This window comes from Triticum aestivum, chromosome 2A (genome assembly GCF_018294505.1).
Source record: "Triticum aestivum cultivar Chinese Spring chromosome 2A, IWGSC CS RefSeq v2.1, whole genome shotgun sequence".
Classification (NCBI taxonomy): Eukaryota; Viridiplantae; Streptophyta; class Magnoliopsida; order Poales; family Poaceae; genus Triticum; species Triticum aestivum.
In genome coordinates, this window is record NC_057797.1 from 449,343,221 (window position 1) to 449,415,309 (window position 72,089).

At 44.9% G+C, this 72,089-nt stretch overlaps 2 protein-coding genes across 5 annotated transcripts in view; one reads left to right on the forward strand and one right to left on the reverse strand.

Moving 5' to 3' along the window:
- LOC123188946 (aminoacyl tRNA synthase complex-interacting multifunctional protein 1) overlaps nt 1-4,555 on the forward strand; it is a 4,825-nt gene extending 270 nt beyond the window's left edge. The window contains exons 1-3 of the mRNA XM_044601235.1: nt 1-316; nt 863-1,069; nt 4,261-4,555. The exon at nt 1-316 is cut by the window's left edge and continues 270 nt beyond it. Of these exons, the coding sequence (XP_044457170.1) occupies nt 1-316; nt 863-1,069; nt 4,261-4,404 (667 nt within the window). The 3' untranslated portion in view covers nt 4,405-4,555. The remainder of the gene's footprint in view (nt 317-862; nt 1,070-4,260) is intronic.
- Nucleotides 4,556-30,997: 26,442 nt separating this feature from the next.
- LOC123188947 (oligoribonuclease) lies at nt 30,998-49,783 on the reverse strand. 4 transcript variants are annotated; one of them, XM_044601236.1, is made up of 10 exons: nt 49,586-49,783; nt 49,248-49,415; nt 48,370-48,480; nt 44,667-44,743; nt 41,262-41,339; nt 39,278-39,359; nt 39,116-39,171; nt 34,655-34,741; nt 34,256-34,346; nt 30,998-31,352 (listed from the first exon to the last, which is right to left on the reverse strand). In XM_044601236.1, exons 2-10 carry the CDS (start codon nt 49,369-49,371, stop codon nt 31,231-31,233), a joined length of 828 nt encoding a protein of 275 aa, XP_044457171.1. In that variant the 5' UTR covers nt 49,372-49,415; nt 49,586-49,783; the 3' UTR covers nt 30,998-31,230. The 4 variants fall into 4 exon arrangements, with proteins under 4 accessions (XP_044457171.1, XP_044457174.1, XP_044457172.1 ...); XM_044601237.1 differs by lacking the exon at nt 30,998-31,352 and adding an exon at nt 33,244-33,532 and having other exon boundaries at nt 49,248-49,714; XM_044601238.1 differs by lacking the exon at nt 30,998-31,352 and adding an exon at nt 33,244-33,627 and having other exon boundaries at nt 49,248-49,713.
- Between the last annotated feature and the right edge of the window lie 22,306 nt (nt 49,784-72,089).

A 72,089-nucleotide genomic window follows, 5' to 3' on the forward strand; every position in this document is an offset into this window, starting at 1 on the left:
GCTATCGGCTGCGAGATCCGCCGCCCTCTTCTGCTCTTGCTCCTCGCCTTCCTCCGACGCCGTCGTCGCACCGGCCCCTACGCAGGCGGCCGTAGAGGAGAAGAAGCCGGCGCCCGCGGCTGGGGAGGAGGAGAAAGGCGAGGTTCCGGTGGGCGAGCTCGCTGGCCTCCTGGACATCCGGGTGGGGCGGGTCGTGAAGGCGTGGCTGCACCCGGAGGCGGATACTCTGTACGTGGAGGAGGTCGACGTCGGCGAGGAGCAGCCGCGCACCATCTGCAGCGGCCTCGTCAAGTACTTACCCCTCGACCAACTCCAGGTAATGAATGATGCATGAGAACTCGTCCATCCAAGATTTTTCAGTTATTCAGCAATGATGTACTCCCTCCGTTCCAAAATAGATGACTCAACTTTGTACTATCTTTAGTATAAAGTTGGGTCATCTATTTTGGAACGGAGGGAGTACTTGTCTAGTATGCTCAAGTTTTTGTATAGATCACATAATTTGCGCATTTTGATGGATAAGTGACTACTCCTTAGTACTGGTATCTATGTGGACAAACTGGAATTTTTGGTATCTATTAAAAGGAACGTCGCTATTAGGTGAAGTGTACAACTTGCTTAATGATTGTGCTAGAAATAAAGATTCACTTGGTAAGATAATACCAGGTGCCAACCTTCCTGAATTTACCAGGATTGGGCTAGCTTGAGCCAAGATCCTGATGCTTCACTCTACGGTTGCATTCTATTATGTTTATTGGCATTTTGGGGAATATAATAGATGGTCTGCAATGAAGTGCAAGTTATTTTTTCTTCTATTTTACTGAATACTGATGACATCAGCTATGGCATGCGATCTATGCAGGACAGCAATGTCATTGTTCTTGCTAACCTGAAACCAAGAAACATGCGCGGCATCAAGTCTAATGGCATGCTTATGTGTGCCTCTGATGCTTCTCACGAGAATGTTGAGTTGCTCGCCCCTCCAGAAGGTTCTGTTCCCGGTGAAAGGGTATGGTTTGGATCTGAAGATGAAAAGAGTATTCAATCAGAACCTGCAACAGGAAACCAGGTATCACTTACAATTTAGACATTTGTCTTTGCATTGTCTCTTGACGATCCTAGTTATGCTGCAGATTACTACAGTTAATTTTCTGTGTGTGTAGTCCGTTCAACTGTGAAATGATTTTCCTTAATGTTCTACATGTTGCCATGAACAATATTAATTTTGATTAGATGTTGCTCACGATGGCTCCAATGAATGAGTCAGGCACATGGAAGGGATTACAGTTTTAGTTGCGGCTAGAAACCATGGGTAGTACATTATGCATTCACATATGAACCAGTACAGAGCCACTGAAGATTTGTTCCGTGAATTTCGAAGCAAGGAACATGATATATGTGGTATAAACCATCTACATAGTTACAACCCATGTCCCACTTGATATATTGGTCACAAAACTAATATTTGAAATTATCTGGATTTTTCTGCAACTTCTTTTCAAAATATATGATGCTTATGTAAACCTAGTGAGCAAAAGTAATGTATTGAAAACAGATTTCTTGCCAAATTTAACACAATTCATTCTACGCCGAGTAATTTGCAGAAACCGCTTTCACGGCTAACTGCCGCATTGTTGTCTTTCTTTGTGATGTAGTACTCATTCTTAGAGCATCTCTAGCAGACCCCACAAAACGCGTTTGCAGTTCGCGGAAAAACGGCTTTGCGGGCCGGCGCGGACGGTCGCAGAGGCAGACCCCCCAAACAGACCCGTATAAAAGGATATTCGCAGAATATACTTTTTTACGGGTCAGCTTTGCGGGGTCTGCTCTTGCGCTGCTGCATCCCGCATCCCGCCGGTCCGCAAATATCAATACCGCACCACAAAAATAAAACAAACATCCACACTACAAAATAATTATTCAAATCACGGAAGCAAACTAAATAATTATTCAATACCAACACAATACAACAATCATCCACATCACAAATTATTATTCAAATCATCGAAGCGAACTAAATAATGCAATACAAAACTTGTCCCGAATACAAATTCAAATGAATAGAAAAATGAGTTTGTTACTGTCCAGCCCTTTGCCAATGGTGCTCAGTGAGATCCTCCTGAAGTTGAAAGTGGGTGTTTGCATTTTCAATCTCTTTGTAGGTCTGAAGAAAAGCTCTAATGCGGTTAGGGTCTCTAGCTGGTTTGACACGGCTACCCACATTGTCGTAGAAGCCAAGTTCATTCCTCTCTCATCTTCGAGGATCATATTGTGAAGGATAACACAGCATGTCATGATATTTTTCAAGGTCCTCTTGTCCCAAAAACGAGCAGGACCACGAACAATGGCAAACCTAGATTGCAAAACCCCGAATGCTCTTTCAATGTCTTTTCGGGCTGTCTCTTGCACCCTTGCGAATTCACAATGTTTTCTAGTTTTGGGATCTTTGATGCTCTTGACAAAGGTGCACCAAGGAGGGTATATACCATCTGCAAGATAGTACCCTTTTGTGTATTCATGCCCATTGATAGTGTAGTTGTAAGCAGGAGCATCACCACTAGCAAGCCTAGCAAACAAATGAGACCGTTGCACCACATTGATATCATTGAGAGTGCCCGGCATACCAAAGAAGCAATGCCAAATCCATAAATCCTTGGATGCTACGGCCTCTAGCACAACTGTTGCATCACGAGACTTGCCACAATACATTCCTTGCCATGCCTTCGGGCAATTTTTCCAAGTCCAATGCATACAATCAATGCTACCTAGCATGCCAGGCCAACCTCTCCTCTCATTAGATGCCATCAATTTCTTTGTGTCATCCTCGTTGGGTGCCCGAAGATATTCAGGACCAAAGACACGGATGATCACTTTGGCAAATCTACGCACTGACTCAATTGTGGTATCTTCACCAATGCGAAGGTACTCATCGGCATAGTCAGCCGGAACGCCATATGCAATCACCTGCATAGCTGCGGAGATTTTTTGATATGCACTAAATCCCTTTAAGCCTGCAACATTTCTTCTTTGAGTAAAATACCGACAATTTGCCTCGCAAGCTTGAACAATTTTCACAAAGAGGGATCGGCGAATTCGGTACCTTCTCCGGAAGAGGTGCGGTGGATATGTTGGATTCTCCGCGAAGTAGTCTTGCATCAACATCTCGTTCCCGAGATGGCGATTCCGAGGAATGCAAAGACGCCCGACGGTCAATCCTCGCCGCCTCTTTCGGTTCTCGTCTTTGTGCTCCTTCACGGCAAGTGTCATCACTAATGTTTGCTGCCGAAAGGTCGCAAGCATCGTCTCAACATCCGAGTCATCCGAATCGGAGAGCAAGAACTTCTCGCACGGGCTCAATTCCATCTACATGGACAAGAATCGCACGCCGCGTCAATCAACTAGGCATAACACTCAGCACAAAGCACAAAACAAACACTGACCGGCGGCTCGTGTGGCGGGTGATCCCGGGCGGCAACGAGGGGCGGGCTCGAGGTCGGTCGATCCCCGGCGGCGACAGCGACGAGGGGCGGCTCTTCTCGCCGGATCCAGGGGGGCGGTGCAGCGAATTGGTGCTGGAGGATGGGGGACGCCCCCGCGGCGCGATTCCGCCCGCAGATTTGGCCGGAATCGCTGGCGGCGGACGGGCGGAACCAAGGGCGGGCGGTGGCGAAGGAGATGGGGAAAGGGCGCGGGCTGAAATGTCCCTCCCGCCAACCGCTTCAATGCGATACGGGGCACCGTAGGGGCGAGGGGGAAACCCGCGTATTCGCGGGTTGGGGCCGAGATTTTGCCGCGCCCCTCAAAAAATTTTGCGGGCCGGCCGCGTTTGCGGGGTCTGTTCGGGCGGGATTTTCCGCGCCGACCCGCATTTTGGCGGTTATTTTGCGGGTCAGGGCTTTTTGCGGGGTCTGCTAGAGTTGCTCTTAGGTCTGCATCTTATGCAGGCTAAATTTGGTGAGAAAACCTGCAGTGAAAACTGATATCTCGCTGATATTTTCTGGTAACTGCTGTGGATTCTTGAGAGGCAGTCCATGGTTGTTAGGTCATGAAACGCTTAGTAAAACATAAGTGCTAAAATACTATGACTTGTTATTTATGTGGAAATAATATAATATTCAAAATCTTGATAGGCCTAGAGCCATGTTGCATTTTGTCCACTTCCATGAATCCAGCCTATGTAAGAAATTATTTTGCAGAAATGGGTTACCATGGAAGTTATTTTGCAGCAACACATCTCATGGATTGCTGTATTTTTGCCAGGTTCAAAAGAAAAAGATTTGGGAATCTGTTCAGCCTCACCTTAAGACAACGGATAACTGCGTAGCAGTTCTTGGTGAGCAACCAATGCGCACCTCAGCAGGCATGGTTTTCTGCAAATCATTGCAGGGTGCAAGCGTGTCATAATACTGATTGAAGAGATTATTTCTTCTTCCTTTTTGGCTGTATCCATATAATGTATTTCCCTGAAATTAATTATAGTAGGAGTGAAATCTTTAATGAAAAGATTGCTTCTGAGGATATTTTATTGATAGTAACCACATTTTATAGTTTCTCAGTGGTCAAAGCTCAAAAGTGAGTCCATGGATGGAATTTATCTTCTCTTTCACTTCAATCCAAGATTAACAATTGAATTTTGCATAACTGTTGATTAGCTAACCTGTTTTGGTCCTTAGACTTTTAAATGATGATTTTCAACATCTGTGGCTGGAAATAAGTTATGACTTGGTTGTTGGATCACGAAGGGTGTAGCTGGAGCAACCAGATGGTCCTCCAGTTAGAGTTGTATACATCTCTGATGCATCGTGATCTCATTTATTTTGTAGTTCTGTTTTCTTGTGATTTTTGCCTTACTGGTTGCACGTATTGACTAATTCACAAAGAAATAGTCTGCATCTGTACTAAAGTATAATAAAGACCTCATCCAAATCTCAACCATATACTATAATTATAATAATCATATAAGAGGTACAGATTTTGGAAAAAAGCAAAGAAAAACTGGCCTTCAATGGATGATTGACAACCATTCTCTCTTCAAGAGGTCTCCATCGCGCAGCTGCGCTGGATCGCTGTCTCGAGCGCACGCGAGAGAGCCGTCGATTGTTGCGATGGATCGAAGCGCCAGGAAGACATCCGACAGCGGTTTTGGTGGGGCCTGTGAACAGTAATTCCAGGGGAAAATCACCCCGCACCACCGCTCCCCTTCCTCCTCCCTATTCTGTTTGCAGGCGACGGGAGAGGCGGGGCAATTTCTGCGCCGATTCACCGTCACGGGAAGGCCAACCATGGGCGCATCTCGCCGGCGACCACGGAGGTAACCACCGCACCGCAGGCTACCTTTTTCGCATTCGATTTCGACTGTATTTCGCGGCTCGGAGCGGGGCAATAGGGACCTTCGTTTTCGACATGGAGGGTTCCGGACTTCCGGTGTTGTCGCCAGTGATGCACACGGGCATGGGAGGTGGCAGGTTGACCCACGCGGCATCCACGCTAGACGAGTGGCCCGTGTGTAAGATGTGTGCCGAAATTGGGGGCGTGGGTGGTCGTGAAGAGGCCATGGGTCCATGGTGGTATTGTTGGAGCTGGGCTCCTTCACGACGAGCGTAGTGGCCAGAAGGAGCTTCCTCGCTGCTATTCCTCAGCCAGCAACGGAGAGAATTGTTCCAAACGATAATAGGCTAGCTACTTGTTTCCATACCTTTATCTTCCAACTGGGATTAGCGGAACAACAGTCTCTGTCATCAGTCTATCACTCTGTTCTACAATTGTGACAAATCATTTTAATGTTCTGACCGTGTTGTGTAGTTCCAAACAATAATGTCTGAAATCCACTTGTTTCCTGAAACCAAGAGTGATAAAAATTCATCAGAAATAGGCAGGCTTAGAAGTTCAGAACAGTTCATTTGCTGCAGCTGCAGGTTATTGGTAGAAACTAGATCTCAAATTTAAAATTGTGCAAGCGTAATACGGCACAAAAGCTATTAACTAGCAAGTGGATAAATTAAGGACGCGGCTAGCCAGCGCCGCTGCGCTCGATCGTTTTTCCGAGCGCACCCTCCACGTACGGGCTGAATAGAATAGCTAGATCACTTCTCCGCGCGCGATGCATGCGTAGCTAGCAATCACTAGCAATCACATCCAGCGTCCTCACCCATCACACATCCATCCATCAGCAGCAGCTAAGCCAACACATACGCGTGGATTGCAAAGTTGCTCATGTCTAGCACTTAGCATGTGCTAGTTTGCTGTTTTCTACTTTGCTTCTTGAACGTGTGAGACTGCTCATGATGCCTATCTCGCTGTCCGCCCGTCGTCAAATACCTTGTCGACCGATCCGATCCGTCCGCATGCCGTGCCGAGCCCTATCTCCCCGGCCGATTTGTCCGCGTACAGTGCCGAGCGCTACCTCGCCATCCGTCCGCGAGTACAGTGCCGAGCGTTACCTCGTCGTCCGATCCGTCCGCGTACAATGCCGAGTGCTATCTCGCCGTCCGATCCGTCCGCGTACCTGAGCGTTACCTCACCGCCCGATCCGTCCACATACAGTGCCGAGCGCTACCTCGTCATCAGATCCGTCTACACACGGTTCACTGGCACCGTTGTCTGGAACCGGGGCGACCGATCTAACGGCGCCGAGACGGACTACGTCCCCCGGGTTCGTTTTGTTGGGTGTGTGTACGGAATCATGTCCCTCGCGACCACCTCTACAATGAACACTACTGCAAGCGACATGTGGCTCTTGCGACGACCACCACTACTACCTCAAAATGAAACGGGGCCACATCCCTAGAACCAAGGCATCACCTTATTGTGTATCGTTGTGTGACCCTCATATATATCAAGCAAGTTCGTTAGAATGGAATGCCTCCTCCATCGTCCGGTCCGCGTTGATGACCTACGACAAGCTTGCCGACAAGTCAGCCTCAGTCTTTCACGCACATCGGTCTCAAAGTTAACTCCTTGGCCTCGGAAACAAAGGTCTGCACATCCCACTATGAGGTTGCCTATCCCGGATCAAACTTTGTCCACACAAACTTAGAAACTATTTTGGTTGTAAAACCAAAAAAAGAAAAAAAATAAAGAAATTGTTTATGTCCTATTGTTTAAAAAGGAGCAAGTTCCTCCCAGTTTTGTTGGTGCATGTGATCTTGATGATGTCTAGCGAGCAACTATGTGGAGTTTTCTGAACAACTTTATTGTTTTCCTTGAGCAACTAGGTAGTAGTATAGTAGAAAAACACACACGGTAAAGGCGACCCAACGCAGCCCCCCTCCCCTCCCCAGTTTTGTGGGTGCCTGTGATTCTAATGAGATGTGATTAACGGGCAACTCTGTGCAGTTTTCTGAACAACTTCATTGTTTTCCTTGGGCAACTAGGTAGTAGCAGAGGAGAAAATACACACACACAGTCATGTGTCTCATATCTCCAGCTAGGAAACCTGACCAGTTTCACCCCCTCCACTCTATGGCCGCACCAATGGATCCCACCTAAAATCTTGACTCCACCTCTTTGACACAAACTTTATTGCAGGTATCTAAAACCTTTAGATATTTACCAAATAATGGTCTTGGTAATGTTTCTATTCATGAGGATTGGGTAACTGGATACATTGTTTTAGGCAAACTGTATGGTTGATTGTGAGCAACTGAATACATGGTTTTAGACAATTGTATGATTGATTGTAGGCAACTATGACACCTGAAAAAGGGATAAAGAACATACACATGTTCATTTTTGGAGGGTTCACATATAAATTTAATCCCCTAAAAACACTTCATGGTTTTAGTTATGTCCCCATGACCAACTCCACCCTGCTCCCCCTTTATGATCTTTAGCCAAGTATTTACGATCATACCAAGGGATCCCATCCTAAGGAGATAAACTCTTGACGCATCTCTATGACACAAACTTGAAAGGTAACTAAAACCGTTGCATATTATCGAAATTATGGTCTTGGTAATGTTTCTGTTCGTTAGGATTGGGCAACTGGATACATGATTTTAGACAACTGGATGATTGATTGTGGGCAACTGGATACATGGTTTTAAACAACTATATGATTGATTGTGAGCAAATGGATATCTGGTTTTGGGCAATAGTATGGTTGATTGTAGGCAACATAAGAAAAACATTACACAACTTGGTAGTCATATTAGCGAACTTACAAAGATCATTAGTCGAACTGGCGTCATGGAAGGGTAACATAGCTGGGAGTTGCTTCTCGTAGCACGAAAGTTGCTCCACATAGCACAAAAGTTGCTCCTGGTGGCATGGGCACTTCTTTTTAAAAAAAGTTCATTGAAATATATCGTATGTAATATGGCAAAAAAATCATTGAAATATGAATTTTGCTAACATTATCCTAACTTGCCTATCATGGATTATTGTTGATGTTCGGTTTCCTACAATTGATGCTCAGTTGCCTACAAATACGATGAAATTGCCTACCATTGATGCCCAGTTGCCTGCTATTGGTAATTAGTCGCCTGCAATTGCTGCTTAGTTGCCTAACTTTTGAAATTAGTTCCCTACAATATTATGAAGTTGCTGATCATTGTTTTTTTAGTTGCGTACAAACACTATGAAGTTGCCTACCGATGATTCTTAGTTGCCTGCCATTACAATTTCAGTTGCCTACAATACATGAAAGTATTGTAGCAACTTAGGATGATATTAGGCTACTCACTGGTCAGCCATGCAACTTAGGATAATGTTAGGCTATCTCAGAAACTAAGTTACCTACGGTACTATCAACTTGGAGGTGAAACTAGTTATGATAGCAAACTCAGTGGTGAATTTAGTTAACTTGGTAATCATGGTAGCCAACTTCGAAGGGATTTTCGATGATAGGGAGGTTTACGATGCAAACTAACCAGAAGTTGCTTTACTATAGCAGCAAAGTTTCTCCATAGCACCAAACGTTGTTCGTGGCACAAAGTTAGTCGAAACATCACAACTCCAGTGCACTCATCAGGCAACTCATGTGTACTCTCAACCTAACTTATATCTAGACAAAGAAACCACATATGGAAAATACTAAGTTCACATTGATGGGGCTATTGGAGGCAAAACAAAGACAAGAAACTTTGGGTCATTATGCAATCAAGTAGCACACAAAAAAGGTCAGCAACTTTTGGGGTGTTTTTATGCAACTCTAGTGCATTCATCAGGCAACTCTTGTGTGCTCTCCATCATTATATCTGAAGATTTCAATCATTTTTGCGGTCAATTCGTGCAAAATAATGAACAACTTACGTACATTTTGGTGCAACCGTTTGATCTCCCCCCTATGAAACTTCTCATCGCCTACTCTGCAACTTCTCATCTGCCCCCTAGCGACTCATCCTCACATTGTGAGCAACTCCTGCTCGTCATGTGAGCAAATCCTACTCATCCTATTAGCAAATCCTACATTTTTCAACCTCACGCTACCTCTCCTCTTCAACCCCGCTCATCACATGCGCGATAGTTGATTTTTTTTCTTTAAAAAGAAGTGAAAGAACTCTAGCATTACTACTTTACGCGGAAAAGTGATGAAACATCGTATCACCCAAAGAGTAAAAAATGGATCACAAAAAATGTTGGAAATATGCCCTAGAGTCAATAATAAAAGGATTATTATTATATTTCCTTGTTCATGGTAATTGTCTTTTATTCATGCTATAATTGTGTTATCCGGAAATTGTAATACATGTGTGAATACATAGACACCAACATGTCCCTAGTAAGCCTCTAGTTGACTAGCTCGTTGATCAACAGATAATCATGGTTTCCTGACTATGGACATTGGATGTCATTGATAACGAGATCACATCATTAGAAGAATGATGTGATGGACAAGACCCAATCCTAAACATAGCACAAGATCGTATAGTTCGTTTGCTAGAGTTTTTCCAATGTCAAGTATCTTTTTCTTAGACCATGAGATCGTGTAACTCCCGGATACCGTAGGAGTGCTTTAGGTGTACCAAACGTCACAACGTAACTGGGTGACTATAAAGGTATACTACGGGTATCTCCGAAAGTGTCTATTGGGTTGACACGGATCAAGACTGGGATTTGTCACTCCGTATGACGGAGAGGTATCTCTGGGCCCACTCGGTAATGCATCATCATAATGAGCTCAAAGTGACCAAGTGTCTGGTCACGGGATCATGCATTACGGTACGAGTAAAGTGACTTGCCGGTAACGAGATTGAACGAGGTATTGGGATACCGACGATCGAGTCTCAGGCAAGTAACATACCGATTGACAAAGGGAATTGTATACGGGGTTGCTTGAATCCTCGACATCGTGGTTCATCCGATGAGATCATCGAGGAGCATGTGGGAGCCAACATGGGTATCCAGATCCCGCTGTTGGTTATTGACCGGAGAGCCGTCTCGGTCATGTCTACATGTCTCCCGAACCCGTAGGGTCTACACACTTAAGGTTCGGTGATGCTAGGGTTGTATGGATATGAGTATGCAGTAATCCGAAAGTTGTTCGGAGTCCTGGATGAGATCACGGACATCACGAAGAGTTCTGAAATGGTCCGGGGGTGAAGAATTATATATAGGAAGTGCAGTTTCGGCCATCGGGAGAGTTTTGGGGTCAACGGTATTGTACCGGGACCACCGGAAGGGTCCAGGGGGTCCACCGGGTGGGGCCACCCATCCTGGAGGGCCCCATGGGCTGAAGTGGGGAGGGAACCAGCCCATAGTGGGCTGGTGCGCTCCCCCCTTGGCCCCCCCCCCATGCGCCTAGGGTTGGGAACCCTAGGGGAGGGGGCGCCTCCACTTGCCTTGGGGGGCACTCCTCCCCCTTGGCCGCCGCCCCCCTAGGAGATCCCATCTCCTAGGGCCGGCGCACCCCCCTAGGGGGCCTATATAAAAAGGGGGGAGGGAGGGCAGCGACACCCAGAAGTCTTGGCGCCTCCCTCTCCCCTGCTACACCTCTCCCTCTTGCAGTAGAACGGCGAAGCCCTGCTGTGGTGACTGCTGCATCCATCACCACGCCGTCGTGCTGCTGGATCTTCATCAACCTCTCCTTCCCCTTGCTGGATCAAGAAGGAGGAGACGTCACGCTGACCGTACGTGTGTTGAACACGAAGGTGCCGTCCGTTTGGCGCTAGGATCTCCGGTGATTTGGATCACGTCGAGTACGACTCCCTCATCCCCGTTCTCTTGAACGCTTCCGCTCGTGATCTACAAAGGTATGTAGATGCATCCGATCACTCGTTGCTAGATGAACACATAGATGGATCTTGGTGAAAACGTAGGAAATTTTTTGTTTTCTGCAACGTTCCCCAACAGTGGCATCATGAGCTAGGTCTATGCGTAGTTCTTTTTGCACGAGTAGAACACAATTTGTTGTGGGCGTAGATGTTGTCAACTTTCTTGCTTCTACTAGTCTTATTTTGCTTCAGCGGTATTGTGGGATGAAGCGGCCCGGACCAACCTTACACGTACACTTACGTGAGACCGGTTCCACCGACTGACATGCACTAGTTGCATAAGGTGGCTGGTGGGTGTCTGTCTCTCCCACTTTAGTTGGAGCGGATTTGATGAAAAGGGTCCTTATGAAGGGTAAATAGAAGTTGACAAATCACGTAGTGGCTTTAACATAGGTAAGAAAACGTTCTTGCTAGAACCCTCTTGCAGCCACGTAAAACTTGCAACAACAATTAGAGGACGTCTAACTTGTTTTTGCAGCAAGTGTTCTGTGATGTGATATGGCCAAAGTTTTGATGAACGATGAATGATATATATGTGATGTATGAGATCATGTTCTTGTAATAGGAATCACGACTTGCATGTCGATGAGTATGACAACCGGCAGGAGCCATAGGAGTTGTCTTTATTTTTTGTATGACCTGCGTGTCATTGTGAAACGCCATGTAAATTACTTTACTTTATTGCTAAACGTGTTAGCCCTAGTAGTAGAGGTAATAGTTGGCGAGCAACTTCATGGAGACACGGTGATGGAGATCATGATGATGGAAATCATGGTGTCATGCCGATGACGAGATGATTATGGAGCCCCAAGATGGAGATCAAAGGAGCTATGTGATATTGGCCATATCATGTCACTATTATTATTTAATTGCATGTGATGTTTATCATGTTTTTGCATCTTGTTTACTTAGAACGACGGTAGTAAATAAGATGATCCCTCATAATAATTTCAAGAAAGTGTTCCCCCTAACTGTGCACCGTTGCGACAGTTCGTTGTTTCGAAGCACCACGTGATGATCGGGTGTGTTAGATTCCAACGTTCACATACAACGGGTGTAAGACAGATTTACACATGCAAACACTTAGGTTGACTTGATGAGCCTAGCATGTACATACATGGCCTCGGAACACAGAAAACCGAAAGGTCGAGCATGAGTCGTATAGAAGATACGATCAACATGAAGATGTTCACCGATATTGGCTAGTCCGTCTCACATGATGATCGGACACGTCCTAGTTAACTCGGATCATGTTATACTTAGATGACTGGAGGGATGTCTATCTGAGTGGGAGTTCATTGAATAATTTGATTAGATGAACTTAATTATCATGAACTTAGTCTAAGATCTTTACAACATGTATTGTAGATCAAATGGCCAACGTTGTCCTCAACTTCAACGCGTTCCTAGAGAAAACCAAGCTGAAAGACGATGGCAGCAACTATACGGACTGGGTCCGGAACCTGAGGATCATCCTCATAGCTGCCAAGAAAGATTATGTCCTACAAGCACCGCTAGGTGACGTACCTGTTCTCCCTGCAGAACAAGACGTTATGAACGCTTGGCAGACACGTACCGATGATTACTCCCTCGTTCAGTGCGGCATGCTTTACAGCTTAGAACTGGGGCTCCAAAAGCGTTTTGAGAGACACGGAGCATATGAGATGTTCGAAGAGCTGAAAATGGTTTTTCAAGTTCATGCCCGGGTCGAGAGATATGAACTCTCCGACAAGTTCTTCAGCTGTAAGATGGAGGAAAATAGTTCTATCAGTGAGCACATACTCACTATGTCAGGGTTACATAACCGCTTGACTCAGCTGGGAGTTAATCTCCCGGATGACGCGGTCATTGACAGAATCCTTCAGTCGCTTCCACCGAGCTACAAGAGCTTTATGATGAACTTCAATATGCAGGGGATGGAAAAGACCATTCCTGAAGTATTTGCAATGCTGAAATCAGCAGAAGTAGAAGTCAAAAAGGAACATCAAGTGTTGATGGTGAATAAAACCATTAAGTTCAAGAAAGGCAAAGGTAAGAAAAGCTTCAAGAAGGACGGCAAGGGAGTTGCCGCGCCCGGCAAGCAAGCTGCCGGGAAGAAGCCAAAGAATGGACCCAAGCCCGAGACTGTGTGCTTTTATTGCAAGGAAAGTGGTCACTGGAAGCGGAATTGCACCAAATACTTAGCGGACAAGAAGGTCGGCAACACGAAAGGTATATGTGATATACATGTAATTGATGTGTACCTTACCAGTACTCGTAGTAGCTCCTGAGTATTTGATACCGGTGCGGTTGTTCACATTTGTAACTCAAAGGAGGAGCTGCGAAATAAACGGAGACTGGCGAAGGACGAGGTGACGATGTGCGTCGGGAATGGTTCCAAGGTCGATGTGATCGCCGTCAGCATGCTGCCTCTACATTTATCTACGGGATTAGTTTTAAACCTCAATAATTGTTATTTAGTGCCAGCTTTGAGCATGAACATTGTATCTGTTGGGGAACGTAGCAGAAATTCAAATTTTTCCTACGTGTCACCAAGATCTATCTATGGAGAGACCAGCAACGAGGGGAAGGAGAGTGCATCTACATGCCCTTGTAGTTCTCTAAGCGGAAGTGTTCAAGTGAACGGGGTTGATGGAGTCGTACTCGTCGTGATCCAAATCACCGATGACCAAGTGCCGAACGGACGGCACCTCCGCGTTCAACACACGTACATCCCGGTGACGTCTCCCACGCCTTGATCCAGCAAGGAGAGAGGAAGAGGTTGAGGAAGACTCCATCCAGCAGCAGCACAACGGCATGGTGGTGGTGGAGGAGCGTGGCAATCCTGCAGGGCTTCGCCAAGCACCACGGGAGAGGAGAAGGACTTGGGAGAAGGGGAGGGCTGCACCAGAACATTGGTATGGCTGCCCTCCCACCCCCCACATATATATAGGGGCAAGGGAGAGGGGGGAGGCGCAGCCTTGGCCCTTACTCCAAGGAAGGGTGCGGCTAGGAGGAGTCCCTCCTCCCCAAGGCACCTCGGAGGTGCCTTCCCCCTTTAGGACTCTTCCTTTCCTTATCCTTTGGCGCATGGGCCTCTTGGGGCTGGTGCCCTTGGACCATATATGCCAAGGTGCACACCCCTACAGCCCATGTGGCCCCCCGGGGCAGGTGGCCCCACCCGGTGGACCCCCGGGACCCTTCCGGTGGTCCCGGTACAATATCAGTGACCCCGAAACTTGTCCGGTGACCAAAACAGGACTTCCCATATATAAATCTTTACCTACGGACCATTCCAGAACTCCTCGTGACGTTCGGGATCTCATCCGGGACTCCGAATAACATTCGGTAACCACATACAAGCTTCCTTTATAACCCTAGCGTCATCGAACCTTAAGTGTGTAGACCCTACGGGTTCGGGAGACATGCAGACATGACCGAGACATTCTCCGGTCAATAACCAACAGCGGGATCTGGATACCCATGTTGGCTCCCACATGTTCCACGATGATCTCATTGGATGAACCACGATGTCAAGGACTTAATCAATCCCGTATACAATTCCCTTTGTCTATCGGTACGATACTTGCCCGAGATTCGATCGTCGGTATCCCGATACCTTGTTCAATCTCGTTACCGGAAAGTCTCTTTACTCGTTCCGTAACACATCATCCCGTGATCAACTCCTTGATCACATTGTGCATATTATGATGATGTCCTACCGAGTGGGCCCAGAGATACCTCTCCGTCACACGGAGTGACAAATCCCAGTCTCGATTCGTGCCAACCCAACAGACACTTTCAGAGATACCCGTAGTGTACCTTTATAGCCACCCAGTTACGTTGTGACGTTTGGCACACCCAAAGCGCTCCTACGGTATCCGGGAGTTGCACAATCTCATGGTCTAAGGAAATGATACTTGACATTAGAAAAGCTTTAGCATACGAACTACACGATCTAGTGCTATGCTTAGGATTGGGTCTTGTCCATCACATCATTCTCCTAATGATGTGATCCCGTTATCAACGACATCCAATGTCCATGGTCAGGAAACCGTAACCATCTATTGATCAACGAGCTAGTCAACTAGAGGCTTACTAGGGACATAGTGTTGTCTATGTATCCACACATGTATCTGAGTTTCCTATCAATACAATTCTAGCATGGATAATAAACGATTATCATGAACAAGGAAATATAATAATAATCAATTTATTATTGCCTCTAGGGCATATTTCCAATAGTCTCCCACTTGCACTAGAGTCAATAATCCAGTTCACATCGATATGTGATTAACACTCAAGGTCACATCCCCATGTGACTAACACCCAAAGAGTTTACTAGAGTCAATAATCTAGTTCACGTTTACCATGTGATTAACACTCGATGAGTTCTGGGTTTGATCATGTTATGCTTGTGAGAGAGGTTATAGTCAACGGGTCTGAACCTTTCAGATCCGTGTGTGCTTTACAAATCTCTATGTCATCTCCTAGATGCAGCTACCACGTTCTATTTGGAGCTATTCCAAATAACTGTTCTACTTGGAGCTATTCTAAATTGTTGCTCCATTATATGTATCCTGTATCTCTACTCAGAGCTATCCGGATAGGTGTTAAGCTTGCATCGACGTAACCCTTTACGACGAACTCTTTTACCACCTCCATAATCGAGAAAATTCCTTAGTCCACTAGTTACTAAGGATAACTTTGACCGCTGTCCTGTGATCCGTACTTGGATCACTCTTGTACCCCTTGACTGACTCATGGCAAGGCACACTTCAGGTGCGGTACACAGCATAGCATACTGTAGAGCCTATGTCTTGAGCATAGGGGACGGCCTTCGTCCTTTCTCTCTATTCTGCCGTGGTCGAGTTTTAAGTCTTAACTTCATACCTTACAACTCAGGCAAGAACTCCTTCTTTGACTGATTCATCTTGAACACCTTCAAGATCATGTCAAGGTATGTGCTCATTTGAAAGTACCATTAAGCGTTTTGATCTATCCTTATAGATCTTGATGCTCAATGTTCAAGTAGCTTAATCCAGGCTTTCCATTGAAAAACACTTTCCAAATAACCCTATATGCTTTCCAGAAATTCTACGTCATTTCTGATCAACAATATGTCAACAACATATATTTATCAGAAATTCTATAGTGCTCCCACTCACTTCTTTGGAAATACAAGTTTCTCATAAACTTTGTATAAACCCAAAATCTTTGATCATCATCAAAGCATACATTCCAACTCCGAGATGCTTACTCCAGTCCCTAGAAGGATTGCTGGAGCTTTGCATACTTATTAGCATCTTTCAGGATTGACAAAACCTTCCGGTTGTATCACATACAACCTTTCCTCAAGAAAATCGTCGAGGAAACAATGTTTTGACATCCTATCTGCAAGATTTCATAAATAATGCAGTAATCGCTAATATAATTCCAACAGACTTTTAGCATCGCTACGAGTGAGAAAGTCTCATCGTAGTCAACTCCTTAAACTTGTCGGAAAACATCTTAACGACAAGTCGAGCTTTCTTAATGGTGTCATTTACCATCATTGTCCGTCTTCCTTTTAAAATCCATCTGCACTCAATAGCCTTACGACCATCGAGCCGTTCTGCCAAAGTCTACACTTTGTTTTCATACATGGATCCTCTTTCGGATTTTATGGCCTCGAGCCATTTATCGGAATCCAGGCCCACCATCGCTTTTCCATAGCTCGTAGGTTCATTGTTGTCTAGCAACATGACTTCCAAGACAGGATTACATACCATTCTGAAGTAGTACTCATCCTTGTCATCCTATGAGGTTTGGTAGTGACTTGATCTGAAGTTTCATGATCACTATCATAAGCTTCCACTTCAATTGGTGTAGGTGCCACAGGAACAACTTCCTGTGCCCTGCCACACACTAGTTGAAGAGACGGTTCAATAACCTCATCAAGTCTCCACCATCCTCCCACTCAATTCTTTCGAGAGAAACTTTTCCTCGTGAAAGGACCCGATTCTAGAAACAATCCCTTATTGCTTTCGGATCTGAGGTAGGAGGTATACCCAACTGTTTTGGGTGTCCTATGAAGATGCATTTATCCGCTTTGAGTTCGAGCTTATCAGCCTGAAACTTTTCACATAAGCGTCGCATCCCCAAACTTTTAAGAAATGACAGCTTAGGTTTCTCTAAACCATAGTTCATACGGTGTCATCTCATCGGAATTACGTGGTGCCCTATTTAAAGTGAATGTGGTTGTCTCTAATGCCTAACCCATAAACTATCATGGTAATTCGATAAGAGACATCATGGTATGCATCATATCCAATAGGGTGCAGTTATGATGTTCGGACACACCATCACACTATGGTGTTCCAGGCTGTATTAGTTGTGAAACAATTTCCACAATGTCTTAATTCTGTGCCAAACTCATAATTCAGATATTCATCTCTATGATCATATCATAGATATTTTATCCTCTTGTCACGACGATCTTTCAACTTCACCCTGAAATTACTTGAACCTTTCAATAATTCAGACTCGTGATTCATCAAGTAAATATACTCAACATCTACTCAAATCATCTGTGAAGTAAGAACATAACGATATCCACTACATGCCTCAGCACTCATTGGACTGCACACATCAAAATGTATTACTTCCAACAAGTTGCTTTCTAGTTCCATTTTACTGAAAACGAGGCTTTCAGTCATCTTGCCCATGTGGTATGATTTGCATGTCTCAAGTGATTAAAAATCAAGTGAGTCCAAACGCTCCATTTGCATGGAGTTTCTTCATGCATATACACCAATAGACATGGTTCGCATGCCTCAAACTTTTCAAAACGAGTGAGCCCAAAGATCCATCAACATGGAGCTTCTTCATGCGTTTTATACCGATATGACTTACGTGGCAGTGCCACAAGTAGGTGGTACTATCATTACTATCTTATATCTTTTGGCATGAACATGTGTATCACTATGATTGAGATTCAATGAACCATTCATTTTAGGTGCAAGACATTGAAGGTATTATTCAAATAAACAGAGTAACCATTATTCTCCTTAAATGAATAACCGTATTGAGATAGACATAATCCAATCATGTCTATGCTCAACGTAAACACCAATCTCGATGGTAGAGGGAGCGTGCGATGCTTGATCATATCAACATTGGAAACACTTCCAACACATATCGTCAGCTCACCTTTAGCTAGTCTCCGTTTATTCCGTAGCTTTTATTTCGAGTTACTAACACTTAGCAACCGAACTGGTATCTAATACCCTGGTGCTACTAGGAGTACTAGTAAAGTACACATCAACACAATGTATATCCAATATACTTCTATCGACCTTGCCAGCCTTCTCATCTACCAAGTATCTAGGGTAATTCTGCTCCAGTGGATGTTCCCCTTATTACAGAAGCACTCAGTCTCGGGTTTGCGTTCAACCTTGGGTTTCTTCACTAGAGCAGTAGCTGAATTGCCGTTTCATGAAGTATCCCTTTGTTCCCTTGCCCTTCTTGAAACTAGTGGTTTCACCAACCATCAACAATTGATGCTCCTTCTTGATTTCTACTTTCGCGGTGTCAAACATCGCGAATATCTCAAGGATCATCATATATGTCCCTGATATATCATAGTTCATCACGAAGCTCTAGCAGCTTGGTGGTAATGACTTCGGAGAACCATCACTATTTCATCTGGAAGATCAACTCCCACTCGATTCAAGCGATTGTTGTACTCAGACAATCTGAGCACAAGCACAACAATTGAGCTTTTCTCCTTAGTTTGCAGGCTAAGAAAATCGTCGGAGGTCTTATACCTCTTGACGTGGGCACGAGCCTGAAATCCCAATTTCAGCCCTCGAAACATCTCATATGTTTCGCGACATTCCAAAACGTCTTTGGTGCCTAAACTCTAAGCCATTTAACTATCACGTAGTTATCAAAATTTGTATGTCAGATGTTCCCAACATCTACAGACGACGTTCGAGGTTCAGCACACTGAGCAGTGCATTAAGGACATAAGCCTTCTATGAAGCAATAAGGACAAACCTCAGTTTACGGACCTAGTCCGCATAATTACTACTATCAACTTTCAACTAAATTTTCTCTAGGAACATATCTAAACAGTAGAACTGAAGCGCGAGCTACGACATAATTTGCGAAGACCTTTTGACTATGTTCAGGATAATTAAGTTCATCTTGTGAACACCCACTCAGATAGACATCCCTCTAGTCATCTAAGTGATTACATGATCCGAGTCAACTAGGCCGTGTCCGATCATCACGTGAGACGGACTAGTCAACATCGGTGAACATCTTCATGTTGATCGTATCTACCATACGACTCATGCTCGACCTTTCGGTCTCTTGTGTTCTGAGGCCATGTCTGTACATGCTAGGCTCGTCAAGTCAACCTAAGTGTTTCGCGTGTGTAAATCTGTCTTACACCCGTTGTATGTGAACGTTAGAATCTATCACACCTGATCATCACGTGGTGCTTCGAAACAACAAACTGTCGCAACGGTGCACAGTTAGGGGAGACACTTTCTTGAAATTATTATGAGGGATCATCTTATTTACTACCGTCGTTCTAAGCAAACAAGATGCATAAATATGATAAACATCACATGCAATCAAATAGTGACATGATATGGCCAATATCATATTGCTCCTTTTGATCTCCATCTTCGGGGCTCCATGATCATCAACGTCACCGGCATGACACCATGATCTCCATCATCATGATCTCCATCATCGTGTCTTCATGAAGTTGTCTCGCCAACTATTACTTCTACTACTATGGCTAACGGTTAGCAATAAAGTAAAGTAATTACATGACGTTTATGTTGACACGCAGGTCATAAATAAATTAAGACAACTCCTATGGCTCCTGCCGGTTGTCATACTCATCGACATGCAAGTCGTGATTCCTATTACAAGAACATGATCAATCTCATACATCACATATATCATTCATCACATCCTTTTGGCCATATCACATCACATAGCATACCCTGCAAAAACAAGTTAGACGTCCTCTAATTGTTGTTTGCATGTTTTACGTGGCTGCTATGGGTTTCTAGCAAGAACGTTTCTTACCTACGCAAAAACCACAACGTGATATGCCAATTGCTATTTACCCTTCATAAGGACCCTTTTCATCGAATCCGATCCGACTAAAGTGGGAGAGACAGACACCCGCTAGCCACCTTATGCAACTAGTGCATGTCAGTCGGTGGAACCAGTCTCACGTAAGAGTACGTGTAAGGTCGGTCCGGGCCGCTTCATCCCACGATGCCGCCGAATCAAGATAAGACTAGTAATGGCAAGCATATTGAACAAAATCAACGCCCACAACTACTTTGTGTTCTACTCGTGCATAGAAACTACGCATAGACCTAGCTCATGATGCCACTGTTGGGGAACGTAGCAGAAATTCAAAATTTTCCTACGTGTCACCGAGATCTATCTATGGAGAGACCAGCAACGAGGGGAAGGAGAGTGCATCTACATACCCTTGTAGATCGCTAAGCGGAAGCGTTCAAGTGAACGGGGTTGATGGAGTCGTACTCGTTGTGATCCAAATCACCGATGACCAAGTGCCGAACGGACGGCACCTCCGCGTTCAACACACGTACAGCCCGGTGACGTCTCCCACGCCTTGATCCAGCAAGGAGAGAGGGAGAGGTTGAGGAAGACTCCATCCAGCAGCAGCACAACGGCATGGTGGTGGTGGAGGAGCGTGGCAATCCTGCAGGGCTTCGCCAAGCACCACGGGAGAGGAGAAGGACTTCGGAGAAGGGGAGGGCTGCACCAGAACATTGGTATGGCTGCCCTCCCACCCCCCACATATATATAGGGGCAAGGGAGAGGGGAGGCGCAGCCTTGGCCCTTCCTCCAAGGGAAGGGTGCGGCTAGGAGGAGTCCCTCCTCCCCAAGGCACCTCGGAGGTGCCTTCCCCCTTTAGGACTCTTCCTTTCCTTATCCTTTGGCGCATGGGCCTCTTGGGGCTGGTGCCCTTGGCCCATATAGGCCAAGGTGCACACCCCTACAGCCCATGTGGCCCCTCGGGGCAGGTGGCCCCACCCGGTGGACCCCCGGGACCCTTCCGGTGGTCCCGGTACAATACCAGTGACCCCGAAACTTGTCCGGTGACCAAAACAGGACTTCCCATATATAAATCTTTACCTCCGGACCATTTCGGAACTCCTCGTGACTTCCGGGATCTCATCCGGGACTCCGAACAACATCCCCATGTGTGATTAACACTCAAGGTCACATCCCCATGTGTGAATACATAGACACCAACATGTCCCTAGTAAGCCTCTAGTTGACTAGCTTGTTGATCAATAGATAGTCATTGTTTCCTGACTATGGACATTGGATGTCATTGATAACGAGATCAAATCATTAGGAGAGTGATGTGATGGACAAGACCCAGTCCTAAACATAAGCACAAGATCGTATAGTTTGTTTGCTAGAGTTTTTCCAATGTCAAGTATCTTTTCCTTAGACCATGAGATCGTGTAACTCCCGGATGCCGTAGGAGTGCTTTGGGTGTACCAAACGTCACAACGTAACTGGGTGACTATAAAGGTATACTACGGGTATCTCCGAAAGTGTCTGTTGGGTTGACACGGATCAAGACTGGGATTTGTCACTCCGTATAACGGAGAGGTATCTCTAGGCCCACTCGGTAATGCATCATCATAATGAGCTCAAAGTGACCAAGTGTCTGGTCACGGGATCATGCATTACCATACGAGTAAAGTGACTTGCCGGTAACGAGATTGAACGAGGTATTGGGATACCGACGATCGAATCTCGGGCAAGTAACGTACTGATTGACAAAGGGAATTGTATACGGGGTTGCTTGAATCCTCGACATCATGGTTCATCCGATGAGATCATCGAGGAGCATGTGGGAGCCAACATGGGTATCCAGATCCCGCTGTTGGTTATTGACTGGAGAGCCATCTCGGTCATGTCTACATGTCTTCCGAACCCGTAGGGTCTACACACTTTAGGTTCGGTGACGCTAGGGTTGTAGAGATATGAATATGCAGTAACCCAAAAGTTGTTCGGAGTCCCGGATGAGATCCCGGACGTCACGAGGAGTTCCGGAATGGTCCGGAGGTGATGAATTATATATAGGAAGTGCAGTTTCGGCCATCGAGAGAGTTTCGGGGGTCACCGATATTGTACCGGGACCACCGGAAGGGTCCCGGGGGGGCCACCCATCCCGGAGGGCCCCATGGGCCAAAGTGGGGAGGGGAACCAGCCCATAGTGGGCTGGTGCACCCCCCTTGGCCCACCCCATGCGCCTAGGGTTGGGAACCCTACGGTGGGGGGGCGCCCCACCTGGCTTGGGGGGCACTCCACCCCTTGGCCGCCGCCCCCCCTAGGAGATCCCATCTTCTAGGGCCGGCGCACCCCCTAGGGGGCCTATATAAAGGGGGGGAGGGAGGGGCAGCCGCACCCTTGAGTCTTGGCGCCTCCCTCTCCCCTGCTACATCTCTCCCTCTCGAAGTAGAACGGTGAAGCCCTGCTGCGGTGACCCCTGCATCCACCACCACGCCGTCTTGCTGTTGGATCTTCATCAACCTCTCCTCCCCCCTTGCTGGATCAAGAAGGAGGAGACGTCACGCTGACCGTACGTGTGTTGAACACGGGGGTACCGTCCGTTCGGCGCTAGGATCTCCGGTGATTTGGATCACGTCGAGTATGACTTCCTCATCCCCGTTCTTTGAACGCTTCCGCGCGTGATCTACAAAGGTATGTAGATGCAATCCGATCACTCGTTGCTAGATGAACTCATAGATGGATCTTGGTGAAACCGTAGGAAAATTTTTGTTTTCTGCAACATTCCCCAACAGAGCTCAGCTCAATGTCTGACCACGGCAGAAGATATAGAAGAGATGAGTGTCATCCCCTATGCCTCAGCCATAGGGTCTATTATGTATGCCATGCTGTGTACCAGACCTGATGTAAACCTTGCCGTAAGTTTGGTAGGTAGGTACCAAAGTAATCCCGGCAAGGAACACTGGACAGCGGTCAAGAATATCCTGAAGTACCTGAAAAGGACTAAGGACATGTTTCTCGTTTATGGAGGTGACGAAGAGCTCGTCGTAAAGGGTTACGTTGATGCTAGCTTCGACATAGATCTGGATGACTCTAAGTCACAAAACGGATAGGTGTATATGTTGAATGGTGGAGCAGTAAGCTGGTGCAGCTGCAAGCAGAGCATCGTGGCGGGATCTACATGTGAAGCGGAGTACATGGCGGCCTCGGAGGCAGCGCATGAAGCAATTTGGGTGAAGGAGTTCATCACCGACCTAGGAGTCATACCCAATGCGTCGAGGCCGATCAAACTCTTCTATGACAACACTGGAGCTATTGCACTTGCCAAGGAGCCCAGGTTTCACAAGAAGATCAGGCACATCAACCGTCGCTTCAACTCCATTCGTGAAAATGTTCAAGATGGAGACATAGATATTTGTAAAGTACATACGGACCTGAATGTAGCAGATCCATTGACTAAACCTCTCCCTAGAGCAAAACATGATCAACACCAGAATTCCATGGGTGTTCGATTCATCACAATGTAACTAGATTATTGACTCTAGTGCAAGTGGGAGACTGTTGGAAATATGCCCTAGAGGCAATAATAAAAGGATTATTATTATATTTCCTTGTTCATGATAATTGTCTTTTATTCATGCTATAATTGTGTTATCCGGAAATCGTAATACATGTGCGAATACATAGACACCAACATGTCCCTAGTAAGCCTCTAGTTGACTAGCTCGTTGATCAACAGATAGTCATGGTTTCCTGACTATGGACATTGGATGTCATTGATAACGAGATCACATCATTAGGAGAATGATGTGATGGACAAGACCCAATCCTAAACATAGCACAAGATCGTATAGTTCGTTTGCTAGAGTTTTTCCAATGTCAAGTATCTTTTCCTTAGACCATGAGATCGTGTAACTCCCGGATACCGTAGGAGTGCTTTGGGTGTACCAAACGTCACAACGTAACTGGGTGACTATAAAGGTATACTACGGGTATCTCCGAAAGTGTCTGTTGGGTTGACACGGATCAAGACTGGGATTTGTCACTCCGTATGACGGAGAGGTATCTCTGGGCCCACTCAGTAATGCATCATCATAATGAGCTCAAAGTGACCAAGTGTCTGGTCACGGGATCATGCATTACGGTATGAGTAAAGTGACTTGCCGGTAACAAGATTGAACGAGGTATTGGGATACCGACGATCGAGTCTCGGGCAAGTAACGTACCGATTGACAAAGGGAATTGTATACGGGGTTGCTTGAATCCTCGACATCGTGGTTCATCCGATGAGATCATCGAGGAGCATGTGGGAGCCAACATGGGTATCCAGATCCCGCTGTTGGTTATTGACCGGAGAGCCATCTCGGTCATGTCTACATGTCTCCCGAACCCGTAGGGTCTACACACTTAAGGTTCAGTGACGCTAGGGTTGTATGGATATGAGAATGCAGTAATCCGAAAGTTGTTCGGAGTCCCGGATGAGATCCCGAACGTCACGAAGAGTTCCGGAATGGTCCGGAGGTGAAGAATTATATATAGGAAGTGCAGTTTCGGCCATCGGGAGAGTTTCGGGGTCAATGGTATTGTACCGGGACCACCGGAAGGGTCCCGGGGGTCCACCGGGTGGGGCCACCCATCTCGGAGGGCCCCATGGGCTAAAGTGGGGAGGAAACCAGCCCATAGTGGGCTGGTGCGCCCCCCCTTGGGGCCCCCATGCGCCTAGGGTTGGGAACCCTAGGGGAGGGGGCGCCTCCACTTGCCTTGGGGGGCACTCCTCCCCCTTGGTCGCCGCCCCCCTAGGAGATCCCATCTCCTAGGGCCGGCGCACCCCCCTAGGGGGCCTGTATAAAAAGGGGGGGAGGGCAGCGGCACCCGAAAGTCTTGGCGCCTCCCTCTCCCCTGCTACACCTCTCCCTCTTGCAGTAGAACGGCGAAGCCCTGCTGCGGTGACTGCTGCATCCACCACCACGCCGTCGTGCTGCTGGATCTTCATCAACTTCTCCTTCCCTTTGCTGGATCAAGAAGGAGGAGACGTCACGCTAACGGTACGTGTGTTGAACGCGGAGGTTCCGTCCGTTCGACGCTAGGATCTCCGGTGATTTGGATCACGTCGAGTACGACTCCCTCATCCCCGTTCTCTTGAACGCTTCCGCTCGCGATCTACAAAGGTATGTAGATGCATCCGATCACTCGTTGCTAGATGAACTCATAGATGGATCTTGGTGAAAACGTAGGAAAAAAATTGTTTTCTGCAACGTTCCCCAACAAAAAACATAGGGTTCTCCAACTTATGCTATTTTGCAGGCAACTTCGTGAGAAAAAAAACATGAGCAACTTGCATAGATTTGTGAGCAAACTGTCTGATATGCCCCCTATGCAACTTCTGACCCCTCTAGTAACTCGATCTCACACTGTGAGCAACTCCTACTCATCTTGTGGCTATGCAACTATACATATCTGCAAAGAGCGACCGCGCTAGCAAAATTGAATGCAACTGCCCCTAGCAAAATTCACAAAATTGTTTCTAGCAAGATCCAAAAGGTTTCGAGCAAGATCCGAAAGCAAATGTCCCGAACAAAATATCCAAAGCAACTGGCCTAGAAAATCAAAGCAACTGTATTACTAAAAACAAAATGCAAAACTATTCTACAAAACCAAGCAATTATCCTAGCAAAACCAAGCAACTCTCCTAGCAAATCCAAGAAACTGCATTACCAAGAAACACAATGCAAAATTGTCCTAACAAATCCAAGCAACTATCCTAACCAAATCATGCATCTGCATTATGATACGATGCAACTCTTCTAGCAAATCCAAGCAACTGCTTTGTCCCCATAATTCACATAATTGCCTATCTATTGTCCGCAAAAAGTTGTCTCGGTGATTTAAATAAAAATGTCCCTGGTTGCCTCTCGATCCTCCCTATAATCCACATAATGGCCTAGAATGTTGCATACATAATTTCCCAACGAATTTGATGGGGAAAATGCCTCCCATGTACCAATCCCTCTTACTCTCCAACGAATTTGTACGGATTTGATGGGGGGGAAATGGGCATCATCCATGCTCACCTTCATTTAGTGAGTCCCCCTTGAGATGCAACGTCCTCTCCACCTTTTCTCTTAGAGACACTCACCGCCAGCATGCTCTTTCGGTAGTTGCACATGGGCCGCCGCCCGACAACCTGCACCCTGGCACGAGAACACCCCCACGATCAGTAGCCGGCAACAATGCATCCAATTTGAAAGGCAAAATCATATGAGGTTTATACGAAATTGTTTCAATAGTTTTGCATCTTCACAAGTTTCCGGATGGGTTATAATCCCTCCATCTCAAAATAAGTGTCTCAACTTTAGTCAAATATATGAGGTTTCTCAATTCTCCTTTGCATACTAGTAGTAGTATGCAATTGTAGACATAAGAGCATTAGCATAGCAAGTTGCACATATGACATGCATCTGGACAAGGCCCCTTATTCAAACCATAGAGACAATTGATCAAGCATATAGTGTGCACTCATAAAAAGTTACAAGGAATAGCCGTGCTCACACCTTGGAGATGAACCAGGATTGTAGAAGGTTTTTTCTCACAGCACATGATGTGCACTAGATTGAATGGGGGATGCCATCATGTCGATGAAGGTGTTCTTCGCTGCCGGCTCGTTGTGCGACCCCGCCGGCAGGCGAGCTCCAGCCCTACCAACGCATGCAATCCAAGGCTGCTATCTAAAACCTAATTCCAAGTATGACATCAACTTAATTGCAGGCATCTAAAACCTTTAGAAATTGGTCAAACTATGGTCTTGTTAATGTTTCTACTCATGACAATTGGGCAATTGGATAATGTTTTTAGGAAATTGTATGATTGATCAGGTGCAACTATGTTATCTTTTTATTATGTACAAAAAAGATCCAAATTGTGTAGGGAAACCATGGTACCTTATTTTTTGCGTTTTTATTGCTTTTGTTGTGTGGTAGTTCTTCCCAAATCACATCGTGTTATATTTATGGTGCTTTGTAATTTATGGCCTGAAGTTGCTCTATTCTACTTCAAAGTTGCTCTATTCCTAACTAACCCATTTTCACAAGTAGGATGATGCGGATGATGTCTTCGTTCTACAGGAAAGAACCAATCACGTCGTACAACTATGCAACTTCTGATCCATTATTGGGGAACTCTTTATAATATCTTATGCAACTGCGATGACACCCCCCCTCCACACACACACACAATAACTTGTCCAATTTCTAGTACTGTATTCAGGAAACTCTTCATGTCTTTTTGTGCAAATTCCTATCGCAAAAAAGCACTTACAAAAAGATTGTTACTAGGCAACTCCACTCGACAAATAGAAAAACATGGAAAACCGGGACACTTCTAATCCACTCCTAGGCAACTCCTTCTTACATTTTGTGCAACTCTAGTCACAACCCTGGGCACTACCCTCCACCTTCTTCCTCCCCACACACTTTCTCTCCCTTGCCTCGCCGTCCTCCATGTTCGTCTCCCCCCCCCCCAACACACCTCATATCTCATACCTTGCCGCCCTCCACCTACGTCTCGCCCCCACATGCACACCTTCACAAAATAAGTATCTATATTTTTAGGCAACTACAGTTGTGGACTGAGCAAATCCCTCTATCATGCAATGCAACTCCAGTCGCTTGTACTTTTAGAATTACCTCGTTTGTGCCTTTCTTCGGCCGTTTTGCTTGCCTTGCTTCTTTAACTTCATCAACTTCGTCTCTTGTGCGCTCTTCTACGCCTGTGCCACGGTTTGAATTTCGATTCATTCGACCATGCTTATGTCTAGCGGTGTTGGTTGATGGAGCCGCTGGTTTTTTAATAACAATGTGTTAGAAAGCATGCATGATATGTGAATGAAACGAACAAACAAAAACATCTAATCGAAAAGGATATCTAAAATAACAGGGTACCTCCTGTTGTGTGGGATATGTCAAAAGCAAAAACTGTCTGAAAAATAGCGGCGATTTCTGTGGTGAGGACTAATTTATGGCTGCACTCTATGGCCGCACCAATGGATCCCACCAGCTAGGAAACCTGACCGGTTTCCGAGGCCAAGGAGTTAACTTTGAGACCGATGTGCGTGAAAGACTGAGGCTAACTTGTCGTAGGTCAGCAACGCGGACTGGACGATGAAGGAGGCATTCCATTCTAATGAACTTGCTTGATATATATGAGGGTCACACAACGATACACAATAAGGTGATGCCTTGGTTCTAGGGGGTGTGGCTCCGTTTCATTTTGAGGTAGTAGTGGTGGTCGTCGCAAGACCCACATGTCGCTTGCAGTAGTGTTCATTGTAGAGGTGGTCGCGAGGGACATGATTCCGTACACACCCCGAGCAGAACGGACCCGGGGAACGTAGTCCGTCTCGGCGCCGTTAGATCGGTCGCCCCGGTTCCAGACAACGGTGCCAGTGAACCGTGTGTAGACGGATCTGACGACGAGGTAGCGCTCGGCACTGTATGTGGACGGATCGGACGGTGAGGTAACGCTCGGCACCGTACGTGGACGGATCGGACGGCGAGGTAGCACTCGGCACTGTACGCGGACGGATCGGACGGTGAGGTAACGCTCGGCACTGTACGCGGACGGATGGTGAGGTAGCGCTCGGCACTGTACGCGGACAAATCGGACGGAGAGGTAGGGCTAGGCACTGTACGCGGACGGATCGGATCGGTCGACAAGGTATTTGACGACGGACGGACAGCGAGATAGGCATCATGAGCAGTCACACACGTTCAAGAAGCAAACTAGCACATGCTAAGTGCTAGACATGAGCAACTTTGCAATCCACGCGTACGTGTTGGCTTAGCTGCTGCTGATGGATGGATGTGTGATGGGTGAGGACGCTGGATGTGATTGCTAGTGATTGCTAGCTACGCATGCATCGCGCGCGGAGAAGTGATCTAGCTATTCTATTCAGCCCGTACGTGGAGGGTGCGCTCGGAAAAACGATCGAGCGCAGCGGCCCTGGCTAGCCGCGTCCAAATTCTTCAGTAATGTCGGTCACATTAGTGAAGCTCTAAAAAAGGTTGCATGGCAGAAATCATGCTTGATGAGATCAAAACAAAATATATCAATAGGTTAACATGTTAGATTCAAGATGAAGTGGGCGGATCAACCTACAGGACCAGATAATCAACGTGTGGGAGCAGAGGCGGAGCTTCGTTGGGGCTAAACCGGGCCGTGGCCCGCCCAGGATTTTTCATGTTATTTTTTATCCTATGCTCCTTTGTAGTGTATTCAGCCCAGTCCACCATAGCGCTTCTCCTCCGCCACCACGTGGTCGCCATCGCCCCGGTCGCCGCTCCGTCAAAGCCTCTGGTCGTCCTCGCCTCTGCCCCTGTTCTGCCCCAGCCGCCTCTGCCTCTGCTCAAGCTCACCGCCATCCCTGGTCGCCGGCCGCCTATGACCAAGTATCCTCTCTCTCACGCGCACGACATGGGGCTCAAGAAAATCAGCGTCGCCGGAGCTCCTTCATCTCCTGCTCTACCTTCTCTCTCGTCGAACTTTCTTTGTATTTCAATTGTAGGATAATTAGTGGATGCTGAGATTTCTGAATACGCTCTTGAGTCTTGACTTCTTAATCTATTTGTGCATATCTATACATACCTCCAGAACACAACATGTCCTGAAATTGTTATGCGTGATTGTTCAGAGAAGATGATTTTTTGTACTAGAAGATGATGTATATTTTACTATTTTTTTAGAAAAGATGAGTATATATCATTGTTGAGGAAATCGTTAACTGATAGTTGCTCGGTTGGCTGGGAAGTAGGGGATTAATAGGCTAATCGGCAAGTTAATCGGCCATTTAATCAATTACTCGGGTGATTAATCAGTTAATCGGCTACTCGGTGACCCTACGAGTAGGGATTAATCGGCAAGTTAACTGGTTAATCGGATGAATTCTTGAACAGGGGTATATATAGAATATGATATACACTTTTCTGAGAAATTTTGTAGGAAGAAGATATTACTCCACTTTGGTGTGTTCAGATCGTGATTGTGTAGTTTGGGCAATTGACATGAATTTTTGTGGTTGATCTATACTTACCATAATGCTCAAATTTGCTTCGTTTTGATAGTGAACTTCTTAAGCCTTAATTCGGAACCAATTGTGTATAAAGATCATCTTGCCTGTAACTTCTTTATTAAACATAGAAGGTGAAATTCAATGAGAACAAAAGGTATGGAATACTGAGTAATGCAATGCCTAAAAAATTGTGTTTTTTCTTTAGCTCAGCCCGTCCAACTTTTTTTTTCAAGCTCCGCCACTGTGTGGGAGGCGGTTGACCGGAGAATGTTTGCAAAATTTGTTAGGCCACGACAGTTGTTCGATGCCAAGCAACGTGTGGGAGGCGGTTGACCGGAGAATGTTTGCAAAATTTGTTAGGCCACGACAATTGTTCGATGCCAAGCAAGTCATTCCCAATGACGAAGACGAGGCAAACCCTGACAGATCGTTGCCCCAATTTCGGTCATCAAAAGGGCAATCCCCTGTTTCATGCGTGGCGGATTGGTGCGGATGCCCCTAAGTCAACAAAAATGCATTTTTCATAATTAAACTCAACATTTAAAAATATGGGAGTTGGCAAAATGGCAGTACATTATTAGTTTCAATATGTGTTTGAAATAATTTGTATTAAAAATGTGTTTAATTTTTTTCGGACTAAAATTATAGAATCCTAGCTGTGAAACACTGATTTCCCTAAAACAAATAGTAAAGTGGGATAGGGAGCACTTTTGCCAGTGTGACAAAAACAAGTGGCAAGCCATGGCAAAGTTGGTCACCAACCACACAGGCCCTATGTGACTACAATCTTGGCGTTACCCCAAAGGCACATGGCCATTTAAGCATCATCAAATCTATGGAAGGATCATACACCAGGGAACGTTTTCATCCCAACAATCAAGAGAGCTAATGAATCCCAACAGGCTAATGCTTAGATTGCCGCGATTTGAAGATGTTCTCCTTGTAGTACTGCAGCTCCATGATGCTCTCTCTGATGTCGTCCAGTGCCCTGTGGTTTTTCTCCTTTCTTGGAGCTTGCTTTCTTTCTGTGAACAGTCAAATCAAATAAAAAAGAGGTAAATACATCAGAGGTCTTAGAACTTGCACATGGCAGTCACTTTGGTGCACAAAGTTGCAAAATACGTGTTTGTGGTCACTAAACTTGTGAGGCCGTTCAAATACAGTCACTCTCACCGTATGTATGCGTATTCGTAATTGCCAGCATGACATGGGCCCGCTGTAAGCTGCTGTAAATGTTCTTGTATGATAGTTTTTTGTAGAAAAGCCCTCAGCTCTTCTTTTATTTACATAGGAAGCCCCTCAAATAAAAAAAACAGTGGAGGGATTTCGATCCCACGACGTATTACTGGGTGGCTCGCTTGGACAACCACCACAACAACAGTACCTAATGATTAATTAGCACGGCAACCTTGTACATCTTATCAACGCAGACTGAAAAAATTTAATGAAGAAATCTATCTAATAACCTGTGCAACCAGCGGGTTCGAACCTATGACATGGTGATTCACTCGCGCATAAGCTAACCACCAGGCAACTGCGACATGTGATGTAGTTTGTGGACAAACAATGTATATGTTTTTTATCACTCTTGTTCTATGTAAATACGTGCCATTTTAAAAACTGTTTAAACATTGTAAAAAAATGTTTGTGTAATTCAAAATATGTTCGTGCATTAAAAAGGCTACACGAACAGTTTTTTGAACTATGCAAACATAATTGTACATTGTGTAAACTGCACGAATATATATATATATATATATAATGTGTCAACATTTTTTTAGTGCAATGTACATTTTTTAGTTAAACAAATAATCTTTTATAAAGTTTAAATATTTTTAAAATAAAAAATATTTATTTAATGTAATATAAATATTAACTTGTTTTACTAATGACTTATATCAACAAAATTATAATTTAAATATTATAAACGATTAAATATTCATACCAACAGTTTAGACTTTAAATTATGAATATTGTAAACTATACAAACATTGAACTATACAAAATGTGCATATAATTATTGAAATGATTGTATAATTAAAATAGTTTATGAATTTAATTTTAAAAATTATTAGTATAATAATAATAATAATAATTTTATTATTCATAAATATTATTTGGAAATAATACATGAACAATTTTTTATGATCCATGAATTTCTAAAATAACACGAATAGGTTTAACGATACAACATTTTTTTAATTATGAATATTTCTAAAAGATGCACATTTTTTGAATTATGAATATTTTAAAAATTATTTCTGTTATTTTTATACAAATATTTTTATAATTTATAAGTATTATTTAAGAATAATACATGAACAATAATTGAAAGTTATCTTATTATTGGCATTATAATTTACATACTGTCTACAAATTTTTGTAAAAATAAACAAGTGCAAAATAGGTCGCGTGGACCGCAGACCATTTCTGCTCCATGAGCGTTTCTGTTTTTGTACATTAAATGTAGTTATCCATAATGGTTTTGTACATACATGTGGTGCAGTGGCTGGGACGTGCATTGTTCTAGCATTAGGTCGAGGGTTTGAGACCTGGTCGTCATACTTTTTTCGGATAAATTATCGCTCATCCTGAGAGTTAGGTCCCATCAGTGGTTGACTTTTTTTGCACAAAAAGAAAAAGAAGCAAGGGTTTTGTGCAATAACGCGTCCATGTGTCATTGACAGTGGGCCGTGCCATGCTGGCGTAGATGGATACACCCGCGTACGGGGAGGGTGACTGTATTTGAACGGTCTCACAAGTTTAGTGACTACAAACACGTATTTTGCAACTTTGTGCACCAAAGTAACCATTGCGTGCAAGTTCTATGACCCGTGGTGTATTTACCTCAATAAAAAAATAAACAAAGCCTTGTCATGTGGAGAATTTCACAAGTATTCCATGCATATTCCAAAATGAAATTAAAATATACTAGGTCTGCTCTGCTTAGGTAATCAGCGGTTGCGGCAAAACACATAAGGTCAATTTGAACCAATTTACCGAAAAAGGCTTTCGCCCCGCTTTATAAATAAAGCAGAAATTTGAACCAATTTCAGTTTCCAAACCACTATCGAATAACCAACAAGTATAATCAGGAGGAAATACGCCCGAATTGGATGAAAGCCTTATAGTCCAATAGCACTCAAGTATGTTTCCCACCTCACTAGCTGATCTTTAAGTCTGCCCCTATGTAATCGTGAGTTCTCTGCCAGCCACAGGAATATCTTCAAACCGATTAAATCAAACCAAAACATCGTTGCAATTTGCGAACACTCAAAATCTGTTCAAATTTTACACCACCTAGCAATATTTTTCGAAATTAGCAAGATATGTTTCAGACCAACTTTATTTTCAAAATATAGGCATACAAGCTACCTCACAGTACATTGTCGGCATTTGGCACATTAATGAAAATAAATACCAAAACGGAATGATTTCACAATAAATCAACCTCTAGAATGCATTTTGTTGGGTTTTGAGTCCCCAATGGGACTCCGGCGGGGATGAAATCAAGATTCATGTTCTGTTTTGAATTACAGACACTAAAAAAATCAACTAATGTCGACTACAAATCTCAATAGAATGCTCAATAATTGTGATCTGCAGATCTTTATGTTTTGGCATATACGCCATTGCATAGCAGGTGGCCTCAGAGCCTAGCGACAGGTTATATAACTAAAAAGATTATAAGTTATGGAACTTTTTAATTCAACTAGAGATTTTTTTTTCCTATGTGAAAATACCAGTATTCTATCAGGGTGGAATATGCAAAATACATTAATTTATTTGTTTACAAAAGTCAACCTGAAAAAATAGATTTGGTTGAGTCCACTAGCAATACCATACTTGTATAATCTGGTAACTGATGAGAACACACCACAATCAAATTCTGCAACACTGCATTGAGAAATACTGAAGAATAATTTACCCTTGGGGAACCAGCGGATGCACAGAGCCGTTATGCTGCTCACATCAACTATCACATGAGGGAATATGCCTGCAAGCTGTGGCATATACTCCTAGATATAAAAAACACAGGTGTCAGCAAAAAAGTTGCAAAGTAAAACTGAAGTCCTACTCAATCCACATGCAAGGATACTGGACTATTTTTTCACAATAATATCTACTGGAGACTAAATAAATGTATTTTTTATCGACAGTTAAATAATGTATTCGGTATATGTACAAATCAGGAGCATCAATCGTAATAAATATGCCAAACAATCTAAAGGTCACCTGAAACATCTAGAGAAGTGAGGACATGATAAGATTGTATGAACCATTTCATTTTTAGCAGATAGCTAAGGGAGTTTTTTCTCTTGCTAACCTTCAAAAATAGTAAATCTGTATAGATAGAATTCCCAGCAATCAATGGAGTCGCCGAACCAATATACCTCCTAACAAAGTCTAGCACCTGAAAATAGCTAACACAAGAAAATTTTCATTACGGTGGATAAAGAAACATCAAAGAAGCAGATAAGGACATTTCCGAGAAATATAATACTGGCAATAATTAGAAGGGAACAACAAAATACTTGTACACAATAGACTAGCAGCATGCCAGCATCACACGCTAGTATTGACCAAGGCAAGCAGAGCAGCAACTAGTGCCTAATCACTGGCAGGATAAATCGGATAGGCGGGTGACGCGGCATGGAGTTGCCTAGCACCACCTAGGCGGTTAACTTTGAGAACACACATGCACAGAGAACAACCCAGTGTAACACTAAACATATAATAAAAAGGGCAGCCCGGTGCATGTAGCTCCCGCTTGCGGAGGGTCCGGGAAAGGGTCCGACCGCTTCGGGTCTATTGTACGCAGCCTTTCCCTAACACTAAACATATAATCTAGGAAAAAATTGGTGTAGGAATTACAAAATAATGCATTTTGTTTGAAATAAACAAATGAACAGTCGTGTTAGAAGGTTTCCTTTAACTAGGGATGTTGGGAAGGTAGGCAAACACATACTCCCTCAGTTCCTAAGATATAAGGTGTACAAATCTTTGAGAAAAAGTTCAGATTATATGGTGTATTGCATTAGTTGACAATTTGACCCTTCCACTAGCTACAGTGTGCATTACCTTCTAGAAAAAAGGAGATGGCACAGCACATCCCGTCTGTTTTGTGCATGCGTGTAGGTTAGTTAGGAAAGATTAGACATGGTGCATATCCAGCCGGCCTTAGTTTTAGGGGAAAAAAGAAATCTTGTTCCATTTTCTTCTTCTTTCAATCGTGTGAACATATTCGGCCATCTCTCTTCCTATGGAGAATCAACATGGCAAGGACGCGAACTCCCATCCCATGGAGACGGCCACCTCTCATCCCATGCAGCCGGCGACCTCCCTTCTCAACGACAAGGAGATCAAGCCGGCAGACTCCGTTTCCATAGACAAGGAGGAGGTAAAGCCTATGACCTCAGTTCCATTGGACAAAGATCAGATGAAGCTGGCGACTGTGCCATGCTTCATGTGTCTTCAAGTGCCCAGGACAACGAACGACTTAGTAATGAATTGGCTCACGGACATGGCTTCCTACAAGTGCTCCGGCTGCGGCGAGACTCAAGTTTTGTTCGAGACGCACTCAAAAGAATTTTCAAGGAGCAGCTCCGAGTATAAAGGCAGCAACAATGAAGACAATGACAGCGGCTCAGATGCCGGATTGAAGATTAGAGAGTTTGTGAAAAGCAAGTACGAGACACCAAACATGTAAGAGTTGATCGGTAGCATGATTTTTTTTGTCATACCTCCACTTTGAATGTGTTCCCGATGTACTCGATGCCGGTTCGAGCATTAATAAAGTTTTTGTCGTACTCGATGTGTGAGCCGGATGTATTCATACAATTTCACAAGACTTTGAGGATGCACATGTTAATGAGCATACACTTATTTATGCCATTGAATAAATTAAATGTGTTGTTCACCATGGTATTAGGAGCACTACTCATGCTACCGATCAACTCTTAAATGGCTGACGCCCCATACTTGCTTTTCACAAACTCTCTAATCAAAATCGGCATATGCCCCCCCCCCCCCCCGCGTCGCTCCTGAGCTGGGCGACCCGGGGGCGCAAAACCTAGCGCCGCCGCCGGCCCTCCCGCTCAGCCGCCTCCTCGCCGCCGCCGCCGGCGGCTTAGGCCGCGATGGTGGCGGCCCCCCTGTTCCGAAACGGAAAGGGGCCATCCGGCTGGTCCCGTGCGACCAGCGGACGTCTGGATCTGGGGCGGCGGCCCTGTGAGCTCTTCGGACGTCGACGGCCGGTCGTGGCCACGAGGGTGGCGCGTCGGCCGGATGTGGCGAGTTGGAGCTCTGCTGCGGTCGAAGGGTGGCGTCTTCAAGGCTCGGACGACTCCCGCGGCCCGTCCTCCTGGCAGCGCTCTGCGACCTGGTGCGGTCGCGCCGGCTTGCCTTGCTGAGCTCGCGCGCGGTGCTCCTGGGGCGCCGCCGCTCAGCTTTGCAGCTACCATTCTGCAGTCTCTCCGTTTGCCAGCTCTTGCCTCCCTCTTCATCGTCTTCCCGCATTTCCAAATCGCACTCCCCCCTCGACCACCTCCTTGCGCCAGTGCTGATGGCCTGCAGCGGCACTGTGGGCGCCGAGACCTGTGGAGGCGCGGCCTGCGACGCGCTCGTCGTCTCGTGCTGGTCGTCCCGGCAGACAGCGATGCTCAGTGGTATCCGGTGGCGGCGATTTTGGGCCTCCCCTGCCCAGATCCAGTCCTCGGTGTGCCGCCAACCGGCGCCTTTGTGGGCTAGAGGAGTTGTGCCGGCTCTGGCTGTGGATTGGTGAGGCTGAATCGGGTCTGTGCGGCGGTGCTCTAGGAGAAATCCCTGCTCACTTTGTGTGAGCTGACCACGACGGCGCCACCACGGCGTCATACACCTTTTTAGAGGCGTGGTCTTCGAGCTCTGGATCTGCTTCGGCATGGTACATGCCGTCTTACTGTAGGATGTGCTCAAACTTCAGGTGAGAACCTTGCTTCGACTATGTTGATGCCGACGGCAATGGCGTCTATGGACGTCGTCTTCCTCGCAGGAGGTGCCGCCGTGGAGCTCCAGCACCTATGGTACTTTGCTTTGTGGTCACCGGGTGAAAACCTAAGATCGGGCTCGCCGGATCGGATGATGGTGTTGTGTCTTCGACAGCACTACCTCCTTGGAGGCGTCATCTTGGAGGCCCAAACAACGGCTCCTGTTGCCGCGCGTGGTTGAGGGTGGTGCGTTTGGTGGCGGTGGTGCGGCCAGCTTGGGGCCGACGGTGGTGTGCTTTCTTCTTCATGTGTTTCTCTTCGGTTGTCCTTCACGTGGTCTCTGTCCTATTGTGCATGCTCAAGACCCTCCCATGGTTGCCGTTGTGCTGTGGCGAGCTTCGGGCTCTTGGTGTTGTCTTGATTCACCTTTGCTCAATGATGACGCCATGATGCCTCCCCAACTTGCTAATCGTTTCGACCGCCCGTGGCGGATCTCCCAGTCAAGGTTCGTGTTAAGGTATGACACTCGTTGATTATGGATGATCCTCTGTTGTGCCGTGGGGCTCGGTATGCACGCTGGTGCAGTGCATTAGGTTGTTTGCAGAGTCTTGATATTGTGATCCCTCGACAGCACCCCACATCTACATGTGTCTCTCGTGGTGTTTGTCTTTCTGCCTGCTAGTTAGGTCATGCCTTCTCCTGGGTGGCAATTTTTTTCCTCATCTTCTGTAACCTTGTTACATGTACGGTTTTCGGCCCGGTTTCCCTCATAAACAGGTCAACTTGTTTAGGTTTTTGATCCGGTTTCCCTTATAAACTGGATCAACCAAAGTTTAAGGGGTGACTCTTGGCTTTGGCAGCTTTTTGAGCAATATATTCAGGTGGGGATCCTCTCCCCCCCGGTGACCGTTCAAAAAAAAAACTCTCTAATCTTCAATCCGACGTCCGGGTCGCTGCCATTATCTTTATCATCTCTACCTTTATACTCGGAGCTGCTCCTTGAAAACTCTTTTAAGGGCGGCTCGAACAAAACTCGAGTCTCGCCGCAGCCGAAACACTTGTAGGAAGCCAAGTCCGTGAGCCAATTCATCACTAAGTCGTTCGTTGTTTCGGTCACTTGAAGACACATTAAGCATGGCACAATCGCCGGCTTCATCTGATCTTTGTTCAATGGAACCGAGTTCATAGGTTTTACCTCCTCCCGGTCCATGAGAATGGAGTCTGTCGGCTTGATCTCTTAGTTGAGAAGGGAGGTGGCCGGCTGCATGCGATGAGAGGTGGCCAGCTCCATGGGATGGGAGTTCACGTCCTTGCTGTGTTGATTCTCCATGCAAACAAAGTACAAGAGACTGACGGATATGTTCACACGAACGAAGGAAGAAAAAGATGGAACAAGGTTTCTTTTTCCCTAAAACTAAGGGCCGGCTGGATATGCACCATGTCTAATCTTTCTTTCATAACTAACCTACATGCATGCACAAAACAGACGGGATGGGCTGTGGCATCTCCTTTTTTCTAGGAAGGTGATGCGTGTTGGCTGTAGCTAGTGAAAGGGTAAAATTGTCAACTAATCCAATACACCATATATTAACAGTACCTATTAACAGTACCTATTAACAATCCAATACACCACATTCTACTAATCCAATACACCATATCTTAACTTTTTCTCAAAAATCTATACACCTTATATCTAGGAACGGAGGGAGTACATATTAACAATACCTATTAGCAATTTTCTTTCCAAGGTTTCAAGTAGAATGTGCTTTAATTATATGAGCCCTTTCAAAGAGGTCAGGCTACCGAAAAAAGGACTAAAATACCTGTTTCTCAGCATCACACTCATAAATGTCACTCTGCAATACTTGTTCTGTCAGTCCTAAAGTGGTCACAAGAGCAAAAGATTAAATTAGCAAGTCCTAAATTGGTTACACGAGCAAGAGATTATATTGACATGTCACTTTTTAATACTATAAGGTATTTACCACTGGCACCATGATGGGTTTTACACCATTCATTCATGTTGTCTAAGCATTCCTTGCTCTGTCTTATAACCAAATCAGGACCCTGCAAAAGAAGGTAATAATAGCTATGTTGAGCACTATGTCTTGCGATGTCATACAAACAGCGACAAAGAAATGACAAAGCAACAAATTGCCGCCGTAACCTCAGATGCCCAAACACAATGTAAGTATGACATAAGTACATAGCCAGAGTCAGTGGTGATTGTTTTACAGGGTGAATTTGCCAAACAACATGATCATTTAAGGTTGCAAGGGGATTCTTAGAATAAGAAAAGATTATGCAAAGTAAACATCAGAAGCTGATGGCATATCAGTTCGCTACTGTAACACCCTCGATGCGACTATAGCTTCCACGTGTCGAGGCACGACTTAGAGACATAATCGCATTGAAGGCATATGTCGTAAGTTAGGCAATCTTCACAACATCCCATGTAATATGAACAATAAAGGGGAGATAACATAGTTGGCTTACACTCATCACGTCAATCAAGTACATAAATAACATTACATCATCCAAACACTCATGGCCCGACTACGGCGCCAAAATAAAAGAGAACCCAACATGCGACACGGTCCTGATCACCCCCAACTGGGCACCACTACTGATCATCGGGAAAAAAAACATAGTAACATTGAGAGTCCTCGTCGAACTCCCACTTGAGCTCAAGCGCGTCTCCTGGAGCGAAATCATCAGGCCCTGCATCTGGTGTAATAGTAATCTATGAGCCACAAGGACTCAGCAATCTCGCACCCTCGCGATCAAGACCATTTAAGCTTATAGATAAGGCAAGGTAAAAATATATATGTGGAGCTGCAGCAAGCGACTAGCAAATAGAGTGACTAACTTATTCGCAAAAGAGAGCGAGAAGAGGAGGCAAAGCGCGAGCGAGAAACTAGAGAACCACCTGCGCAAACATTACTCCAACACCGTGTCCGCTTCCCGGACTCCACCGAGAAGAGGCCATCACGGTAACACACTCAGTTGATTCATTTTATGTAGTTAAGGTTCAAGTTATCTACAACCGGACATTAACAAATTCCCATCTGCCCATAACCGCAGGCACGGCTTTCGAAAGTTCAAATCCCTGCAGGATAGTCCCAACTTAGCCCATGACAAGCTCTCACGGTCAACGAAGGAATAGACCTCCTCCTCAAGACGTTCCGATCAGAATCGGTATCTCGGTTCTTCAAGACACTTCGACAGGTTAAAACAAGACCAGCAACACCGCCCGAATATGCCGACAAATCCCGATAGGAACTGCACATATCTCGTTCTCAGGGCACACTCAGATGAGACTAGCTACGAGTAAAACCAACCCTCAAGTTTCCCCGAGGTGGCCCCGCGGGCAGCTCAGTTCGGACCAACACTTAGAGGAGCACTGGCACGGGGAGGGAGGGGGTTTAAATAAGATGACCCTCGGGCTCCGGAAACCCAAGGGAAAAAGAGGCTAGGTGGCGAATGGTAAAACCAAGGTTGGACATTGCTGAAAAAGTTTTAATCAAGGCGAACTATCAAGGGGTTCCCATTATAACCCAACCGTGTAAGAAACGCAAAATCCGAGAACATAACACCGATATGACGGAAACTAGGGCGGCAAGAGTGAAACAAAACACTAGGCGAGAGGCCGAGCCTTCCACCCTTTACCAAGTGTATAGATGCATTAAAATAACAAGATAATATAATGATATTCCAACAAGTAAATAAATGTTCCAACAAGGAACAGCCTCAAATCTTCACCTGCAACTAGCAACGCTATAAGAGGAGTTGAGCAAAGCGATAACATAGCCAAACAACGGTTTGCTAGGATATGATGGGTTAGAGGTTGACATGACAATTTAGGAGGCTTGAAAGCAAGTGGTAGGCATCGTAGCACTGACATAGCAAAAGAGCGAGCAAACTAGCATAACAAAGATAGTAGTGATTTCGAGAGTATGATCATCTTGCCTGCACAGTTGTCAGAGTTGACTGGTTCCTCGAAAGCAAACTCAACGGGCTCCTCGTTAGCGAACTCGTCTCCCGACTCTACCCAAACAAGACAAACAAGCAACAAGGACACAATTAACCACGTGCAAGAAACAAACAATATAAAGCAATGATGATATGTTATGCAAGATATGACAGGAAATGCAAAAACCTGGCCTCAACTTGGAGATTCAAAGGTGCCACTGGAAAGATAAGATGAAATCGCTTGAAAACGATATAAAGAACGCCGGAATCGGAGTTACGGTTTGGAAATGGCAAGCGATTCAAATATGACACCGGTCTGCGGTTTACAACAAGTAGCCATCTAAATGCAATGAGATGAACATGCTACAGCACCCAAATATGGCATAAAAATACATGGCAGGGATGCATTCAAGATGCTTAACCAAAGTCTAGCACTGAGCTACGGTCAATTCATCCATTAACAGGTTCAAAAAAGCATGGCAAAAATGCATATGACAAACAGATCTCAGACTTAGTGAAATTAACACTTGTCTGGAATTTCAGATCAGGTAGCACTCTTCGGAACAACAAAACCACATGCTACAGGACCTGAACATGACAAAGAAAAGCATGGCATGGAGCTATTCAAAGAGCTTAACAAAAGTCCCTTAGTGACCTTGAGCCAAAAGGGATCAGAAAATACAATTGCAAGCATATAAACATAGCAAAAACATAATCAGGTCACAGACTTAGTGAAAACTGGCACATGCTGAAACATAACTCAAGTAAGCATGTTTACGAGCTCGATGCACTCACCGCAGTGCAAGTCATGACAAGCTAAGCATACACCCATTAAGAAGGCACAAAATGCAAGCTAGACATGGTAAGAACAGTAGCATAGCATGCACGGATCAACTACAACATCATCAGCAAAATTGCAAACAAGTTGACAATCTGCCCAGATTCACAAAGTAGCAAAAGTAGAGCTCGATTAACTCAAGTTGGGTGCTCCATAATTGCAAACAAAAACATGGATGAATAAAGCACTACAATATTAACAAAACATCCTTACTGATCATCCTCAAAAGAGGCACGGATCACTAGGAAACAACATGAACATATAACAACATGAGATAAACAGCTCAAGGACTTAGTGGAATTGCTAAGTCCCTGAAAACAGAATTAACAAGTGCACCACTTTGCAAGCTTGTGCTAGTCACCACACATATCACAAAAATACATGGTTGCACCTCTGGAAAGATGGCAAAACCCTTAACAAAACATATGTATAGCATCAGGACATAACATGCATACATTAATCATGGCAAAAATGACAAAAACCTAAATGGAGCAGCAGATCTGACAATTAACTCAAGTAGCCCTCTTCTAACAGCATTTCGGGCATCAAGATGAACTCAAATGAAAATGATGCAATGGAATGAAATGATGTACTCTCTGAGATGAACATTTTGATATGCTATATACATGAATCGGAGCTACGGATGCAAAGTTACGAGGCTATGAACATGAGCACTTGAACTGCAGACTTAGGAAAAATTGAGAGGTCAACCCCTAAGGTTCGTCACAGATCTGGATCGGCACGCGAACCGAGGATCGCCGGAGGAGCACTGTAGCTGGCCGGAGCTCGTCGCGGACGTCGCCGGAGTGGAGAGGAGACCGGAGCCGGGGCCGGATCCGGCGTGGGGGGAGGCGGCGAGCGGCGCGGACGCCGAGGCGGCGCGGTGCCGGCACGGACCGGCCGGGCAGCATGCGGCGAAGCTGCGGCGGCGCGGCGCCGGCGGGGATGTGGTCTGGGTGGCGCCACGTGGCAGCTCCCGGTTGGGGCGGCAGCTATGTCCGGCCCGGACGGACGTGTCCGGCCAGCGCGGGGACGAATTTTAGGGTTTCGGGGGAGAAGGAGATCCGAATTTCGGGGGGTCTATTTATAGGCATAGAGGGAGCTAGGAGAGTCCAAATGAGATGCGGTTTTCGGCCACGCGATCGTGATCGAACGCTCTAGATGATGGAGAGGGTTTTGATGGGTTTTGGGCCAAATTGAAGGGGTGTTGGGCTGCAACACACAGGAGACCTTTTCGGTCCCTCAGTTAACCGTTGGAGTATTAAACGAAGTCCAAATGATACGAAACTTGACAGACGGTCTACCGGTAGTAAACCAAGGCCGCTTGGCAAGTCTCGGTCCAATCCGGAAATGTTTAATCCCCACACACGAAAGAAAGGTAGAAATGACCATCGGAGAAGAACAAAGCGCCGGAATGCAAAACGGACAACGGGGAAAATGCTCGAATGCATGAGATGAACATGTATGCAAATGCAATGCACATGATGACATGATATGAGATGCATGACAACGATAACAACACACGGAAACAAAAACCCGAACCCGAGAAAATAAATAACTTAACGCCGGAAACGATAAGAGTTGAAGTACAAATTGGGAAAGGTACATCCGGGGTGTTACAGCTACTTCCCACTAGCCTAAGGCCCCGTTCGGTTCGTAGGTTTTGTACAGGAATTTTGGAGGAACACTATTCACACAGGTTTACTTTCCCCTGTAGCGTTTGGAATGCAGGAATACATACATTAATCCAGAGGAAACTAGCTCCTTCGATGCCGATTCCATAGGAATTCGAATTCTAACATCCGCGTAGAGCTCATTTTTCCCGCGAAGACCGAGGCGAGGCGCTCCGGCAATCACTGTTAGAATCAGTAGGATTAAAAAAACCAGATGCGTAACGTGTGAGGTGAGAGTGTTGGAGGTAAAGCTGCCTTGTTTAACCGTGTAGCTAATTTTAAAAATCCTGTAGGCTACTGTTCATGCAGTGCTTTCCTATGGTCACCCGAACGCCCATTCTGACAACTTTCTTGTGTTCTTTACTTCCAGCGTTTCACGCCTACATTCCTTCTCCATTCCTATGTTTTCTCTCATTCCTGTGTTTCGTATTCCCACGAACCGAACGGGGCCTAATTTTACAAAATAAACGTATAATAAGAATTGACCCATCATCTAATAGTGTTTCCTTCTCATTGACTCTTCAAAAACAAATTAACTTGGCACTTACATAGTCCTGATGCGATTGGCAATCTTATTTAACTGTTTTGAACTACTTCAATGATAACGAGCTTGGAACAACTCATTAAGGACCACAGATTAGTGTGCCTTATCCACATACTCAATGAGGTAGCAATGGAAGCAGCTTCAATAACAATGAGGCAGAGTAGTCTATAAGAAACTACTCACTTCCAAACTCAAGGTCAAGAAATAAGTACCACGACAAAGGTGTTACTGAATCGAGAAAACTAGCATATCATAAGTTGTGGAAGCTACTCACTTCCAAAACACGAAGCCAAGAAATATGTACCACAACTTCATAACATTGTACGTAGCATTAGTTTAAAACTCACCTCTATCCGTTTGGTAAGTTTACCATCTGTTATAATACAAGCAATCTCCAGTATGCGGTCTTTTCTGATATCCAAACCTAAACAATCAGAAACCAGCATCCGGCATGTTAGTCAGAGTGTTGACATTGTGTAAAATTGATAATACGAGTTCCGACAGAAGCAACAGAATTTCAGTTTGACATACCACACATCAGTTAGAGGAGAACAATAACAAGAAATGAAGTGAAATGCCCACAAGGCGCAGTTCACATCAGAAAACAGCAAAAGAAGATTATTCTTGACATATGATACCAAGGAAATCAGTAATGGGTCGTACATTGCTTCGGGCAGAGTAGATATCATGCACTGTAAATGACTTCCAACCAACTGTTCTCATGCATCTTTTTTCATTTTAACGTAGTAAACTATAAGTTGCAAAACTTGAACAAAAGAACATGTTGAACAAATTAGAAACCGCAAAGGTTTACTTGTTGTGTTTGCATCAGTCTTGGTTGAATGGCAGATGTTAGTACTCAGTAAACTGGCCTTACTAACTTATTAAACTGGTAACACATAGCCCTGGCTTATATAGAATATCGGGGCCCTAGGTTTTACAAGATCCTTGTCAGGTACGTCGGCGGAGGGGTCCTCCTGGACTCCGGCTTCCTTGTCTTGTACGTCAAGGCTTCCGAGTCTTCCTTCTATAGGACCCATGGGCCAGGATGATGGCCCAGGGCGTAAACCAACCTACGGGGCCTCGGGCTGGCCTACTTGGGCCAACTTCCAGTGAAGTGGGGCACTCCTGGGCTGTAACACCGCCAGTAACCCCTGAACCGGTCTCCGAGCTTGGTTGCTTAGTGGACAGGGTCAATCTTGAATGTCGTCTTCTTGAAGCTCATCGAGATCGGAACTCGTTCTCCGACCTAGCCAACCTCCCATGGCCAGCAAGCTCCATGAAGTCGGCTCATCCATTGGGAGGACGACCACCTCTGGTCGTGATTTGCTGATGAAGATAGTCGACCTCCCTGGAAATGTTTTCGCGCCAAGCCAGCTCCCGCGAGCTGATTTCCCACCGAACACTTTGTATAACTTCAAATGACGTACAGCCCAACCAGGGACCAAGCCAGACTTCGGACCTCACCAAGAAGTCCGACTCCAAATATCTCGACGGACTCTGGCTGAATCAAACAAGTGGCAAGAAGGTTGGTTCTATATCCTGGATGTTAAAGTTCAGGGTACCTCTTTGGATCGGTCTCGTCGAAGCCTTTAGCATGGCGCCTAGTGCGTCAAGCACACGCCGGCTAACACGAAGGAAGTAACCCGGCCCCACAAGGCAGTGTGGAGCCTCACCTTGCAGGGGTTGAACATGGTCGGGGTGATGATGGTAGTCCTGGAGCAGGGCATCCAGCCTCTTAAGGCCAGGGCTCATCCAATGTCCCTATATCATGGGTTAGCTGCTCGTCTCGACAACCGACTTTGAATGTTGTTATGGCCTCAGCGTCGGTGATGTCTATGACGTCATTCTTTTCCTTTAGCCATCAAGCAAGGTACAGGCGAACCAGCTCACCGTCTTCCTGGATAATACTATTAAGGTCATTCGCCTCGCCAGCCTCTGGTAGGTACCTCGGAAGTTGACGATGAACTCCTCCTGCATGTCGTTCCAGACATAGATCTACTTGGACGGCAAAGTATTTAACCAGGGCCGGGCCGATCCTTTTAGCGTGATTGACAGGTACTTGATGGAATGGAAATAAAATCCCCATTGGCTAGCTGAACCACGGTGATGTAATCAGTCAACCACAGCTCTGGGTTCTGCTCTCCTTTATATTTATCAATGAGGCACAAATGAAAGTTTTTCAGGAACTTGTAATTGACAATATCATCCGCGAAGCACGTGGGTTATAGAGGTTGCAAGCCGATATCACTCCAAAATGCAGTGACGACCTCACGTTTGTCGTCTCTGCCGATGGCACGGCCATACTCGTTGAAGAGTTGTCGGCCTGGCCGCCTGGCATTCTCGCTAAGCCACGCCAAGCGCTGCCTCTTGGTTTCTCCAGGAGGCTGGCAGATTTGCGCATTGAAGCGAGAGGTCGTCCTCTGATTTACCAGTTGGCGGTTGTTGTGGCTGTGGATCAGCTGATCCGGTCTATGCGGGAAGATCGCATGATTCTTCACCCTGGATGTCGAACTTGCAGTATTGTTGTGAATATCGCTAGTGGTGCCCGTCGTGCTCTTAGATCTAGAATAGACGTTTTGCTGAACCACTGTCGTCTTCAGGAGTTCCACCACCTGCTCAAACCTCTCCCAATCTAGGTGGTTGGCGGGAAGTGTGATGTTTCGGAGCTCTCCAACCACCGCCTGCGTGTTCTTAGCCAGCGTGCGGAAGGCGAGAAGCTCGGGAGATGCCGAGGCGTTGAGGGCGTTGTTCAATGCCCGGCTCTAGAGCGCCAACCCGGCTGCGTTTGTCCGTTCTCCTCTAAGCATCTCTGCGGATTATCACAGGTAGTTTTGCCGCCGATACATACGCTCTTTCTCCTCCTTCTGCTTCTTGAGGGCTGCCTGGAGCTTCTTTCTCCACTCCTCAAGCTTGACGCTGGCGGGGTTGTTAACCGTGATTGGCGTGTTGACCCAGTCATCATCGATCTCATCCTCTTCCTCGGCCACGACGTCGTGGGCACGGGAGTTCACCATGTAGCAGGCATAAGTGGAGGTTGTCTGCCACGAGCGAAAAGGCGGTGCAGATGGGATTGCTTCCGGGCAGCTCTTAGCTGAGTCGCCCATCTCCTTGTCGAGGTCTTCAAGCTCCTCGGTGTCGCCGAGTTCTTCGATGACGGTGTGGAGCGTGTCGATGTTGGCGACGGTGTGGGAGGTGGGTGGGTTGAAAATTTGTGCTGGCCACGCCAGGCACGATGCCAAGCCCTGGAGAATGAGCTTGTCGCAAGAATCGATGACGGACTCTAGGTTGCCGACATGGACGACTCGGCCTGCAGCGAAGGTCTCGACTTGGCCAAGGTGGCCTGTCGAGTCGGCGACGTAGCACATCGCGCCGAGAGCAAAGATCTGCCCCACTGTGAAGATGTTGCCGTCAATCGAAGATCCCATCTGGTCTCTGAGTTCGCCCTGCGGGACCTGTATGGGCCACCACTATCGAAGTTATTTCCGGCAGATCCCTCGATAGGGTATCCTGGCTAGGCGAGTAGATCGGATGGGAAATAGGGGACGAGTTTACCCGGGTTTAGGCCCTCATGATAGAGGTAAAACCCTACTCCTGCTCATGTTGCGTTATTGTGATTGGGCGTACAAAGTACAAGGATGATCAAGGGATTGAGTTCTTTAATACTAGCCCTGCCTCGGCTTATAGAATATTGGGGCCGTAGGGTTTACAATATCCTAGTCGGCTATGTCGATGAAGGGGTCCTCCTGGACTCCGGCTCCTTGTCTTGCACATCAAGGCTTCCGAGTCTTCCTTCTATAGGGCTTGTGGGCCAGGATGATGGGCCAGGGCGTAAACCGGCCTAGGGAGCCTCGGGCCGGCCTACTTGGGCCGGCTTCTAGTTAAGTGAAGCACCCCTGGGCCATAACACTTCTGTTCACACACATGTGCAGAATAATTGGTCTGAACATTGATTGAAGTTGAGGACTAAATTGCATTAAGCCTATTAAATTAAACATTTCAATATAATATGGAACATACAATATACAATATGAAGGAAGACAGTCTCACCGGTCATTTCCAAGTCAATCCACACCAATGGCATCTTGTATTCACTTGACGATGAACCAAGTTTATCCCCATCGTAATTTACAATCATTTTGTTATTCATCATGCCACTATCTGCAAGGATGTGATTTTTGAATCTCATAAGAAGAAATGAGAATAATTAAAACGTAATAAAAGGGAAAAATTATAGCATTTAGTTCTCTTTTAAAGTAATAACAAGGCAGAACTTAAGTTATAATGCCACTGCATCGTTCAATTATTTATCATGTAGGGGCAAGATGAAGATGGAGTTACTTGATTCCATCCATGATCCAAGAGAAAAAATGGGCGTTCCTGAATCCTGATTGTGAAGAGATATGCACTAGTTGTCCATTATGTCGCTTTGCCTGGTAGGTTCATTTGGATACTGAATGATACAACTTTGTGCACACTACACAAAATGATTCCTCCTAAAGATTTAGTGTATTCGGAGCATCACGAACATGATTTAGTGAAGTGATCAGGTTTTAACACAAAAGAAATACTTGATACACATGCTGCACATGCAAATGGCAAGAAGGCTCAGAACTCATGCTCCAACCAAGCAAACAGCTTTAATATATTTTGTTAAATCGGTGAGTTGGAATATTCCGTTGAGTTTTTTTCAAGTACTAAAGGTTAGTGGTGCAGGACCGGACCTGATTTCTATGGAAAAAGAATCAAAACATTATACCTAACACATTATTGTTACACTACTACATTTTGATCCAGGAGTAAGGGCGCATTCAACAATGTCCTGCCAAACCTCGCGATGAGTAAAGCAAATCTTATACCACGGACTAACAGGAGCACACAATCCCAATCCATCCTGTGAGGAAGCGAAAGAAAAAGTGCGCCCTTACCGGGTTTCCTGGGGGCGGGGGCGGCAGCAGCTTCTGGCTTGCTGGATGTCGGTTGTTCCACTTCCTTTCGATCGTCCTCGCCATCCAGGTCAAGGACAGCAAACATGTTGGCAAGATTAGCCATCCTCTCCCAAATCTCCCCAGATTCAAGATAAACCCGCGTAAAACCTGCGGCGTTCCGGTGCTGATCAACTAAACAGAAATTTCTTGGTGGAATTGGGGAAAGAACATGCCAGGTTCGACAGCCGACAACTAGTATGGATAGAGCAACTGAAGCTTCAAGGATGGTTCACTTCTTAGCAAATCCCTGACTGGATTGGGAGGTGGTCTACACGTACCGCGGCGGTTGCTTCGGATCTATGGGCCCCGCCGCCGCCGCAGTGGCCGCCGCCGTAGTTGGAGGAAGAATTGATTATAAGACCTAATTTCTACACAACGGGATGCAAGCGGCGTACGGAAGGGCAAAAAGACGATGATTCCCGGTATTTGGGCGCAAGTAGACAACATATCTATTTTTCTTACGTTGATGTGCTAAAATCTTACTGTTATTTGGCACAAAGAGTAAGTTCTTGTAGCAATCATCATGATTTACCTGTCATCTTATTGATAAATATACTTATTACTCTCTTCATTCCTAAATATTTGTCTTTTTAGAGATTTCAAATAGTCACCACATACGGATGTATATAGACATATTTTAGAGTGTAGATTCATTTATTTTACTTCGTATATAGTCACCATTTAAAACCTCTAAAAAGACAAATATTTAGAAACGAAGGAAGTACTTGATATGAACTCATTTAGCAAGTTTTCTTACACAATCACCATGATTTATTTGACATCTTATTGTTAACCACTTATTTAGTTTCACCTAATGACTTACCCAAAAAGCTATTTTTTTTTTTTGTAAGTTATTAATAAGACATAGAACAGTAAGGTTGATTTTAATCAATAAAAGAAAATACAAAGAAGGAAGGAAAAGAGAAAAGGAAGGAGGGAATGTACATAGTGACGAGAAAGGAAGCATAAAAATAAAAAAAATCCTACGAAAACCAAAATCTAATCTAGGGGATGTATAGCAATAAGAGGGGAGTGTGTCTACAATACCCTTGTAGATCAAAAGTGTTGGCGTCATAACGCGGTTGATCTAGCCATACTCTTCACAATCCAATTGCGATCCAATCCCATCTAGTGCCGAACTGACGGCACCTCCGAGATTTGCACATGTTCAGCTCGATGGCGTCCTCTCCTTGATCCAGCAAGCGAGAGAAAGGAGGTATATGAGATCGGAATCAGCACGACGGTATGGTGGTGGTGGCAACAGCGGAATTCGGGCAAGGCTTCACCAAGCGCGTACCGGAGGAGAGGTGGGAGAAGTTGGGAGCGACATAGGGCAAGAGTGGAGGCGTCTGGGTGCCCTTCCACCTCCCCACTGTATATAGGGGTGAGGGGGGGCGCCGGCCCTTGGCCCCTCCTCCAAGGGGGCGGCACCCCTGGGGGGTGGCTTGCCCCCCAAGTCAAGGGGGCGCCCCATCTAGGGTTTCCCCTTAGCCCTAGGCGCGCATGGGCCTCTTCGGGGGCTGGTGCGTGTGGCCCAACTAGTCCAGACCGCCCCCTTTACAGCTCATGTGTGGTCCCCGGGGCTGGTGGACCCCGGAACCCTTCGGTGCCTCCGGTACACTTATCGTCATTGCCCCCAAACTTTTTCGATGGCCAAAATAGGACTTCCCATATATAAATCTTTACCTCCGGACCATTCCAGAGCTCTTCGTGATATCTCGGATCCCATCCGGGACTTCGAACTGTTGGGGAACGTAGTAATTTCAAAAAAAATCCTATGCACATGCAAGATCATGGTGATGCATAGCAACGAGAGGGAAGAGTGTTTGTCCATGTACCCTCGTAGACCGTAAGCGGAAGCGTTATGACAACACGGTTGATGTAGTCATACGTCTTCACGATCGACCGATCCTAGCACCGAAGGTACGGCACCTCCGCGATCTGCACACGTTCGGCTCGGTGACGTCCCACGAACTCACGATCCAGCAGAGTGTCGAGGGAGAGTTTCGTCAGCAAGACGGCGTGATGAGGGTGATGATGATGCTACCAGAACAAGGCTTCGCCTAAGCACCGCTACGATATGATCGAGGTGGATTATGATGGAGGGGGCACCACACATGGCTAAGAGATCAATGATCAACTTGTGTGTCTATGGGGTGCCCCCTGGCCACGTATATAAAGGATGGAGGGAGGAGGAGGCCGACCCTTATAGGGCGCGCCCAAAGTGTGGAGTCCTACTAGGACTCCCTAGTCCTAGTAGGATTCCACCTCCTTCATGGAATAGGAAAAAGGGAAGGGAGAAGAAGAAGGAAGGAAGGGGGCGCCCCCTTTCCCTAGTCCAATTCGGACCAGTCCATGGGGAAGGGGTGCGGCCACCCTTGAGGCCTTTCTCTCCTTTCACGTATGGCCCATTAAGGCCCAATATGAATTCCCGTAACTCTCCGGTACTCCGAAAAATACCCGAATCACTCGGAACCTTTCTGATGTCCGAATATAGCCTTCCAATATATCGATCTTTACGTCTCGACCATTTCGAGACTCCTCATCATGTCCCTGACCTCATCCGGGACTCCGAACAAACTTCGCTCATCAAATCACATAACTCATAATACAAATCGTCACAGAACGTTAAGCGTACGGACCCTACGGGTTCGAGAACTATGTAGACATGACCCGGACTCATCTCCGGTCAATAACCAATAGCAGAACCTGGATGCTCATATTGGCTCCTACATATTCTACGAAGATCTTTATCGGTCAAACCGCATAACAACATACGTTGTTCCCTTTGTCATCGGTATGTTACTTGCCCGAGATTCAATCGTCGGTATCCTCATACCTAGTTCAATCTCATTACCAGAAAGTCTCTTTACTCGTTCCGTAATGCATCATCCCGCAACTAACTCATTAGTCACAATGCTTGCAAGGCTTATAGTGATGTACATTACCGAGAGGGCCCAAAGATACCTCTCCGATACATGGAGTGACAAATCATAATCTTGATCTATGCCAACTCAACAAACACCATCGGAGACACCTGTAGAGCATCTTTATAATCGCCCAATTACGTTGTGACGTTGGATAGCACACAAGGTGTTCCTCCGGTATTCGGGAGTTGCATAATCTCATAGTTTGAGGAACATGTATAAGTCATGAAGAAAGCAGTATCAATGAAACTATAACGACCATCGTGCTAAGCTAACGGATGGGTCAAGTCAATCACATCATTCTCTAATGATGTGATCCCGATTATCAAATGACAACTCTTTGTCCATGGCTATGAAACTTAACCATCTTTGATTTACGAGCTAGTCAAGTAGAGGCATACTAGTGACACTCTATTTGTCTATGTATTCACACATGTACTAAGTTTCCAGTTAATACAATTCTAGCATGAATAGTAAACATGTATCATGATATAAGGAAATATAAATAACAACTTTATTATTGCCTCTAGGGCATATTTCCTTCACTCTCCCACTTGCACTAGAGTCAATAATCTAGTTCACATCGTCATGTGATTTAACACTAATAGTTCACATCTTTATGTGATTAGTTCACATCTCCATGTGACTAACACCCAAAGGGTTTACTAGAGTCGATAATCTAGTTCACATCGCTATGTGATCAACACCCAAAGAGTGATCATGTTTTGCTTGTGAGAGAAATTTAGTCAACGGCTCTGCCACATTCAGAGCCGTATGTATTTTACAAATTTTCTATGTCTACAATGCTTTGCACGGAGCTACTCTAGCTAGTTGCTCCCACTTTCAATATGTATCGATCGAGACGTAGAGTCATCCAGATCGGTGTCAAAGCTTGCATCGACGTAAATCTTTACGACGAACTCTTTGTCACCTCCATAACCGAGAAACATTTCCTTATTCCACTAAGGATATTTTTGACCGTTGTCCAGTGATCCACTCCTAGATCACTATTGTACCCTCTTGCCAAACTTATGGTGAGGTACACAATAGGTCTGGTACACAACATAGCATACTTTGTAGAACCTATGATTGAGGCATAGGGAATGACTTTTCATTCTCTTTCTTTTTTCTGCCGTGTCGGGTTTTGAGTCTCTACTCAACTTCACACCTTGCAATACAGGCAAGAACTCCTTCTTTGACTGTTCCATTTTGAACTACTTCAAAATCTTGTCAAGGTATGTACTCATTGAAAATATATCAAACGTCTTGATCTATCTCTATAGATCTTGATGCTCAATATGTAAGTAGCTTCAGTGAGGTCTTTCTTTGAAAAACTCCTTTCAAACATTCCTTTATGCTTTCCAGAAAATTCTACATTATTTTTGATCAACAATATGCCATTCACATATACTTATCAGAAATGTTGTAGTGCTCCCACTCACTTTCTTGTAAATACAGGCTTCACCGCAAGTCTGTATAAAACCATATGCTTTGATCACTTTATCAAAGCATATATTCCAACTCCGAGATGCTTGCACCAGTCCATAGATGGATCACTGGAGCTTGCTCACTTTGTTAGCACCTTTAGGATTGACAAAACCTTCTGGTTGCATCATATACAATTCTTCTTTAAGAAATCCATGAAGGAATGCAATTTTGACACCCATTTGCCAAATTTCATAAAATGTGGCAACTGCTAACATGATTCAGACAGACTTTTAAGCATCTATACGAGTGAGAAAATCTCATCGTAGTCAACACCTTGATCTTGTTGAAAACATTTTGCGACAATTCGAGCTTTGTAGATAGTAACACTACTATCAGTGTCCGTCTTCAGCTTGAAGATCCATTTATTCTTAATGACTCACCGATTATCAGGCAAGTCAATCAAAGTCCATACTTTGTTCTCATACATGGATCCCATCTCAGATTTTATGGCCTCAAGCCATTTTGCGGAATCTGGGCTCATCATCGCTTCCTCATAGTTCGTAGGTTCGTCATGGTCTAGTAACATGACTTTTAGAACAGGATTACCGTACCACTCTGGTGCAGACCGTACTCTGGTTGACCTATGAGGTTCGGTAGTAACTTGCTCTCAAGTTTCATGATCATCATCATTAGCTTCCTCACAAATTGGTGTAGGAATCACTAGAACTGATTTCTGTGATGAACTACTTTCCAATAAGGCAGCAGGTACAATTACCTCATCAAGTTCTACTTTCCTCCCACTCACTTCTTTCAAGAGAAACTCCTTCTCTAGAAAGGATCCATTCTTAGCAACGAATGTCTTGCCTTCGGATCTGCGATAGAAGGTGTACCCAACTATCTCCTTTGGGTATCCTATGAAGACACATTTCTTCGATTTGGGTTTGAGCTTATCAGGATGAAACTTTTTCACATAAGCATCGCAACCCCAAACTTTAAGAAACGTCAACTTTGGTTTCTTGCCAAACCACAGTTCATATGGTGTCGTCTCATCGGATTTAGATGGTGCCCTATTTAACGTGAATGCAGCTGTCTCTAGTGCATGACCCCAAAACGATAGTGGTAAATCGGTAAGAGACATCATAGATTGCACCATATCTAATAAAGTACAGTTACGATGTTCAGACACACCATTACGATGTGGTGTTCCAGGTGGCGTGAGTTGCAAAACTATTCCACATTGTTTCAAATGAAGACCAAACTCGTAACTCAAATATTCTCCTCCACGATCAGATCGTAGAAACTTTATTTTCTTGTTACGATGATTTTCCACTTCACTCTAAAATTATTTGAACTTTTTCAAATGTTTCAGATTTATGTTTCATCAAGAAGATATACACATATCTGCTCAAATCATTTGTGAAGGTCAAAAAATAACGATACCTGCCGCGAGCCTCAACACTCATCGGACTGCATACATCAGTATGTATTATTTCCAACAAGTCTGTTGCTCGCTCCATTATTCTGGAGAACGGAGTCTTAGTCATCTTGCCCATGAGGCATGGTTCGCAAGTATCAACTGATTCATAATCAAGTGATTCCAAAAGCCCACCAGCATGGATTTTCTTCATGCTTTTACACCAATATGACCTAAACGGCAGTGCCACAAATAAGTTTCACTATCGTTATTAACTTTGCATCTTTTGGCTTCAATATTATGAATATGTGTATCACTACGATCGAGATTCAATAAACCATTCACCTTGGGTGTATGACCACAGAAGGTTTTATTCATGTAAATAGAATAACAATTATTCTTTGGCTTAAATGAATATCTGTATTACAATAAACACGATCCAATCATATTATACTCAACGCAAACACCAAATAACATTTATTTTAGGTTCAACACTAATCCAGAAGGTAAAGGGAGTGTGAGATGGTGATGTTATCAACCTTGGAATCATTTCCAACACACATTGTCACCTCGTCCTCAACTAGTCTTTGTTTATTTTGCAACTCCCGTTTCGAGTTACTACTCTTAGTAACTGAACTAGTATCAAATACCGAGGGTTTTGCTATAAAAACTAGTAAAGTGCACATCAATAACATGTTTATCAAATATACCTTTGTTCACTTTGCCATCCTTCTTATCCGCCAAGTATCTAGGGCAGTTCCACTTCCAGTGACCATTTCCTTTGCAGTAGAAGTACTCAGTTTCAGGCTTGGGTCTAGCTTTGGGCTTCTTCATGGGAGTGACAACTTGCTTGCCATTCTTCTTGAAGTTCCCCTTCTTCCTTTTGTCCTTTTCTTGAAACTAGTGGTCTTGTCAACCATCAACACTTGATGCTTTTCTTGATTTCTACCTTCGTCGATTTCAGCATCACGAAGAGCTTCAGAATCATTTTTGTTAACCCTTGCATATCATAGTTTATCACGAAGTTCTAGTAACTTGGTGATAGTGATTGGAGAACTTTGTCAATCACTATCTTATCTGGAAGATTAACTCCCACTTGATTCAAGTCATTGTAGTACTCAGACATTCTGAGCACATGCTCACTAGCTGAGTTATTCTCCTCCATCTTGTAGGCAAAGTACTGGCAGAGGTCTCATACCTCTTGACACGGGCATGAGTATGAGATAACAATTTCAACTCTTGGAACATCTTCTATGCTCCATGGCGTTCAAAACATTTTTGAAGTCCCGGTTCTAAGCCGTAAAGCATGGTGCACTAAACTATCAAGTAGTCATCATACCGAGCTTGTCAAACGTTCATAACGTCTTCATCTGCTCCTGCAATAGGTCTGTCACCTAGCGATGCATCAAGGACATAATTCTTCTGTGCAGCAATGAGGATAATCCTCAGATCACGGACCTAGTCTGCATCATTGCTACTATCATCTTTCAACATAGTTTTTCTCTAGGAACATATCAAAAAATAAATGGGGAGCTACATCGCAAGCTATTGATCTACAACATAGATATGCAAATACTATCAGGACTAAGTTCATGATAAATTAAGGTTCAATTAATCATATTACTTAAGAACTCCCACTTAGATAGACATCCCCCTAGTCATCTAAATGACCACGTGATCCAAATCAACTAAACCATGTCCGATCATCACGTGAGATGGAGTAGTTTTCAATGGTGAACATCACTATGTTGATCATATCTACTATATGATTCACGCTCGACCTCTCGGTCTCCAGTGTTTCGAGGCCATATCTGCATATGCTAGTGTAACACCCACGATGCATTTACGGTTCCTTGGTTAACCGTTGGAGTATCAAATGGACTCCAAATGGCACGAAACTTGACAGGCGGTCTACCGGTGGTGTACCAAGGCCGCTTGGCAAATCTCGGTCCATTCCAAGAATGTTTAACACTCGCACACGAAAATAGGCAAAATGGGACGCCGGAGGACGTAGGAGTGCCGGATTGCAAAACGGACAACGGGGAAAATGCTCGGATGCATGAGACGAACACGTATGCGAATGCGATGCACATGATGACATGATATGATATGCATGACATGAACAAAATGCAAAACGAAGACAAAACCCAACCACGAGGGAATATCATAACTTAGAGCCGAAAATGGCAAGAGTTGGAATACAAATATGGCAAGTTACATACGGGGTGTTACAACACTCCACCACTACGAAAGGATCTCGTCCCGAGATCTAGGACTGAAAGAACTCCGGATATTCGGAACGAAGGTGGTCCTCGCGTTCCCAAGTGGCTTCTCGGTCGGAATGATGTGACCACTTCCCTTTCAGGAATTTGATAGACTTGTTGCGAGTCTTGCGCTCAGTTTCTTCAAGGATAGCAACGGGATGCTCATGATAAGACATGTCTTCTTGGAGATCAATCTCTTCGAAGTTGATGGTGCGGTCAGGAGTCTTGAAACACTTGCGAAGCTGAGACACGTGAAACACGTCGTGCACGTTTGCAAAGTTGAATTGAAGCTCAAATTGATAGGTGAGATCACCTCTTTTGCCAATGATGTTGAAAGGACCCACGTATCTAGGGGCAAGCTTCCCTTTGATACCGAAGCAATGAGTACCTTTCATTGGAGAGACGCGGAGGTAGACATGGTCTCCTATCTCAAAAGCCACGTCACGATGCTTGCTATCATACTAACTCTTCTGGCGCGATTGCGCGGCTTTGAGATTTTCACGAATGACTTTACACATTTCTTCAGCCTCTGTGATTAAGTCATTGCCAAGAAGTTGGCGTTCACCAGTTTCTGGCTAGTTAAGAGGAGTACGACACTTTCTGCCATAGAGAATCTCGAATGGGGCCTTGCCCGAACTCGCTTGGAAGCTGTTTTTGTAGGAGAACTCGGCATATGGAAGACAATCTTCCCACTTCATACTGAAAGAAATGACACAAGCCCTGAGCATATCTTCAAGAATTTGACTAACTCGCTCGACTTGTCCACTAGTTTGAGGATGGAAGGCTGTGCTGAAGCGAATGTTGGTGTCCATAGCCTTCTGGAAGGAGTCCCAGAACTTAGAGGTGAAGATGCTTCCACGATCTGAAGATATCAATTGCGGAATGTCGTGCAAAGAGACAATCCTGGAGGTATATAGCTCTGCCAACTGAGCTGCTGTGATAGGAAGAAAATGAGCCACTTTAGTAAGTTTGTCGATGACGACGAAGATAGCATCATTGCCACGCTTGGACTTGGGAAATCCAGTAACGAAGTCCATCTCAATATGGTCAAACTTCCATTCTGGAATGGCAAGAGGTTGGAGGAGACCAGCTGGTCATTGGTGTTCTGCTTTCACTCTTCTGCAGACATCACATTCATTCATGAACTAAGCAATCTCTCGCTTCATTCGAGTCCACCAATACGACTGCTTGAGGTCATGGTACATCTTTGTACTTCCAGGATGAATAGATAGGAGTGAATTGTGAGCCTCGTTCATAATGACTTTACGAAGGTCACCTTTAGGAACAACAATTCGATCCTCGAAGAATAGAGTATCTTTGTCATCAAGGCGATAGCACTTGTACTTGGGTTGACTCTTGGCAATCCCATTCTTCACCTTCTTCACCATTGCATCAAGAAGTTGAGCCTCACGAATTTGATCTTCCAAAGTAGGAGAGACTTGGAGGTTGGCAAGGAATCCTTGAGGAACAACTTGGAGATTAAGTTTGCGGAAAGCTTCACAAAGGTCCGGTTGGAAAGGCTTGAGAATCAAACTATTGCAGTAAGCCTTCCTGCTCAAAGCGTATGCAATGACATTGGCCTTGCCTGGAGTATATTCAATACTCAGATTATACTCTTGAATCATTTCGACCCAACGAGTTTGCCTGAGGTTGAGGTTGGGCTGAGTGAAGATGTACTTGAGGCTCTTATGATCAGTGAAGATGTCCACTTTCCTTCCCAACAAGAGATGTCTCCATGTTAAAAGAGCATGGACCACTACCGCCAACTCGAGGTCATGAGTGGGGTAGTTCTTTTCATTGGGCTTCAACTGGCGAGAGGTATAGGCAACAACTTTCTTCTCTTGCATTAACACAGCACTGAGACCTTGCAGGGAAGCATCACAGAAAACCTCGAATGGTTTGGATTCATCAGGAGGAGTCAGAACTGGAGCTGTGACTAACTTCTCTTTGAGGGTGTTGAAAGCGATGTCACATTCAGGCGTCCAGACATACTTCACATGCTTCTGGAGGAGGTTGGAAAGAGGCTTTGCAATCTTAGAGAAATTCTCAACGAATATTTGACAATAGCTTGCAAGCCCAAGAAAGCTGTGGAGCTACTTCACATTCTGAGGCGGCTCCCAATTCACAATTGCAGACACCTTCTCAGGATTAATAGCTATGCCCTTGGTGGAGATGATATGCCCAAGGTAGAGAACCTCATCGAGCCAAAACTCACACTTTGAAAACTTCGCATAGAACTGATGTTCTCTGAGTTTGTCCAGCACCAATCTCAAATGCTTGGCATGATCCTCCTTGTTCTTGGAAAAACCAAAAAATCATCGAGATACACCAAGACAAAATCATTTGTGTAGGGGTTGAAGATGAAGTTCATCATGCGAGACAACGTTGGAGGAGCATTTACAAGGCCGAAAGACATGACAGTGTATTCATAGGAACCATAGCTTGTTCTGAATGCTGTCTTGGGGATATCTTGTTCACGAATGCGAATCTGATGATAGCCCATACAGAGGTCAAGCTTGGAGAATACTTGAGCACCTTTGAGTTGTTCGAATAGCTCATTGATGTTGGGAAGTGGGTACTTATTCTTTATGGTCTTCTTGTTCAATGGGCGGTAGTCGACACAAAGTCGGTCCGTGCCACCCTTCTTCTTGACAAAAAGAACACCACAACCCCATGGAGAAGAACTCGGTCGGATCAGACCCATACGCTCTTGTATATCGAGTTGTTTCTTCAGCTCCTTCAACTCTTCTGGTCCAAGTTTTTAAGGACGTTTGCAAACAGGTTCCATGCCAGGCTCAAGATCAATGACGAATTCAACTGGCCGGCAAGGAGGCATTCCGGGAAGCTCTTCTGGAAAGACATCTTGATATTCACAAACAACTAGAATCTGAGAGATGGCATTCAACTCGCCCTTCTCGTTGAGAGAAAACAGTCGAATGGTATCGTCACGAGCGGCATAGATGATCACATCATCAGACAAGTGTGTCAATTGAATCTTCCTGGCAGCACAATCAAGCTGAGCCTTGTGCTTAGAAAGCCAGTCCATGCCAAGAATTAGATCAATATCCTAGTTACCCAGAACAATTGGAGAGGACATAAATTTATAGTCGCCCATCTTGATAGAAACATCCAGAACCATATAGCTTGCGTTCATGAATTTACCCAGAGAGACAACTGATAACTGCCTAGGCAAATCTTGGAAAGGCAACTCATGCTTAGATGCAAATGGTCTTGAAATGAAACAATGCGATGCATGATACATCTCCAACGTATCTATAATTTTTGATTGTTCCATGCTATTATATTATCAACCTTAGATGTTTTATATGCATTTATATGCTATTTTATATGATCTTTGGGACTAACCAATGAACCTAGAGCCCAATGCCAGTTTTTGTTTTTCCTTGTTTTAGAGTATCGCAGAAAAGGAAAATCAAACGGAGTCCAATTGACCTGAAACTTCACGGAACTTATTTTTGGAAGGAAAGCAACCGGGAGACTTGGAGTCTATGTCAAGGAAGCTTCTGTTGGAAATATGCCCTAGAGGCAATAATAAATTAGTTATTATTATATTTCCTTGTTCATGATAATCGTTTATTATCCATGCTAGAATTGTATTGATAGGAAACTCAGATACATGTGTGGTTACATAGACAACACCATGTCCCTAGTAAGCCTCTAGTTGACTAGCTTGTTGATCAATAGATGGTTACGGTTTCCTGACCATGGACATTGGATGTCATTGATAACGGGATCACATCATTAGGAGAATGATGTGATGGACAAAGACCCAATCCTAAGCCTAGCACAAGATCATGTAGTTCGTATGCTAAAGCTTTTCTAATGTCAAGTATCATTTCCTTAGACCATGAGATTGTGCAACTCCCGGATACCGTAGGAGTACTTTGGGTGTGCCAAACGCCACAACGTAACTGGGTGGCTATAAAGGTACACTACAGGTATCTCCGAAAGTGTCTGTTGGGTTGGCACGAATCGAGACTGGGATTTGTCACTCCGTGTAAACGGAGAGGTATCTCTGGGCCCACTCGGTAGGACATCATCATAATGTGCACAATGTGATCAAGGAGTTGATCATGGGATGATGTGTTATGGAACGAGTAAAGAGACTTGCCGGTAACGAGATTGAACAAGGTATCGGGATACCGACGATCGAATCTCGGGCAAGTATCGTACCGCTAGACAAAGGGAATTGTATACGGGATTGATTAAGTCCTTGACATCGTGGTTCATCCGATGAGATCATCATGGAACATGTGGGAGCCAACATGGGTATCTAGATCCCGCTGTTGGTTATTGACCGGAGAGTCATCTCGGTCATGTCTGCATGTCTCCCGAACCCGTAGGGTCTACACACTTAAGGTTCGGTGACGCTAGGGTTATAGAGATATTAGTATGCGGTAACCCGAAAGTTGTTCGGAGTCCTGGATGAGATCCCGGACGTCACTAGGAGTTCCGGAATGGTCCAGAGGTAAAGAATTATATATAGGAAGTGCTATTTCGGCCATCGAGACAAGTTTCGGGGTCACCGGTATTGTACCGGGACCACCGGAAGGGTCCCGGGGGTCCACCGGGTGGGGCCACCTGCCCCGGGGGGCCACATGGGCTGTAGGGGGTGCGCCTTGGCCTACATGGGCCAAGGGCACCAGCCCCTAGAGGCCCATGCGCCAAAAGGACAAGAGGAGGGGAGAGTCCTAAAGGGGAAGGCACCTCCGAGGTGCCTTGGGGAGGATGGACTCCTCCCCCCTTGGCCGCACCCTTCCTTGGATGAAGGGGCAAGGCTGCGCCCTCCCCCTCTCCCTTGGCCCTATATATAGCGGGGGGAAGGGAGGGCAACCATACCTAAGCCCTGGCGCCTCCCTCTCCCTTCCATGACACATCTCCCTCCTCCCGCAGCGCTTGGCGAAGCCCTGTTGGAATCCCGCTACTTCCACCACCACGCCGTCGTGCTGTTGGATATCCATCAACCTCTCCTCCCCCCTTGCTGGATCAAGAAGGAGGAGACGTTGCTGCTCCGTACGTGTGTTGAACGCGGAGGTGCCGTCCGTTCGGCGCTAGGATCATCGGTGATTTGGATCACGACGAGTACGACTCCATCAACCCCGTTCTCTTGAACGCTTCCGCGCGCGATCTACAAGGGTATGTAGATCCACTCCTCCCTTGTTGCTAGATAACTCCATAGATAGATCTTGGTGACACGTAGGAAAATTTTGAATTTATGCTACGTTCCCCAACAGTGGCATCATGAGCTAGGTCTATGCGTAGTTTCTATGCACGAGTAGAACACAAAGTAGTTGTGGGCGTTGATTTTGTTCAATATGCTTGCCGTTACTAGTCTTATCTTGATTTGGCGGCATCGTGGGATGAAGCGGCCCGGACCGACCTTACACGTACTCTTACGTGAGACTGGTTCCACCGACTGACATGCACTAGTTGCATAAGGTGGCTAGCGGGTGTTTGTCTCTCCCACTTTAATCGGATCGGATTCGATGAAAAGGGTCCTTATGAAGGGTAAATAGCAATTGGCATATCACGTTGTGGTTTTTGCGTAGGTAAGAAACGTTCTTGCTAGAAACCCATAGCAGCCACGTAAAACATGCAAACAACAATTAGAGGACATCTAACTTGTTTTTGCAGGGTATGCTATGTGATGTGATATGGCCAAAAGGATGTGATGAATGATATATGTGATGTATGAGATTGATCATGTTCTTGTAATAGGAATCACGACTTGCATGTCGATGAGTATGACAACCGGTAGGAGCCATAGGAGTTGTCTTAATTTATTTATGACCTGCGTGTCAACATAAACGTCATGTAATCACTTTACTTTATTGCTAACCATTAGCTATAGTAGTAGAAGTAATAGTTGACGAGACAACTTCATGAAGACACGATGATAGAGATCATGATGATGGAGATCATGGTGTCATGCCGGTGACAAGATGATCATGGAGCCCCAAGATGGAGATCAAAGGAGCTATATGATATTGGCCATATCATGTCACTATTATTTGATTGCATGTGATGTTTATCATGTTTATACATCTTGTTTACTTAGAACGACGGTAGTAAATAAGATGATCCCTCACTAAAATTTCAATAAGGTGTCCCCCCTAACTGTGCACCGTTGCGAAAGTTCGTCGTTTCGAAGCACCACGTGATGATCGGGTGTGATAGATTCTTACGTTCACATACAACGGGTGTAAGCCAGATTTACACACGCGAAACACTTAGGTTGACTTGACGAGCCTAGCATGTACAGACATGGCCTCGGAACACAAGAGACCGAAAGGTCGAGCATGAGTCGTATGGTAGATACGATCAACATGAAGATGTTCACCGATGATGACTAGTCCGTCTCACGTGATGACTAGAGGGATGTCTATCTGAGTGGGAGTTCATAAGATGAACTTAATTATCCTGAACATAGTCAAAAGGTCTTCGCAAATTATGTCGTAGCTCGTGCTTCAGTTCTACTGTTTAGATATGTTCCTAGAGAAAATTTAGTTGAAAGTTGATAGTAGCAATTATGCGGACTAGGTCCGTAAACTGAGGATTGTCCTCATTGCTTCATAGAAGGCTTATGTCCTTAATGCACTGCTCAGTGTGCTGAACCTCGAACATCATCTGTGGATGTTGCGAACATCTGACATACACGTTTTGATGACTACATGATAGTTCAGTGCGTAATGCTAAATGGTTTAGAATTGAGGCACCAAAGATGTTTTTGAAACATCGCAGAACATATGAGATGTTCCAAGGACTGAAATTGGGATTTCAGGCTCGTGCCCACGTCAAGAGGTATAAGACCTCCGACGATTTTTCTTAGCCTGCAAACTAAGGGAGAAAAGCTCAATTGTTGAGCTTGTGCTCAGATTGTCTGAGTACAACAATCGCTTGAATCGAGTGGGAGTTGATCTTCTAGATGAGAAAGTGATGTTTCTCCGAAGTCATTACCACCAAGCTGCTAGAGCTTCGTGATGAACTATAATATATCAGGGACATATATGATGATCCTAGAGATATTCGCGATGTTTGACACCACAAAAGTAGAAATCAAGGAGCATCAATTGTTGATGGTTGGCGAATCCACTAGTTTCAAGAAGGGCAAGGGCACGAAGGGATACTTCATGAAACGGCAATTCAGCTGCTGCTCTAGTGAAGAAACCCAAGGTTGAACCCAAACCCGAGACTAAGTGCTTCTGTAATAAAGGGAACAGCCACTGGAGCAGAATTACCCTAGATACTTGGTAGATAAGAAGGCTGGCAAGGTCGATAGAAGTATATTGGATGTACATTATGTTAATGTGTACTTTACTAGTACTCCTAGTAGCACCAGGGTATTAGATACCGGTTCGGTTGCTAAGTGTTAGTAACTCGAAATAAAAGCTACGTAATAAACGGAGACTAGCTAAAGGTGAGCTGGCTATATGTGTTGGAAGTGTTTCCAATGTTGATATGATCAAATATCGTACGCTCCCTCTACCATCGAGATTGGTGTTTGCATTGAGCATAGACATGATTGGATTATGTCTATCGCAATACGGTTATTCATTTAAGGAGAATAGTGGTTACTCTGTTTATTTGAATAATACCTTCAATGGTCTTACACCTAAAATGAATGGTTCATTGAATCTCAATCATAGTGATACACATGTTCATGCCAAAAGATATGAGATAGTAATGATAGTACCACCTACTTGTGGCATTGCCACTTAAGTCATATCGGTATAAAACGCATGAAGAGGCTCCATGTTGATGGATCTTTGGACTCACTCATTTTTGAAAAGGATTGAGACATGTGAACCATGTTTGTTGGTAGATATGCATGAAGAAACTCTATACAGATGGATCATTTGGACTCACTTGATTTTGAATCACTTGAGACATGCAAATCATACCACATGGGCAAGATGACTGAAAGCCTCGTTTTCAGTAAAATGGAACTAGAAAGCAACTTGTTGGAAGTAATACATTTTGATGTGTGCAGTCCAATGAGTGCTGAGGCGTGTAGTGGATATCGTTATGTTCTTACTTCACAGATGATTTGAGTAGATGTTGAGTATATTTACTTGATGAATCACGAGTCTGAATTATTGAAAGGTTCAAGTAATTTCAGGGTGAAGTTGAAAGATCGTCGTGACAAGAGGATAAAATATCTATGATATGATCATAGAGATGAATGTCTGAATTACGAGTTTGGCACAGAATTAAGACATTGTGGAAATTGTTTCACAACTAATACAGCCTGGAACACCATAGTGTGATGTCCGAACATCATAACTGCACCCTATTGGATATGATGCATACCATGATGCCTCTTATCGAATTACCATGATAGTTTATGGGTTAGGCATTAAAGACAACCACATTCACTTTAAATAGGGCACCACGTAATTCCGATGAGATGACACCGTATGAACTATGGTTTAGGGAAACCTAAGCTGTCATTTCTTAAAAGTCTGGGGCTGCGACGCTTATGTGAAAAAGTTTCAGGCTGATAAGCTCAAACCCAAAGCGGATAAATGCATCTTCATAGAATACCCAAAACAGTTGGGTATACCTCCTATTTCAGATCTGGAAGCAAAAGTGATTGTTTCTAGAAACGGGTCCTTTCTCGAGGAAAAGTTTCTCTCGAAAGAATTGAGTGGGAGGATGGTGGAGACTTGATGAGGTTATTGAACCGTCTCTTCAACTAGTGTGTGATAGGGCACAGGGAGTTGTTCCTGTGGCACCTACACCAATTGAAGTGGAAGCTTATGATAGTGATCATGAAACTTCAGATCAAGTCACTACCAAACCTCGTGGGATGACAAGGATGCATACTACTTCAGAGTGGTACGTAATCCTGTCTTGGAAGTCATGTTGCTAGACAACAATGAACCTACGAGCCATGGAGAAGCGATGGTGGGCCCAGATTCCGATAAATGGCTCGAGGCATAAAATCCGAGAGAGGATCCATGTATGAAAACAAAGTGTAGACTTTGGCAAAACGGCTCGATGGTCGTAAGGCTATTGAGTACAGATGGATTTTAAAAGGAAGACGGACAATGATGGTAAGTATCACCATTAAGAAAGCTCGACTTGTCGTTAAGATGTTTTCCTACAAGTTCAAGGAGTTGACTACGATGAGACTTTCTCACTCGTAGCGATGCTAAGAGTCTGTTGGAATTATATTAGCGATTACTGCATTATTTATGAAATCTTGCAGATAGGATGTCAAAACATTGTTTCCTCGACGTTTTTCTTGAGGAAAGGTTGTATGTGATACAACCGGAAGGTTTTGTCAATCCTGAAAGATGCTAATAAGTATGCAAAGCTCCAGCAATCCTTCTAAGGACTGGAGTAAGCATCTCGGAGTTGGAATGTACGCTTTGATGAGATGATCAAAGATTTTGGGTTTATACAAAGTTTATGAGAAATTTGTATTTCCAAAGAAGTGAGTGGGAGCACTATAGAATTTCTGATGAGTATATGTTGTTGACATATTATGGATCTGAAATGACGTAGAATTTCTGGAAAGCATATAGGGTTATTTGGAAAGTGTTTTTCAATGGAAAGCCTGGATTAAGCTACTTGAACATTGAGCATCAAGATCTATAAGGATAGATCAAAACACTTAATGGTACTTTCAAATGAGCACATACCTTGACATGATCTTGAAGGTGTTCAAGATGGATCAGTCAAAGAAGGAGTTCTTGCCTGAGTTGTAAGGTATGAAGTTAAGACTTAAAGCTCGACCACGACAGAAGAAAGAGGAAGGACGAAGGTCGTCCCCTATGCTTTTATCATAGGCTCTCTACAGTATGCTATGCTGTGTACCGCACCTGAAGTGTGCCTTGCCATGAGTTAGTCAAGGGGTACAAGAGTGATCCAAGAATGGATCACAGGACAGCGGTTAAAGTTATCCTTAGTAACTAGTGGACTAAGGAATTTTCTCGATTATGGAGGTGGTAAAAGAGTTCGTCGTAAAGGGTTACGCCAATGCAAACTTTGACACTAATCCAGATTATTCTGAGTAGTAGACTGGATTCGTATAGTAGAACAGTTATTTGGAATAGCTCCAAATATAGCATAGTAGCTGCATCTACAAGATGACATAGAGATTTGCGAAGTACATACGGATCTGAAAGATTCAGACCCGTTGACTATAACATCTCTCACAAGCATAACATGTTCAAACCCAGAACTCATCGAGTGTTAATCACATGGTAATGTGAACTAGATTATTGACTCTAGTAAACTCTTTGGGTGTTAGTCACATGGGGATGTGACCTTGAGTGTTAATCACATATCGATGTGAACTGGATTATTGACTCTAGTGCAAGTGGGAGACTATTGGAAATATGCCCTAGAGGCAATAATAAATTAGTTATTATTATATTTCCTTGTTCATGATAATCGTTTATTATCCATGCTAGAATTGTATTGATAGGAAACTCAGATACATGTGTGGTTACATAGACAACACCATGTCCCTAGTAAGCCTCTAGTTGACTAGCTCGTTGATCAATAGATGGTTACGGTTTCCTGACCATGGACATTGGATGTCATTGATAACGGGATCACATCATTAGGAGAATGATGTGGTGGACAAAGACCCAATCCTAAGCCTAGCACAAGATCATGTAGTTCGTATGCTAAAGCTTTTCTAATGTCAAGTATCATTTCCTTAGACCATGAGATTGTGCAACTCCCGGATACCGTAGGAGTACTTTGGGTGTGCCAAACGCCACAACGTAACTGGGTGGCTATAAAGGTACACTACAGGTATCTCCGAAAGTGTCTGTTGGGTTGGCACGAATCGAGACTAGGATTTGTCACTCCGTGTAAACGGAGAGGTATCTCTGGGACCACTCGGTAGGACATCATCATAATGTGCACAATGTGATCAAGGAGTTGATCACGGGATGATGTGTTACAGAACGAGTAAAGAGACTTGCCGGTAACGAGATTGAACAAGGTATCGGGATACCGACGATCGAATCTCGGGCAAGTATCGTACCGCTAGACAAAGGGAATTGTATACGGGATTGATTAAGTCCTTGACATCATGGTTCATCCGATGAGATCATCGTGGAACATGTGGGAGCCAACATGGGTATCTAGATCCCGCTGTTGGTTATTGACCGGAGAGTCATCTCGGTCATGTCTGCATGTCTCCCGAACCCGTAGGGTCTACACACTTAAGGTTCGGTGATGCTAGGGTTATAGAGATATTAGTATACGGTAGCCCGAAAGTTGTTTGGAGTCCCGGATGAGATCCCGGACGTCACGAGGAGTTCCGGAATGGTCCGGAGGTAAAGAATTATATATAGGAAGTGCTATTTCGGCCATCGGGACAAGTTTCGGGGTCACCGGTATTGTACCGGGACCACCGGAAGGGTCCCGGGGGTCCACCGGGTGGGGCCACCTGCCCCGAGGGGCCACATGGGCTGTAGGGGGTGCGCCTTGGCCTACATGGGCCAAGGTCACCAGCCCCTAGAGGCCCATGCGCCAAAGGGACAAGAGGAGGGGAGAGTCCTAAAGGGGAAGGCACCTCCGAGGTGCCTTGGGGAGGATGGACTCCTCCCCCCCTTGGCCGCACCCTTCCTTGGAGGAAGGGGCAAGGCTGCGCCCTCCCCCTCTCCCTTGGCCCTATATATAGCAGGGGGGAGGGAGGTCAACCATACCTAAGCCCTGGCGCCTCCCTCTCCCTCCCATGACACATCTCCCTCCTCCCGCAGCGCTTGGCGAAGCCCTGTTGGAATCCCGCTACTTCCACCACCACGCTGTCGTGCTGTTGGATCTCCATCAACCTCTCCTCCCCCCTTGCTGGATCAAGAAGGAGGAGACGTCGCTGCTCCGTACGTGTGTTGAACGCGGAGGTGCCGTCCGTTCGGCGCTAGGATCATCGGTGATTTGGATCACGACAAGTATGACTCCATCAACCCCGTTCTCTTGAACGCTTCCGCGCGCGATCTACAAGGGTATGTAGATCCACTCCTCCCTCGTTGCTAGATGACTCCATAGATAGATCTTGGTGACACGTAGGAAAATTTTGAATTTATGCTACGTTCCCCAACAGCTACGAGGAGGCCACGAGGTAGGGGGGCGCGCCCACCCCCCTGGGCGTGCCCTCCACCCTCGTGGGCCCCTCGTGGACCCCCTGACGTACTTCTTCCGCCTATATATCTCCACATACCCTAAAAACATTCGAGAGCACAATAGATCGGGAGATCCACCACCAGAAGCCTCCGTAGCCCCCGAAAACCAATCTAGACCCGTTCAGGCACCCTGCCGGAGGGGGCAATCCCTCTCCGGTGGCCATCTTCATCATCCCGGTGCTCTCCATGACGAGGAGGGAGTAGTTCTCCCTCGGGGCTGAGGGTATGTACCAGTAGCTATGTGTTTGATCTCTCTCTCTCTCGTGTTCTTGAGGTGATACGATCTTGATGTATCGCGAGCTTTGCTATTATAATTGGATCTTATGATGTTTTCTCTCCCCCTCTACTCTCTTGTAATGGATTGAGTTTCCCCTTTGAAGTTATCTTATCGGATTGAGTCTTTAAAGATTTGAGAACACTTGATGTATGTCTTGCCGTGCGTATCTTCACTTGATGTATGTTTTGGTGACCAACTTGCGGGTTCCTCCCATGAACCTATGCATAGGGGTTGGCACACATTTTCGTCGTGATTCTCCGGTAGAAACTTTGGGGCACTCTTTGAGGTTCTATGTGTTGGTTGAATAGATGAATCTGAGATTGTGTGACGCATATCGTATAATCATACCCACGGATACTTGAGGTGACATTGGAATATCTAGGTGACATTAGGGTTTTGCTTGATTTGTGTCTTAAGGTGTTATTCTAGTACGAACTCTAGGGCTGTTTGTGACACTTATAGGAATAGCCCAACGGATTGATTGGAAAGAATAACTTTGAGGTGGTTTCATACCCTACCATAATCTCTTCGTTTGTTCTCCGCTATTAGTGACTTTGGAGTGACTCTTTGTTACATGTTGAGGGATAGTTATGTGATCCAATTATGTTATTATTGTTGAGGGAACTTGCACTAGTGAAAGTATGAACCCTAGGCCTTGTTTCAACACATTGCAATACCGTTTGTGCTCACTTTTATCATTAGTTACCTTGCTGTTTTTATATTTTCAGATTACAAAAACTATTATCTACCATCCATATACCACTTGTATCACCATCTCTTCGCCGAACTAGTGCACCTATACAATTTACCAGTGTATTGGGTGTGTTGGGGACACAAGAGACTCTTTGTTATTTGGTTGCAGGGTTGCTTGAGAGAGACCATCTTCATCCTACGCCTCCTACGGATTGATAAACCTTAGGTCATCCACTTGAGGGAAATTTGCTACTGTCCTACAAACCTCTGCACTTGGAGGCCCAACAACGTCTACAAGAAGAAGGTTGTGTAGTAGACATCAAGCTCTTTTCTGGCGCTGTTGTCGGGGAGGTGAGTGCTTGAAGGTATATCTTTAGATCTTGCAATTGAGTCTTTTAGTTTCTTGTTTTATCACTAGTTTAGTCTATAAAAGAAAACTATATAAAAAATGGAATTGAGTCTACCTCATACGCTTCATCTTTTTAATATATTTCATGAGTATGATGGAAAGAAAAATTGTGCTCAAATACTAGAAGAAGAATTACATAGAATGCTTGGCATAAAATATGTGAATGATGAGCATGATTGCAATGTTGTTAGTACGAATTCTTTGAATATCCATGATACTAATGATGATTACACTGGTTATGATGAAAATGTCTCCTATAAACATGTCAATTTTTGTGGAGTGCATTGGGTTTGTAAGTACACACCAAAAAGGGAAGATAGATATTGCAAGAAGCATAAGTACTTAGAAACTAAATTGTTGCAAGAAATACTAGATGATTGTGCTGAAAATTTAAATTTTCTTGGCCGTACTTGTGGACTTTGCAATGGACAGGGTCATTTAGCTATCCGATGCAAATTGTTCCATGATCTAATCGTGTCCAAAAATTGTGATGACTTGATTTCCCTTGCACATTATAATGAACTTAGTTTGCTTATGGGCTACAAAGAAATGAAACGTATAACTAAGGATATTCCAAATTTTGCCCTTGATAGAGTTCTTCATTTTGATCTAGAGGAAATTTATATGTATTGTGCGGTAAATTGCATTGAAAATCCTTATATTGCCAACTACATAAAGAAAAGAAAACAAATAGAAGATGAAGAGAATACTAATGAAAGGGAAGAGACTTCCCAATATCCTCCTATTATTTCTTATGATGAATCAGGTAACGAGGAGGAGCCTCCTATTCAACCAATCTCATTAATAAGGAGCTCCAAAAAGACGATTGAACCCACACATGATGTCGTGAAGAAGAAGAAGAGAAAATGGAAGAGAGGTAAAAAGATATATTCCCCAAATAATGCTGCTCCCATTACTATTGTGCCTCATGAAAATATAATTGTGGAAGATAATGATACTTCTTATGATCTTGAAAATCTTTTTGGCACTTGCTTGGAAGAACATGATAATTGCTATACTATTGGTGCTATCCATACTATTAATGATGAGAGCGATTATGCTTATGATATGAAAAGGCCCAAGCTTGGGGATGCTATGTTTGATGAAGATGATGTTTTTGAGAATATATTTGCTGCAATTAATGTTTGTCCCAAGCTTGGGGAAGCTATGTTTAATGACAATATTTTTAGTCTCCCAAGTTTT

Bases quoted from the DNA above. Each gene is read 5' to 3' on its own strand.
- LOC123188947 (XM_044601236.1), bottom strand. From the start codon at position 49,371: ATGGCTAATCTTGCCAACATGTTTGCTGTCCTTGACCTGGATGGCGAG. The intron at 39,360-41,261 runs GCAAGATGATCA...CTTCTTTTGCAG, and splicing joins CAACTCTGACAACTGTGCAG to GGTCCTGATTTGGTTATAAG. The intron at 34,347-34,654 runs GTTAGCAAGAGA...TTTTATATCTAG, and splicing joins CAGATTTACTATTTTTGAAG to GAGTATATGCCACAGCTTGC.